This window comes from Vicia villosa, unplaced genomic scaffold (assembly GCF_029867415.1).
Source record: "Vicia villosa cultivar HV-30 ecotype Madison, WI unplaced genomic scaffold, Vvil1.0 ctg.003329F_1_1, whole genome shotgun sequence".
Classification (NCBI taxonomy): Eukaryota; Viridiplantae; Streptophyta; class Magnoliopsida; order Fabales; family Fabaceae; genus Vicia; species Vicia villosa.
The window spans coordinates 158,815-230,903 of record NW_026706178.1 but is presented as its reverse complement, the minus strand read 5'-3'; the positions used below and the strand labels follow the sequence as shown (position 1 = coordinate 230,903).

Below are 72,089 nucleotides of genomic sequence, written 5' to 3'. Positions count from 1 at the left end.
GATGGATGTGGTCACGGAGGCGATGATGATTTACGTTCTTCTTGCAGATTTCAGTGAAGGTGATTCTCTCAAGTTATGGAGTTTTTCGGAGGTGATTGAGGAGTATGGGGAAGGTTGTGGAAGATGAGAATGAAGGTCGTGAAGTGAAGGTTCAGGGTTGAAGATTGTTGCTGATTTTTTGTGTTGATTTCTGATTCTTTACAGGTTTTCTGTTATGTACCGTGAGAGAGAAATTGAAGATGATGATTGGAGGTAGAAGGTTATGGATTGAAGGAGGAGAGTTGAGAATGAAGAAGGGATGAAGTGGAAGAGAAGGTTGATTCTGGAAATTGGTGGAGTGAAGTGTGTATGTGACTATGGCGTGTGAAGAGTTGTGAAGTTGAGAGAAGATTGAAGGTGGGAGAAGAATGAAGAGAGAATGGAGAAGATTGAAGGCGTGAAGGGTGAAGAAGAAGAAGAGAGTCGAATGAATGAAGGCTTGGATTTATAGGAGTACCCAAGGTTAGTCCTCTCTGATTTTTCAGTTAAAACCCAGTTAGTTTACAATCTGATCTCTCTGTTGATTCTGTTATAGATGCTGTTAGTGTAACTGATTTTTTTGTTAAAAGTTTGTTAGAAATGGTTAGGAAGTTATAGGTTCAGTTGTTATGACAGTTAGAGATTCTGTTATTGGTTTGAAAGTTTGTTACATGTTGGGTGGGTTTAAAATTCTGGTTAGAAAGTTCATAACTGATTTTGGAAGGTTGTTATGGTTCAGTTAAAAACGGTTAGGAAAGTAACTGAATCAGTTAGGTACAGTTAGTAAAAGGTTAAGGTTGTTAGAAGGGCAGTTATAGGGCAGTTTGAATGGTTAGAGGCAGTTAAAAGGGAAAAGCTGGAGGCTTTGTTAATTATACAGGGTGGTTTGCTATTGTATTGATTATTCAGGTTTTGTTTGGATGGTTTTGAAGGATTGGCTGAATGTTATGAAACTGTGAGCGAACCGTATGGTGAAGATATGTGCATAGCTTAGATTATATTGAAGATTCTGATTTAGGTACAGATACATGATGTGGGAGTGGTTATTAGTGAATGTATTTGAATGCTGGTTTTGGTTTATATTGACTCTATAGTTAGGGTGAATGGTTTGAACTGCTGCAGTGGGTTTAGTGAGGATAATGTGGTGAGGTTTTATGTTATTTTAGAAGCTAATTGCTGAGCTGTGCACTTGATTTTATTTCTGATTACCTATCCCTGTTGGACTATTAGTATGCTGGAAATTAATGCGAGACTTTTCTGAATTTGCTGCAGGGACCGATTATGACGTGTTGATGCTAGCTGAACCGTTGTATACCGTCTTGCTGTCCGTGGAGCCAATCGGGACAATATCAACTACGGATGCCTTTATTATTGATCCAGTTTTAGCAGCAGTTGAACATGTTTTCCTTTCTGTAAAGCATATGCCTAGTTTAGTCTTAGCTTACTCATGTATCATGAATATAACTAGTACTGTTAGGCATCCATTTTTGTTTGGTTGAATTGAAAGGGATTTCTCTTTTGGATGCAGGTTCGAACGAAGTACTGCTCGGAGGCTTGAATCATGACCATGGGGTATTGATGGAGGGTGTATAGAGATGACTTGAAGGGTTGGACATTTTGCTTTGTCTTTCTTTTTCTTCGTAACAATAGAGATATCATTTCTCATATTTGTATTGATTTCATGATGTGGACTGTATGTAGTTTAGCTTTGTAATAGGATTTTGGGTTTGAAATGTAAAAGATGACTTTTGAATATGTATTTTGTATTGGATTTGAAATAGCAGCGAGCAATATCCCTTTCCCAAATGAATTCTTGAATAATTACTTCCCCTCCATTTGTTATTTGAAAGTTCCATTCTTTTGTCGTTATTTTACTAACGAGAATTTGATAAGACTTCACCTAAATCCCCACTATTGTATGCAAACCAAAGTGAATGAATTGTATCCCAAATAAATAAGACAAGTCGTTTCTTAAATGATGATGAGAAGCCCAGATCCACTGTCTTGCCATATATCCCGTGACTTATAATTTAAGCAGTACACCAAATAAGAAAGATTCTCTCGATTACTAACTGAATGAGGAAACAAGAACTAATCCAATTGATCCCAACAAAAGTATTTGATGAATACAATCATAGGGAAATAAACCCCTGCTTCTTGATCCTTATTTGAGATGTTGTCAAGCTCCATATAAGGGATTAGGAATCCTAATTTAACTGATCCTTGATTCTAATGCTAAGTTTTTTGATTAATGAATGTATGAATGTTAGATGGCCTAAATGAAAGATGCATGTGAATGTGGAGTAAATACCAGTTGGGAATAAATATGTGGGCAAATTTTGGGGTGCAACAGGTATTTGTACTATTCTACCACAAACATTTTGAAAGAGTGACAGAATAACTGGATTCATTTCATTCAAGAGAGGGACCTTACTTGTGTGTGCAAGTATGCCAGTCAGATGCCTCTTAAATGAAAGAAAGATGCTCGTCCAAATTAGGGAAAGTGTACAAGTCTGGGGATGTGCCAGAGCATGTCTTTAAGAGTCCTAAATGGGAGACTTTGATTGAAATTGAAATTGAAATATTTGTTTGTTTGAATGTGGTAGAGTAGTAAAAATATCTCTCTATAGAGATAAGCTATGTCTATCTACTGTATGAAAGATTTGACTTTAGCTGGCTTGTATGAGGCCCAAGCTTGAGGCTTTTTTTGATTGATTTATTAATATTATTGACTCTGGAGATGACTCCACTGGGGATTAATTACAGGGTATTTTTGTGTTCTGTACGAAGCCCAGAATTGAGGCTGACTCTACTTAGGGAGACTCTATTTGTGTGCCTTGTACAAAGCCCAAGGTTGTGGCTAACTGTTGAGGATAATTGAATGAATGACTCTATTTTATGTGCCTTGTACAAAGCCTAAGGTTGTGGCTGACTCTAGCTAGGGAAAACATTATTTTCTGCCTTGTACAAAGCCCAAGGTTGTGGCAGACTCTTAAATAAATGAATTGAGTATGGATGACTCTATGGGGAAAAGATCCTAGGTGTTAGGAATCTTTGACACATGAAAATATGGTTTATCTGCCTTGTACAAAGCCCAAGGTTGTGGCTACTGAATGATGAAGAACTCACTGGGGAGACTCTATTATCTGCCTTGTACAATGCCCAAGGTTGAGGCTGACTCTTGACAGGGGAGTTTTATTGTTTGGGTGCCTTGTATGAAGCCCAAGGTTGAGGCTAACTGTTTTTGTTGGTTTTGACTCTACTGAGGAGGTTTTATTTATTGAAAGACTGTTTTTCTTTGGAAGCTAACCCTTTCCAGGGATTTTGACTCAGCTGGAGAAATTATTTGGTAAAAGACTGACTTTATCATGTTTTTTGGAGGCTGACCCTTTCCAGGGGTTTTGACTCTTTTGGGGAAATTATCTCCTTAGAGAAATGAATCTTTATTTTTTGACATTTTTATTAATTGACTTTGGAGGCTAACCCTTTCCAGGGAATTTTATTGAAATGATGGATTGATTTTAAATTGACTTTGGAGGCTAACCCTTTCCAGGGGTTTTGTATTAAAAATGAAAGAATGTGTGGAAGCTAACCCTTTCCAGGGATTTATTGAAATGGAGGTTAATTTTAATTGACTTTGGAGGCTAACCCTTTCCAGGGGTTTTGTTAAAAATGAATGGCAGAAAGATTATCTAATGGAGACTTCTTGTTTAAAGCCCAAGATGAAGGCTGACACAATGCTGAGGATGACCCAAAGCATGGATCCTAGACTCTGCTAAGGAAGATTGATGAAGATAAGGGTGACAGAGACTGTCCATGTCTCTCATTCCAAAAGGTGTACTCAATGTAAAATTGAGACAAACTTAGCTTGTTTAAAGTCTGGTTTAAATTGGAAGAAACTCACCAGGGTAGGCTAAAAGGTGGCTAAAGACCTGTTCCTATGTTTATAAGAAACCTGATGGGTCCTTGTATACAAGCTCAAGAGGAAGCTGGAAATGCTTTTAAGAAGCCTGTGGGTCCTTGTACAAAGCCCAAGAGGAGGCTAGTCGAGGGTCCTTGTTATAGCACAAGAGGAAGCTATGTAGTTTTGAACTTATTTTGGCTCTAAGCAAATGGGTAAGAGGTTTCACCGGGAATAATTCCTCTTTGGGTGGATGTGTCCTATTATTTGGATTCTAAGGTTTTTACCAAGATGTTTCACCGGGAATAATTCATCTTGGGGGTTTGAACTACAGATCTCTAATTAGGAAAGAGCCTTCACCGGGAAGACATTCTCAATCCTAGGTCATATTCCTATAATATATATATAGTTTAACTGTCTTAAGGTTTATACTCAAACGTAGTTCTAAACTAATATATGCATAGTTTATATTTGACAGTAATTTAAATAAAGACTGTAAATTGAAAGCTTGTAAAGCCTAACCTGGATGGAGTGGAGGCCATTGAAGAAGTATGTACAGAGCCTTACCAGTAATTGATGGATAACAGTTGAATATATATATGATAAACAGTTAATGGTTTTTGAAAACAGAAGAAGTGAAGATGGACAAAGGTCACATAGGTATCTGAAGAGTTTCACCGGGAATAATGCCCTTCAAATACCAGAAGAATGTTTTGAAAACAGAAAGAAGATTTTGAAAATACAGTTTTGAAAACAAGCTAAGAAGAGAAGGTTTTTGGGACTTACACTCTATTAGAGGCCCAGTACTTTACAGTACTGGTGTAAAAGCAATTTGAAAATGATTTGGAATGATACAAGGTTTTGTTGTTTGAAAACCTTAATCATCCGTTTAATTAGAGATTGAAAACAGTTTTGAATATTGACAAAAGTCAACTTAATCAAAGTAAAAATAAAGATTTTTACTTAATTAAGACCTAAACAATTAGGGTTTTATCCTAAACTTTATTTACAAAATGATTAGGTTAAAACAAAGTGAATATATGTATTTAAAGTATTTAAGAAAACACTTAAAACATACTATTTTAGACCTAATAAAAAATATATGAAATAAATAATATTTTTATGATTTTTGTATTTATTCACAAAATAGGTATATTAAATGATAAGTGTGTGAAAAATGAAGTGAAAATAAATTAATTTGATAGGTTAAATAAATATGTGAAGTTTGTGAGAAAATGAAAGAAATTGTGTGTTAAAAAAAATAGTTTTGGCCCTTGGAGGGTTTGAACCCACGCCCTCTAGGTCACACACTCAAAACAAACACCACTGAGCCAACGCGCGTGTGGTGATAGTAACTTGCATTCATTTGGTTATGTTTCAAAACAACTAGTAAATCATTGAAAAATAAAAGAATCAAAAAGTCTGGGGCGAGGGGGATTCGAACCCCAGACTTGAGGCATGATGAGACTAAGGGCGTATGGGAGGCCACTAGGGCAAGTTTGTTCAGTCGTTTAAGGAACGCATACCATTCAAAATAAAATAAACTTTGGCCCCAGATTCAAATTTTGCGCGCCATGGCCATAGTCATTGTCATACCCCAAAATTTGCCCATACTATTTCCTCTTGTCAATGCGCAAAACTCATAAGACACATTCTCCTATACAAAGGCTCTGAACAAGGGTTTGATTCTTTCAAAGGAAAATAACTGAATCAATGGCTTCCAAACATCTCATATGGCTCAACATGTCTCACATTACTTCCATGACAAGTATCAAGACAAATCTCAAAGTTCTGGTCACTCAAAAGTTCAGAAAGTCAACAGTCGACCGATTGATCCAAAAAGTCAACTGTGGTCAAAGCAAAGTCAAAACTCCTGATTTTTTGTCAAGATCCTCATTTTGAAGTATCATCCACCATTTGATCAAGATTTGATCATGGTTCATCAAGGAAAGATCAAGAATCAACAAATCAAAAAGTTTCTAAATTAGGGTTTTGCATGGGAAAAGTCAACTGAACTTTGACCAGCCATAACTCTCACATGGAACATCCAAAATTTTCCATCCAAAGCTCATTTTGAAGGAAATTTGATTCTCTACAAAATTGTGTCTCACATGCCAAGTCTAAAAATGCTTCATTTGAGAGATATGGACTAAAACATTATAGGTCCTTTTCAAAAGTCAACAAAAAGACACTTTTTTCAAAAGGACGTAAAATGAGCATGGAAAATCATTTTGATATGAGACCAAAGACACTGGTTAGAGGACTCTATAAGGGTTCCAAAAAGTCCACAATCTTGAAAAAAACATTGAGATATGAAGAAATGGCATTGTGTACAAGTTCACCCATTTTTCAAAGGGTGTACAAGAGGAAAAAAGCCTAAAACTCAAAATATTTCTAAATGGGCTTGCATCATTTTTGTTCTACCCTTATGATAGGCCCATCCACGTGCTAAAACAGAGGCTTTCTATTTTTTTATAAATTTTTATTAATTATTTTATGATTTAATTCATTTAAACCATAATTTAATTATATAAAATATTTGATAAATGAAAGATATGGTCTTGCTTTGATTCCAAGCCAAATATCAATCAATAATTAATCAAATTTCGTGCACTTGATTATTGGGAGAAGATTGGATCATTTAAGCCAAATTTAGAAGGATTCCATAATATTTTTCAATCAAATTTCAAAGAAATTTCAATCAAAGATTGATAAAGATTCAACTCAGTTTTGTTGCCCTAATATGCTCACCTATAAGTACACAAACAAGTCAAAGACCAGAAAAAAAATTCGGCAGACCTGACCATAGTTGAAGCACTTAAAATTTCAAGAAAGAAGAAGAAATCGAATTCAAGGTTGAGGGCAAATTCAGGAAGTTTTGGTGATTCAAAAGTGTTCTCTGATCATCTCTGAAGGAATTTCAACCGTTTGCCAATATCGCAGCGTTCAGAAACACTCCCAATTGACCACGGTTTGCACATTCTTACTTAGGCTCGATTTCGTTGATCCATGCATCCTAAATGAATTTTCGTTGCATATTTATGTTTAGCGTGATGTGATGATTGTTTCTGGAACTTTAATTACATTGTTATGCTTATTTGATGATATTGGCCATGGATGAATCTTAGGGTTTCCAATTGGGGTTTCTTGTCTCAGCAAGAATTAGATCTTGATTTTGGTGTAGGAACGATCGCACGGCCAAGACGAAGCCATTGGTGGCTTTATTTTTTATTTTCGTGCATATATGTGTGATCTATCGTTTGACAGGTGTTAAAAGTAAGAGTTTTCAAAGCACTCTGTAAACAAGCGCTGTAAAAAAGCCATTTGCAGGTTTTGTTAAGGAAGATGACTGCGTGTCACCTGGAGATTGGGGCGTTTGAAATCGCGCGCGTTTTTACTTATGTCACGTGGTCTTTTCTTTTATATATTGTTTCATGTGCATCTGATTCTCAACAAAGCTTGAATAGCTTGGTGGTGGAAGCGTCGCATATGCACCAAAGGGGGAGGAGTTCGATCCCTGTCCCCAATGTATTTTTTCAAAATATTATTTGCAGGATCCCACGCGTGCGGCCAGATAGGGTCCACCATGTGTCCCCAGCGATCAACCACCGGATCTTCCTCAATCCAAATCTGAAGGCCTAGGAACGCAACTCTACCATGGTCCATCATGAAGCCAACCACATACAATCAGCAGCTAAGTTTTTTATTTATTTAATTATATAATTCCTTTTATATATATATATATATATATATATATATATATATATATTCATTTGTTTCATTTTTTTAATAATAAAATTAGTTAGTTTTCAAAACCCCTTTGTTTTTTTTAATAATAATAATATTTATTCTATTCATATCATATTTAATATTACATTATTTATTTTATTTTTCTTAATACATTTATTTAGCTTAATTAGATAATTTATTTTTTTTTTGATATCTTTAATAATTCATATTTATTTTCATTTATAATATCACAAAAAAAAAAGGTTTTTTTTCGATTATTTTTTTCCTTCGATTTAATTAATTAGGTTGCAAAACCAATAATTAATTAAATCGATTTTGTGATTTTACTCAACTTACGCTCGAATTAGGGTTTATGAGAATTCGCCCTACATTGAATACATTTTATTTTTTGCCTTTTCAGGGTTATTTTTCAAACACCTTCCGACCGCGCGCCTTCAAAATCCGAAGGTTACTCCCGAGGCTTTCTGCCAACCATATCAGATCAAATTCAAAAGCTAAGTTTTAGTCTTTAATTCTTTAAATATTTTCCTGCCTTTTATTTAATTAGGATTTATTTTTAATGACAATGAACTGCCTATACACTCACGCCTTGATGTTTCTTCTTTCGGTTCTCAATGGTCAGAGTCAATGCCTCAGACAAACCTTTGCCCACCAACCCTGTCAGGGCAAACGCCAAACCTTAAAGGCGCCCTATCAACCCTATCAGATCAAATCAGAGCTAAGTACCTTTGTCTATGTTATTATTTTAAATTTATCTATTCTTTATTTTAGGGTTAATCTTGTTCGCCCTCGAATTAGCCATACGCTCACCCTCTTTTGTTTGCCGTTTTTTCTTTCAGGGTTTGTCAAATGCCAAAGCTTCGTCATTGGTAACCCTAAACCTCATTTTATTTTATGCTTTTTATTATTATTACTTATGCCAAACCCTATTAAGGGATCCGCTGGTTACAATTCCCCTCTCCTCCGCTGGTTTCATTTTCCCCCTTCCCTTTATTGCTTTATATACTGCGTGGTTAGTAATCTTAGGGAGTGCAAGCCTTAAACTGAATTAGAATAACTAATTAAAAGATAAGTATCTGAATATAATCACGTGATTGTTGCACACACGCACCCTTTGGGGTAACCTCTCTGTTGCCTTGTTGCCTTGTTGCCTGTTGCCTTTGTGTTTTTGCAGAATAAGCCACGTCCCTCGAATTCGAAGATACCTCAGCCATGTTGCCTCGATAAAAAGGTCACGACCCTAATGATGCTGCCTTCGATACACAAATGACCTCGACCCTCGGATGTTGCCTACGGAAAAAGGCTGAGGTATCTTCTGGTTGCCTACGAAATGGCTTGTTCTGATCCTTGCCTTAGACTACCTGCCCCTTTATGGCATGGGACAGTCTTATGGCAAAGGATACTTCGATGACCCTTCAACCTCCAAACGAAAGGCTTCCTGCCCTCTTATGGCAAGGATAGACCCTTTCATTCTGAAAGGCAAAAAGAGACCTATCATCTGAGTTTAAGGTAATTGCCCCTAATTGCCTTGCAATGCTCAAACCTTTTTATTATATTCTTTCTCATAATTTTTCAAAAGGGCAACGCTTATTCACAAGCTAAAGTCCCTATCTCTTTCATCTACATTTTCTAAACAAACGAGCAAGCAAAGCAATTAAGAGCCCATGGAAAACCATGGATGCAAAGGGTGCCTTACACCTTCCCTTTGCATAAATTACCCCCCGAACTCAGATTTCTTAAAAGGTTTTTTTTCTGTTTCTTTTTGCCTTTCCGAATATTGTTTGGATAAAATAAAAGTCGGTGGCGACTCTTGCTTACCGCGACATTTCAATCGATAAAAAGTCAGTTCACCGTATTACAGAACTGGCGACTCTGCTGGGGACTTTTTCGATTAAGAGGGGTTACCTTAAAAGTTTAGGATTCACTTAAATGTTTTCTATTGCTTGTTTTGTTTGTTTTATTTTTCAGGGGCGTTTTGGAAATTAACTAAAGGACGAATCCTATTCCCGGATTCAAGAACCCTTAAGATTAGGAGTGGCATAGTCATAAGGACCTCTTTCACATATGTGGGAGATGAGTCAGTATGAAGTTCACGCTTGAGTTAGGACTCCATAGCATATGCACACCTTTCTCAAATGAGGGAGGTCTATGTATGTGTCTGTGGGTGCGCCGGAGCTCAAGGACCTTTAGTTACCCTTAACCCATCCTGGTCTTTAGGAACGTAGTGGGGGGACTACCCTTGACAAATGTTAAGGACTAGTCGCTACCCGATGCTACAATTCAGATAGGTTCTTTCTCAAAGTATCATTGCATGGTGCAAATGCATCATGTCCGAGGGTGCTTTAGAAGGGCTTACAATTCTGGATAACTTGTAGAACCTGTTGCTGAAATCTCCTTATCCATAGAAATGCCCTTGGGAAGGACACCTGATCTAAACTCCATGCAAGCCTTAAGCCAAAAATTGTGTGATTTGTGTGGATTTGTTTTTCTGTGATGCATCATGCATACATGCATTCATGACATGGCTAACTCATCTCAAGGAGAAAAAGGTCTTTTAACCATAATTTGTTTTGTAGGTTATTTGAATAATGGGAATCCTAATCAGAAAACCTTTCTTCCTCAACTTTAAGAAAGTACCTACTGCATTAAGACTCTTATGTGATGACATTACTGGTTCTCTTATTCTTTCTGAATCTCTCAACAAACTGATGAGTTTAATGCGAACCAGAGTGGATGAAGCTCTCCTCAACTCCATGATGCAGTTTTATGATCCTCTTCTCCATTGCTTCACTTATAGAGATTTTCAACTGGTACCTACATTGGAAGAATTTTCTCATATAATGGACATGCCCATACCTGATCAAATTCCTTACACTGGTGAGGAAGGAGGTCCTAAGTTGGAAGACATTGCTGCTGCTCTACACCTACCAAGATCAGAAATTAATAAAGTATGGATCAACAAAAGAGATTATTCTGGAATACCTGTGGATTTCTTGATAGAGAAAGCTAAGATCTTCGCTAAAGCTTTAAGCATGGATGCCTTGGAAAGTGTTCTAACCCTGTTGATATATGGACAAGTTCTTTTTCACCGCTGCGACAAAGTTGTTGATAGGGCTGCTATCAAAATCTTCCTTAGCAAGAATCCTGTTCCTACTCTACTTGGTGATTTATTGCATTCCATCAATGCTAGAGTGACAAAGAGGCGAGGTTGTGTTCTAGGTTGTATCCCTCTCCTACATAGGTGGTTTATTTCTCACCTACCCCGATCCTCAATAAAGAATGAAGAAGGTTTGACTTGGATTCAAAGGATTATGGAGCTTTCGTACGACGACATCATTTGGTATCCAAAGAAATTCGAGGGAGTTCAGTTATATGACCGCTGCGGAGAGTTCCCTAATGTGCCTCTTCTTGGTATCCATGGAGGAATTACCTATAATCCTATACTTGCTCGACATCAGTTTGGTTTTGCTCTGAAAGATAAGCCCCGCTCCATATATCTTAGTGCGGAAAGTTTTGACTATGGCTCAGATACAACTGGAAAGAAGAATCGTTTCATTAAAGCTTGGTATGAGGTAAAAAAAGTGGGAGCAAGAGAATTGGGAACAAGGATCGATACTCCTTCAGATCTTTACTTTAAATGGATTTATGACCGAGTCGTCGAGTTTGGCATACCACATCCATCTGACACACCCGTTGTTCCAAGGATCACTCCTCCCGAAGTTCACGTAGAATTGGAGCCTTATGTACCCGCTCCAAACGAAGACCTTGCTGCCACCATTGCTCATTTAAGACAAGAAAAGGCTGATCTTGAGAAGCGTCTGCAAAAGGTTGAAGCAGAAAAAGCAGTATTAGTGGCTAATGCTAAAGAACGAGATAGTATGCTTGACTATTTCTCTCGCAAGTGGAAGATTGAAGATTTTATCTCTCCTGAACAAATACAATCATGGGAGTTAGAGATTGATAGGCTTATTCAAGAAAAGAACGAGATGGTCAAAGCCCATAAAGAGGAAATCAGAGGATTGAAGAGAAAGCGTCGACTTGAAGATTGACTTCTTTATTTTATATTTATTATGTAGTATTTCCTTGATGTAACTTCAAAATAATAAACAATACATTGGTTTTTATTTTTAATTAATTTATTTTGCTTCTATTTTCTTTTCTTTTAAATGTGTTAAAAAGCCTTTAACTCCTTGAGAACATTGCATGTGCATAATCATATCATTCATAAACATCGCATCGCAGGTTTCATAAAATCAAATGCCTCATCTTTGTGCTGTTTATTTCAGTAACAAAGATGAATCTCGAACAATCTGTGAAAAATCTCCAAGCTCAGAACAACCAGTTCCAGAAAATAATCTTTCACTTGGCCAAGGGGCAAGAAGAATTAAAGGCACTTCTGTCCGAGAAGGAGAAGGACCAACAAAGGGGGCAAGGTGTGCAAGATAAATGGAAGTCCAAGCCTAAGCGGTCATTCACTCCGTTACCCATGCCGCTGTCTCAAGCTCTGCAACAACTGCTCAATCAGAACTTGATAACTCTATTGCCTCCATATTCACTTCCTACTAACCCCGCTCCTGGGTATAAGTATCATGCGAGATGTGCTTACCATTCAAATAGTCCTGGTCATGATACAGAGGATTGTGGACCGTTGAAACACAAGATCCAAGACCTCATTGATGACAAGATCATTGACTTCCACTCACCTGAGGAACCTCATATGGCTAATGCTGGGCACAATCGAAAAGGTCGCAATGAACCCAACCAATCTGTGAGGAAAATTCTGATCACTACACCAGTTCCACAACAAAGACGCAAGTCAGATACACCTAAGCGCCAATTCACAAAGATCAACATGACTTTGGCCGAAGCATTGCAACAAATGCTGAAGAAAGGGCTAATTACTTTGAGGAATCCTCCTATAAAGCCCAACACTTCTGCTCCTAGCTATAAGCCCGATGCGAGGTGCGCATATCACTCCAATAGCCCTGGACATGATACAAATGACTGTTGGCCATTGAAGAACAAGATTCAAGACATGATTGATGCTGGTGAAATTGAATTCAATCATCCCAGGACTCCAGTGGTGATCACCGCTCCCATTCCTAGTCACGACAAGATTGATTAATGTTAGGAAGGATGAACTTTCTAGATCAGTAGATTTACTTTCATTTGCAATTTCTATTCTGTTTGTTTAAACATTCAAATTATGATAGACATTATCTGTTTTAATAATCATCATCAGTGCATTGCATATGTTTATCTTGAATAAATTATTTCGCTATCACTCGTTTAAATTATGTATTTACTTTGCATATGTTTTTTGTTTATTCAACTCTTGCTAAGCTGTAAGCCTTTTGAGGGAGGATGACGAAAACGATACCGCAATCTCATACAGTATGCTTTCGTACAGACTATGCTGATGATGTACAGGCATTGTTTCAATTCCTAAACAGTGGAGATATAAGGATGATTGATCCCTAGTTAAACCCCTTTGAGCCTAAGAAGTAGAAGTTTCTTTCTTGTACTAATTAAAACCCTTGATCATAACCTGGGGCAGGGTAGTTCTCAGTTAATTTGGCTGTGCATTCTATTTTAAGAGAATCATTCAGTACATCTTTCAACAAAGGTTTCAATCACAAGCGTTCATCCGCACACATCAAAGAACTGTTGGAGATGTCAATCAAAAGACAATGACGGTTCATCAATCATCAAACAAGGCAGTCAATATCTTTCAAAAAAAAATGAACGAATGGAAAAACATATATACAAAGAAAAGCCTGCTAAGTCAAAAATCAAAAATGACTTAGGCAAAAATCAAGGCATCCCGCTGACTGTAATCTCAAAAATAAACAGTTCAGGCAAAAGTTAGGGATATCAAAAAGATGAAAAAAGAGAAGTCGATAAATTCCTGAAAAACACAATGTTGTGACTACCAAAAGGAAGAAGTGATTGCCATCACAAAAGTTCTCTTTGTTTGTAAACCATCAACATTATCAAAGGCGCAAATCCAAAAGTCTTTTGGAACCTGAATGCGTAAGTTGAATTAACTGAGCTTAGGACTGAAGGACATCACGAAGAAGGGGATGGGTATAAATAAATTTTGAGCCATTATCCTTTGTTTCTTAAACCGCGAACCAAGCCACGTTACAACCCTTGAAAGTCCTAATTGAAGCATGGTTAGTTCGAAAGCATACTGTCACCAAAAGGTATCCTGACTCCTTAAGGTTTACCACCAATGCTGAGTTGATATCAAGTTTTTACAAACATCACATTGTTACAAATATCACGTTTTATAAACATCACGCTTTTACATCTCCTGTTTTAATGTTTTTTTAACAAAAATCAAGACAAACGTATGCATTGCATCTCATGAATTCATTATTAAACATATTCTGCTACATAATTTCAAATGTTAAGCATCAGAAAGAACTTGCACAGGGTACAACTAATGACTGAAAGTTATCCCGACAGACAATTATGTATACAAGGGGCATGACACGTCTTGCCCAATCAATCTGGGGCAATCAAATCAAGAGTCCGAGAATCTCTCATGGATGCTCGAACAATCAGGGGCACGCATCCAAGTATATCTAAAGCTACTCCCCAATCAACGTGTGACATTATCTTGAGCCTATGATCACTAGGGGCATGTCACCCATGGTGCACGTCTCATAAAGTCCTCACGAGGCGAATCTTTTCAAAGTTCCTACTAGCAGGGGCAAATCTATGCAAGTCCAGTTTGACATCTTGATCAATACTCAACAGTGTGTCCTAATCAAATCCAGGAATGGTAGTACTATAATACTGGGGGCAATGTTCAAGGCATCCATGCGTTCCCGTAATTCCGATTTCACAAGATCATATCCCCACAGAGTAATCATTAAGAAGATATCTTCAAACGCTCTCGACAAAGACATGGCTCCCCAACAAAGTGTACATGTTCAACACTGCTGGTTCTCCAACACCTTGCTCTTCTCCAACATTGGTTACTAATACTTTTAGCCCCAATCAGGGTCCATCAAGTTACTGATCATCCCCAAGCAAGAATCATAAATTCCCAGCTAAGCATTTTCAAATAAGATCAGACATCAAAATCACAAGGACATAGAGATTTATTTTCTCAATCAAGACTACATAAATCACATATCATATGTCATAACGTATTCATACATTGCATACATTACCTCGTAATGAATTCATCCATAACATACAAAGTTTCTCATTTATTTTGAGGGACTCATTACCTAATACATGCATCGTGACATTGCATAACTATACCTATTGCAGGATACAGGTACCGACAAATGAACGAAATCTCCAAATTTCCAAGATCTAATTCAGCTACTACGAATGGTACTGACACGGTCAACGCTCGAAGATCTAATTCATTTACCACGAACGGTAATGACACGATCACCTTTCCAAGATCTAATTCAGTTACTACGAACGGTACTGACACGGTCAACTCTCAGAGATCTAATTCTATCATCACGAACGGTGTAGACACGATCACTGACCTTCCCAGTCTAATTCAGTTACTACAAACAGTGCTGACACGACAAGAGAATCTAATTCTATCATCACGAACGATGTAGACACGATTATCTCTCCAAGATCTAATTCGGTTACTACGAACGGTACTGACACGATCAACTCTCAGAGATCTAATTCCATCATCACGAACGGTGTGGACACAATCAACTGTTTCCTAAGTCTAATTCAGTTATTACGAACGGTACTGAAACGACAAAAAGATCTAATTCTATCATCACGAACGGTATAGACACGATCATCTTCCAAAGTCTAATTCAGTTACTACGAACAGTGCTGACGCGGACAATTCTCCTAAAATCTAATTCATCTACTATACGATCAACATTCAAACAATTACTTCCCAAAAACTTCAGTCTCAACATCTAGATGGCATCTTAAAGCCCATCTCCGACAAAAGTCCCTACTCCAACTAGGGCAAATTTCTTGGTATTCTAGTGTTCAATCATCTTCCACCTTCAGATACCGACTGGCATACAAACCACTCTACATCTTCAGGTTTAAGATAATTGAACAGGGGCAGCTGTCATACCCCAAAATTTGCCCATACTATTTCCTCTTGTCAATGCGCAAAACTCATAAGACACATTCTCCTATACAAAGGCTCTGAACAAGGGTTTGATTCTTTCAAAGGAAAATAACTGAATCAATGGCTTCCAAACATCTCATATGGCTCAACATGTCTCACATTACTTCCATGACAAGTATCAAGACATATCTCAAAGTTCTGGTCACTCAAAAGTTCAGAAAGTCAACAGTCGACCGATTGATCCAAAAAGTCAACTGTGGTCAAAGCAAAGTCAAAACTCCTGATTTTTTGTCAAGATCCTCATTTTGAAGTATCATCCACCATTTGATCAAGATTTGATCATGGTTCATCAAGGAAAGATCAAGAATCAACAAATCAAAAAGTTTCTAAATTAGGGTTTTGCATGGGAAAAGTCAACTGAACTTTGACCAGCCATAACTCTCACATGGAACATCCAAAATTTTCCATCCAAAGCTCATTTTGAAGGAAATTTGATTCTCTACAAAATTGTGTCTCACATGCCAAGTCTAAAAATGCTTCATTTGAGAGATATGGACTAAAACATTATAGGTCCTTTTCAAAAGTCAACAAAAAGACACTTTTTTCAAAAGGACGTAAAATGAGCATGGAAAATCATTTTGATATGAGACCAAAGACACTGGTTAGAGGACTCTATAAGGGTTCCAAAAAGTCCACAATCTTGAAAAAAACATTGAGATATGAAGAAATGGCATGGTGTACAAGTTCACCCATTTTTCAAAGGGTGTACAAGAGGAAAAAAGCCTAAAACTCAAAATATTTCTAAATGGGCTTGCATCATTTTTGTTCTACCCTTATGATAGGCCCATCCACGTGCTAAAACAGAGGCTTTCTATTTTTTTTATAAATTTTTATTAATTATTTTATGATTTAATTCATTTAAACCATAATTTAATTATATAAAATATTTGATAAATGAAAGATATGGTCTTGCTTTGATTCCAAGCCAAATATCAATCAATAATTAATCAAATTTCGTGCACTTGATTATTGGGAGAAGATTGGATCACTTAAGCCAAATTTAGAAGGATTCCATAATATTTTTCAATCAAATTTCAAAGAAATTTCAATCAAAGATTGATAAAGATTCAACTCAGTTTTGTTGCCCTAATATGCTCACCTATAAGTACACAAACAAGTCAAAGACCAGAAAAAAAATTCGGCAGACCTGACCATAGTTGAAGCACTTAAAATTTCAAGAAAGAAGAAGAAATCGAATTCAAGGTTGAGGGCAAATTCAGGAAGTTTTGGTGATTCAAAAGTGTTCTCTGATCATCTCTGAAGGAATTTCAACCGTTTGCCAATATCGCAGCGTTCAGAAACACTCCCAATTGACCACGGTTTGCACATTCTTACTTAGGCTCGATTTCGTTGATCCATGCATCCTAAATGAATTTTCGTTGCATATTTATGTTTAGCGTGATGTGATGATTGTTTCTGGAACTTTAATTACATTGTTATGCTTATTTGATGATATTGGCCATGGATGAATCTTAGGGTTTCCAATTGGGGTTTCTTGTCTCAGCAAGAATTAGATCTTGATTTTGGTGTAGGAACGATCGCACGGCCAAGACGAAGCCATTGGTGGCTTTATTTTTTATTTTCGTGCATATATGTGTGATCTATCGTTTGACAGGTGTTAAAAGTAAGAGTTTTCAAAGCACTCTGTAAACAAGCGCTGTAAAAAAGCCATTTGCAGGTTTTGTTAAGGAAGATGACTGCGTGTCACCTGGAGATTGGGGCGTTTGAAATCGCGCGCGTTTTTACTTATGTCACGTGGTCTTTTCTTTTATATATTGTTTCATGTGCATCTGATTCTCAACAAAGCTTGAATAGCTTGGTGGTGGAAGCGTCGCATATGCACCAAAGGGGGAGGAGTTCGATCCCTGTCCCCAATGTATTTTTTCAAAATATTATTTGCAGGATCCCACGCGTGCGGCCAGATAGGGTCCACCATGTGTCCCCAGCGATCAACCACCGGATCTTCCTCAATCCAAATCTGAAGGCCTAGGAACGCAACTCTACCATGGTCCATCATGAAGCCAACCACATACAATCAGCAGCTAAGTTTTTTATTTATTTAATTATATAATTCCTTTTATATATATATATATATATATATATATATATATATATATATATATATATATATATATTCATTTGTTTCATTTTTTTAATAATAAAATTAGTTAGTTTTCAAAACCCCTTTGTTTTTTTTAATAATAATAATATTTATTCTATTCATATCATATTTAATATTACATTATTTATTTTATTTTTCTTAATACATTTATTTAGCTTAATTAGATAATTTATTTTTTTTTTGATATCTTTAATAATTCATATTTATTTTCATTTATAATATCACAAAAAAAAAAGGTTTTTTTTCGATTATTTTTTTCCTTCGATTTAATTAATTAGGTTGCAAAACCAATAATTAATTAAATCGATTTTGTGATTTTACTCAACTTACGCTCGAATTAGGGTTTATGAGAATTCGCCCTACATTGAATACATTTTATTTTTTGCCTTTTCAGGGTTATTTTTCAAACACCTTCCGACCGCGCGCCTTCAAAATCCGAAGGTTACTCCCGAGGCTTTCTGCCAACCATATCAGATCAAATTCAAAAGCTAAGTTTTAGTCTTTAATTCTTTAAATATTTTCCTGCCTTTTATTTAATTAGGATTTATTTTTAATGACAATGAACTGCCTATACACTCACGCCTTGATGTTTCTTCTTTCGGTTCTCAATGGTCAGAGTCAATGCCTCAGACAAACCTTTGCCCACCAACCCTGTCAGGGCAAACGCCAAACCTTAAAGGCGCCCTATCAACCCTATCAGATCAAATCAGAGCTAAGTACCTTTGTCTATGTTATTATTTTAAATTTATCTATTCTTTATTTTAGGGTTAATCTTGTTCGCCCTCGAATTAGCCATACGCTCACCCTCTTTTGTTTGCCGTTTTTTCTTTCAGGGTTTGTCAAATGCCAAAGCTTCGTCATTGGTAACCCTAAACCTCATTTTATTTTATGCTTTTTATTATTATTACTTATGCCAAACCCTATTAAGGGATCCGCTGGTTACAATTCCCCTCTCCTCCGCTGGTTTCATTTTCCCCCTTCCCTTTATTGCTTTATATACTGCGTGGTTAGTAATCTTAGGGAGTGCAAGCCTTAAACTGAATTAGAATAACTAATTAAAAGATAAGTATCTGAATATAATCACGTGATTGTTGCACACACGCACCCTTTGGGGTAACCTCTCTGTTGCCTTGTTGCCTTGTTGCCTGTTGCCTTTGTGTTTTTGCAGAATAAGCCACGTCCCTCGAATTCGAAGATACCTCAGCCATGTTGCCTCGATAAAAAGGTCACGACCCTAATGATGCTGCCTTCGATACACAAATGACCTCGACCCTCGGATGTTGCCTACGGAAAAAGGCTGAGGTATCTTCTGGTTGCCTACGAAATGGCTTGTTCTGATCCTTGCCTTAGACTACCTGCCCCTTTATGGCATGGGACAGTCTTATGGCAAAGGATACTTCGATGACCCTTCAACCTCCAAACGAAAGGCTTCCTGCCCTCTTATGGCAAGGATAGACCCTTTCATTCTGAAAGGCAAAAAGAGACCTATCATCTGAGTTTAAGGTAATTGCCCCTAATTGCCTTGCAATGCTCAAACCTTTTTATTATATTCTTTCTCATAATTTTTCAAAAGGGCAACGCTTATTCACAAGCTAAAGTCCCTATCTCTTTCATCTACATTTTCTAAACAAACGAGCAAGCAAAGTAATTAAGAGCCCATGGAAAACCATGGATGCAAAGGGTGCCTTACACCTTCCCTTTGCATAAATTACCCCCCGAACTCAGATTTCTTAAAAGGTTTTTTTTCTGTTTCTTTTTGCCTTTCCGAATATTGTTTGGATAAAATAAAAGTCGGTGGCGACTCTTGCTTACCGCGACATTTCAATCGATAAAAAGTCAGTTCACCGTATTACAGTCATCTTCTTCCTCGAGCTCAAAGATTTTCAAAATCCTAACTCTTTGGTTTCTCAACTAAATGACATGATGTAAACATCAATCTTGTTCTAAATTTCCTCACGAATCCAGATATGTAACTAACATTTATTTATATGAACTATAGCTACCTAATTTCTCAGAAAACTCTAAGAACATATAAACCCTAAATTTGAAATTAAATGACAAACAAGATGAATAAATGCAAGATGATAGAGGGTTTTCAATCCTCTGATGATGCTAAACAAGATAGAATCGAGCTTTAACTCAGTGAGTGCTTAAATTAAAGAGGTGAAGTTCAGAAACTTACCTCTGAAAATGGAGATCGTGAGGATGATTGAGAGCACCTGGGTTTGAATGAATGATCTCAATAGCTTCCTTGAGACTCAATGATGCTAACTGAATGCTTATTGGAGCTTGAATCCTCCTGAATTGCTCTATGGACCTCCCTCGATTTCAGCTTCAAGTGAACATGGAGGTTGTTGAATTTGGAGTTACAGATGAGCTGCAGCCATCTGGTTAGCTTCACTATGACCTGAGGAGTGTGCCTAGATGATTGGCTTGACTTGAAACCTCCTGAATCACTCTATGGACCTCCAACTGCAAATGCTCCAAAGTGAGAGCAACAATGGTGTTCCTCTACTTACAGAAGTGATCCAGGTGCTTGGATCACCTCAAATGACCTCCCTTGAGATGTTAGAATGCTCACTTTCCAAAGATAAGCTCTGGTTTGAAGAAATCGATTCTTCTTGCCAAAGAACTTTGAAAAACAATGAACATGAGAAGAGAAAGAGAAAGCAAGGAATATGGTTGCTTTGGTGTGGTTTCTGAATGAGAATGAGACCTCTATTTATAGGCAAATGTCTCAGTACTGATTGGGAGAGTGAGCTTGCTTAGTGAAGCAAGTTTGGTTTCTTAGCCATGAAGAAATTCAAAGAATATTCCAAGTGCAATGATGAGCTCTTTGATACCACTCCCTAGCCATCGGTTTTGCTTGATCTTAGGGGACCAAATGGCTGCAGAAATGAGCTCCAATTGGTTGGGAGAAGATTCCTTTGATGAATCACCAATTTGTCATAAATTCAAAAATGCAATCATTACATAATCACATGCCTTTGTTTTTGGGAATCTTCTCTAATCCTTATGCAATGATGGAAATTGATGTATGGTATGGTTTCAGATGCATTAGAGGTCGTGTAGCATCACTTAGTGAAGCAAAATGCACAAAATTGCAAAGTTTCAAATTGTACATGACCTATAATTTTACTTCATGAGGCCAACTTTGAACAAGCATAACTCCTAGCTCAAATTGAATTTGGAGAAGGTTGAACACAATTTGGAAAGCCCTAAACATCTACTTCAAATCATTAGTTTGGAGTTTCTTCAGAATCCTTTGGCAAATTTGTGAAAAATGAGGCCAAAGTTGGAAGAAAACTAGGTTAAAACACTTAGAAAAATTTCTAAGTGTTTATGACCTAAAACTCCAAAATTTCCAAAACTCTTAAATGATTGATCTTTTGAAAAAAGTTCCTCTGTAAGATGTTGTTTTATTTTGCAAGATCTACAACTTTCATGTTGGAAGTTTTTTGAGTTGTGTAGGTGAAATTTTGAGTTCTCACCATGCCTTAAAAAACCCTAATTCCCGACTTTTTGCTCCTTGATGAATTTCTTTGAATTTCTTTGGTCAAATGACTTCATTATCCATATATTGATGATATTGATCCTTAAAAGTCATGGTTTGACCAAAAAACTCAAAAGTCAATGGTGATCCCACACAGTTGACTTTTCCTGACAAAGTGAATTTTTGGGCTTTTGTGAAGAAACAAGATCTTCTCCTCAAATGAATGATGTAAATGGATTATATTGAGGTAGTAGAGATTCTTGAATCATGTATTGAGTTTTGGATCCATGCCCTGATTAAAAGTCAACCATCCTGGTGAATTAGGTCAAAAACCCTAATTGTCGACCAGATGGGAATGATGACTGTAGACTTTGAATTGAGGTGTGATGTCCAGTGGATCTTGTCATATGGGTTATTTGAAGATGATTGATGTCTTTGAATGATCCCCTGGGGCTTTTTAGGGTTTCCCAAAGGTGATCCCTGATTTTAGTCCTTGATAGACTCCAAACCCTAGTCTGTTGATCTGAGTAATCCTGTACTTAGATAACTGGGTGTCTTAATCAATCATAGGTGTAATAATGAGGGTTTTGAGTCTTATGCTTGTATTAGAGACTAATCCTCCTATTGATTGATCCTTTGCCTGAGTTTTCTTGTCTTTGAACACCCTCGATTGAATGTCAGGCTGCTCTGGGTACTTGCTTTGACTTGATGAAAATCCTGAAGATATGTCATCTCAGGGGGGTCAAAAATTAGGGTATGACAAATTCAAATCATGTTTGCGAGTTAAAGGCTTCATACAGTTTCACAGAATAATCATGGGCCTAATCTTTACTACAAATCACAAATAAAATTTGGTTCACAATAAAGAAAAAAAGAATAAGTTAACAGCTGAGTCACATTTTTTTCACTGTAGTAAATCAACAATAACATCACAATTACGGTTCAGTACCAGAGGATTACGATTCACACAAGATCAGAATGAAACATTAGTAAAGCCCAATACATAATTTTCTAAGGCCTGCTAATAGTAACAAAAAACTCTAAATTTGTCCATATAAAAAGATTCAATGCACAGTTCCTAAATTTGTCCATATAATTAAAAGAGAGAGAAAAATGAAGTTTATTATGTGAAAGAGAGAGAAAGATAACAAAAGTGATATAAATGGAACTTTTTTAGAGCATCCACGTGGCAAGCTCTGAGAGAGAAGGACAAAAATGGTTTTTTAAGAGTAGTTAACTTTCTTATATTGTAGATAGAGACAATGCAATGAAAAATGCATCAAACCGAAATTTGTGACAACATATGCCTAGGGAAATAAAACTAGAGGGCAAACCTCGTTTCCATACTCTCTAGCTCCAAGGATAGAGATAGTCTTCCTTTTTACTATATCATGTCTATTTTGCCATTCCAAATAAAATAAACTAATGATGTGTTTGTGTTTAAAATTAATATTAACGAGGAGGATGATGATGTTGTACAGAAAATATTTAATATTTAGGTTGAAATAAAAGCCACAATACTTGCTCCCAAGGCCAAGAATAATGTTAAAGGCATGATGGATGCACTAATGTTTCAAAATCTAGAGGTATTTTGGAAGAAGGCTCTGTTATTATGAAAAATTACAAAGATCAATGTCAAAAATGTGTTTTATTTGTAGGAATTAACCATATATTCATTTTTTTAATTTTATGCAGAAATCATTTTATGAAATTATAGCTAAGAATTGGTAAAAGAATAACGGAAAGTTGACGACATTCCTTCCATTGGAACTTCATTTGTTTCTTGGTGATGAGATAGTGCAGTAGAACTTAAAGAAATGAATTATGAAACTGTAAGATAAAATAGTGTGAAAATGATCAATTCACATATAGAATTAGTTCAGAGTATTTACAATACATACAAACTAGATAATGTAGCTGCTACACAAAAGTTTGACAGGATATGAACATACTAGTACACTCGACGGATCAAAGAAAACATAAATACAATATCGTTTTATCGAGGGTGCACTTCAGTAATGGATACATCATTGACAGACCATGGAATTGATCCGGTGGTAGACTGATCAGAACTAAACCCTTGCTTTATTCTGTCAGGTGTTCTTCCACGAAAGAAAGACGGTGGCTGTCGAGGTATTGACAGCGTAACTGAATAACTGTTGAGCATAAGTGCAACAGTTTCCATGGAAGGCCTGTCATGTGGACTTTCCTGAATACACAATAAACCGATATGGATGCATCTCATAACTTCGTTTCTTGAATAAGAATCGCGCAGCATTGGATCAAGTAACTCCAATGGTGTTTGCTCTGACCATTTTTTCCAAGCCTATGGTATAATACATACTATTGTTAAGCTAGTATTGCATCAAAAGAGCATAAAAAAAAAAGAGATATTTTTTATACTCACATAGCTTAAGAGGTCATCAGCATCATTCCATTGATTTAGATCCGTATTCTTTTTGCCACTTACAATTTCCAAAACTAAGACACCGAAGCTGAACACATCTGACTTCACAGAAAATTGTCCACGCATTGCATATTCTGGAGACATGTAGCCACTGGAAGACAGCGTTATAATCCATATATTCAAGAAACAATGTTAATGTTTTCACACATAATTATACCAGCGGTTAAATAATAATGTAAACTCTCATACATGCAAATGTTGATGACAAAAAAGATGTGAAACTTACTAAGTCCCAACTATCCGTCCTGTATTTACTTGAGTCTGATCTCCTTGGAAAATTCTTGCCATCCCAAAATCTGAAATCTTTGCGTTCATATTTTCATCTAATAGAACATTGCTAGCTTTGAGATCACGATGAATAATTCTAAGCTGGGAGTCTTCATGGAGATAAAGAATCCCTCGAGCAATTCCAACTATAATCTTGTAGCGTTTTGACCAATCTAACTCCCTTTGCTTAGCAGGATCTACAATATTGTGTAAAAATAAAACATCAAGATCAACCATAGTAGGTAGGTACACTATAACTTTGGAAGCTGTAGTTCTATAAGGAAAAAGGTTACGCCATACCGAATAGAAAGTGATCAAGGCTTTTATTTGGTATGTATTCATAGACAAGAATCTTCTCCCTCCCCTCCAAACAAAATCCGAACATCCTCACTAAATTTCTATGTTGAAGCTTGGCCACAAGGGAAGCTTCATTCTTGAACTCTACTGCACCCTGCAAGGAGGTTACCGCCAACCTCTTCACAGCTATCTCATGCCCGTCGGGAAGAATACCCTAAACAAAAACATGATCGGATCAGACTCAAATTTAGCATATCAAAAACATGATCGGATTCGTTAAACTAACTAATATCTTACCTTATAAACCACACCAGAGTTTGTTTACTCAAATTTAGCATAGAAAAAACATAACAAATTTCTTACCTTATAAACCACACCAAAACCACCTTGACCAATCTTGTTCTCGTCCGAGAAACAATTTGTGGCAGCTTCAATTGTGGCAAAGTCAAATTGCAAACACTCTATATCAGTAAGTTCCTCCCTCCGAACTACAAAGACAGTAAAATACAATATCCATCTTCAACCAAATTACAATAAACTGAACCAAGGAAACAAATAAACCAAACAAAAATGTAAAATTACTTGAAGATGAACCCTGGATGAATGTACTATTATACTTATACTTCTTCCTCTCCCTCTTACGCAGGAAATAGCAGCCAATAATCAAAAGTGCCACAGCACCAACAATTGCGACAACAATCCCAATAATCATAGCAACATTGCTCTTTCCTACACAAGTTCATCACATTAAGACACCCTGGAAACAAATCTAAAACCACGATAACAATATCATCGTTATATAGATAGATACCTGATGAAGGAGGAGGAAGTTGTGGCTGAGTAGAAACAGCAGAAACATTGTAAAAAGGGTAAAATTCATATCGAATATTACAACTCGGAAGAAGTGATCTGGCACCTCTTTCCCCATCACAACAATTTCCAATAGAACTAATAGCACCTTGCAAACACGTGTTACAGTCAAAAGTAGATAAATCAGGTGTACACTCTGCCAAAGAATATACCGAAGAAGCTAAGAATTTTTCTTCTTTTGCAGCAAATTTTTGACCCGAAGGAGAATTCACAGCTTCATATGCTAAATCCTTCAAAAGACTTGCAAGAAAAACACTGAACTGGGAAGCTTCTGTATCAGGGACACTCTCATCTGATTCTAAGTCCGTTGCTGGAACCATTTGATTCAAGAATGAATTATTGGAATAACGCAGAAAGCATTCATCGTACCAGATGATAGATTCTGTCTGGTTGTTACATAAAGTCGTGATGTTATTAGCTGCTGCTGTTACACAGCGTTGACAGAGGGAGGGAGTGATGTCGGCGCGGCAGAGGAAGAGTCCTTTCAAGTCGTTGGGGGAATTGAAGAGAGGGATATGGACGGTGTAGAAACCGTTATGGAGGGTGGAGTTTGAGATGAGGGAAGAGAGAAGAGTTTTTAAAGCGGTTTGGAAATTTGAATTGGGTTTGTAATAAGAGGTGTCTGTGCAGGCGAATGAGTTGAATATTGGAGAAGCTTCAAATGGAAATGGAAGTGAAGCTAACAAGGATGCAACTAGAATCAATTGGGTTGTAATAATTGTTGGTGATTTGAAGATATGCATCTCTGGTTCTGTTTCTGTATGTTTGTTTATCTGAAATTTGTGAAGAAAAGGGTAGCGATGGCTTGTTCTGACTGCAACAGAAGCTACTTGAAGACCAATGAGGTAGAAGAGTCAAACACTCGTTTACCTGCCATTGGTTGGAAACATTACTTTTTGAATAAAGAAAACATGAAACTGAGAAAATAATTTACTGGCAGACATTTTAGGACCGTCATTTAAAGAGTTAAGACTTTGTCTATGGAAGTTTCTTACCATGAAATTTGTATTTCATGGAGAAAATAGTTATTTCAGTTTTGCTGAAAAGGACGAATGAAAATACTAGTATTCAACTTGAGAGATTATCATTAGCACCGACACCTTTGAAAAATGGTGGATCCATGTTAGTGTTAGACACCGACATGGACACGATACCGATATATTTGTTATTACATTCAATTTATTCATTTTTTTAAATTATTACCGATATCGACCAGTCAGTATCAGTGTCGTGTGTTTCATAGTATTATTGTTCTGGACATCCCATAAATCCCAAAGGGTAAAGGCCCAATAGTAATATGAACGAATAAAGCACCAAATAGGTAGACACTCTTTTCTCTTCTTCACATACGACATGGAAGTCCTACTGACTGTCCAGATCATTATGACAGCTTACCGCGATCCATGTCTCATTTCACACTTACTGTTGCCAACAACTTATTCTATTTAAGAAGGAAAACGCTCAGTTTCTAAGAAATTCAAATCTATTCTCATTTCACACACCACTTTTCACTCTCATGTTGACTTGGTGGTGAAGTGTTAACCTTGCTGGTCAATTCCCTCTCCACTGCATCGAAAGTTCAGGACCACCACAGAAAACTCTGCATCGTCGTTTACAGATCAACTTTGGTTCCATTACTGAACAAATACCAAGGTACTTTAAAATACTCAAATTTGACGGCTTGAAAATGGTGGATTGAGATATTAACATAGCAGGAACGTACTTGATTACATCAGCTAGTACTAACAGAAGACAAACTCTCAAACTCTTCTGTTAGTTTGTTTGTTTTATTTTGGATTAATAAGTACTTGAGGTTTTATATCTTCCAACGAAATTTCCTTTTGTTTGTTCCGGTTTACGAAGAAATTCAGTGGCTATACTCCTTCATAAATATTGTGTCATTATTCTTGAGTTGCATAAACCTTATATCATACAACATGATGTATTTCTGCTGCAACTAGAGGGGTGACACTATGACCGATACATGTTATTATTTTCCACATTGAAAAATAAGCCAATACACAATATTACAAATTTACAAGGTTTTGAACTCAATAGACAATACTCCTAAAATCTCCTCCTATTTTCTACCTTTATCATGATCTAATTACAAACACACATCTCGTTGACAGACTTTGGTATTCAATTGTTATCAGATTGACTAATCTGTATTGTTGGCATCTGCTGATCAGCTCCACTCTGTAGAAAAAATGCAGGCTGCTTCGGTACTGGTAGAGTAACAGTGTGACTATCTAGCATGAGCACTATTGTTGGCATTGTAGGTCTATCATCTGGATCTTCTTGGACACATAATAAACCAATATGGATGCATCTTATAGCTTCATTTGGAGTATAGGATTCTCTTATTGTGTGGTCCACCAATTCCAAAGGCGTTCCATTGTTCCAAAGTTTCCACGCCTGTTTCAAATTTTCATCAAACATTTGTTGAAATGTGATCACTATAGAGTAAGAAAGAACAAATAAAACTCAAGAAGAAAATTTTACACTTTTCTCTACTCACATAGCTCGCTAAATCCTCAGCAGCTCCTGTTTCATAGAAAGAGCTGTTCTTCTTGCCACTTATAATCTCCATGATGAGAACTCCGAAACTATATACATCAGACTTACTAGAGAAATCTCCATGCATTGCATACTCCGGAGACATGTAACCACTAAAACACATATTTTATCATCAATAGAAAACACTGTTAGTATGGGGAACAGATATAGAAGCCTGGAAGAATGACAATGCTCGACTCAAATCTAAGATGTTTGAATTGAAATATATTTATTTTTTTGTATTTTTTGAATTGGTTATAAGTATTTTTCATGAATATATATGCTGCAAGAATGATAATGTAAACTTGTACTTACTATGTCCCTACAATCCTACTGGTATTTCCTTTAGTTTGATCCACTCCAAATAATTTCGCCATGCCAAAATCAGAGATTTTTGGATTCATATCTCCATCCAACAATATGTTGCTAGCTTTGAGATCGCGATGAATAATTTTAAGCCTAGAGTCTTCGTGAAGATATTGAATGCCCCGAGCAATCCCTCCAATAATCTTGTAACGCCTTGTCCAATACAACAACCTTTGTTTTTCAGGATCTGCACAAATATTCCATTCATAAGATTATGATCTCCAATAAAAACAAATCAGTTTAATGAAACAAAAATTTGTCAAGGAATTCTATTTTACATTTTTCCTCAAATTTTGTATTATTACATAATTATTGAGATAAACCTGGTAAACTAAAATCAATGCATGCATATAAACTGTGAACTATAAAGAATTCAGATAGACGAGCCTACCAAAAAGAATATAGTCAAGACTTTTGTTGGCTACAAACTCATAAACAAGTATCTTTTCTTCTCTTTCCAAGCAAAACCCAAGAAGCCTTGCTAAATTTCTATGCTGAAGTTGTGCAACCAGTTCAACTTCATTCTTAAATTGTTCTCCACCTTGTCCCGAGTGTTTAGAGAGTCTCTTGACAGCTATTTGTTGTCCGCTCAGAAGCACGCCCTGAATTTTCACAAAAATTAAATGAAATATAATACAACAATTGGTATAATTTCCATGTTATGAAAAAACAAAAGCATCTGAACTTCATACCTTGTAAACCTCGCCAAATCCACCTTCACCTAGCTTATTAGCTTCGGAGAATTTGTTGGTGGCTTCTTCAAGTGTACTCAAATCAAATCTCAAGGATTCCACTGTGGTAATATCGGTTTCAGCTAAGAAGCAAAAATTGTAGATCTATCAGTTATATTGCAGATTATACAATTATGAAAGAAATTAAGAGTAAGATCTTCTTTTTAGTTAACTCACACCCTTACTTTTTGGATCCTGTGCTGCAGCAGAGTCATGCTTCTTCTTCCACCCTCTTATACATAAGAAACAAATTCCTATGATAAATAGCAGTGCGGCCACTGTAATTGGAACCACAATTGCAACAATTGTCCCTGATGAGATCCCACTACTTCCTGAAATATTCCAAAATGAAGTAATTTAATTACAATGGCTTGTTGTTATGGACAACTGAAATTCAAAGATATGTATGTTTCTATAAAGTATTGCATATTGGTTCTACTGTCTGTTGTCTTGATTCTCTTCATTTACTTCAAGTGAAATGCAAGTGTACAATACTTGAAAGCATGAAATTTTTAACTAAGCCTCATTTGGATTAGTCTCTAACTTACATGAACTTTCTAACTTACATAGAAGCTAATTTTACCTATTAAAGTTACGTAACTATTTATCAACTGTCCATGAAGAGGATTTGAATTCTATCCTCCTAGGTTACAAACTTACAATATCAAACTCTTACCATCAAGCTGGCGCGTCATGAACTTCTACCAGAAGTTATTATTTACTTGTAAAAGAAATGCTATGTTAGAGATTTTCTCAAAAAAGTGAAATTCAAAAGGTAACTTAAACTTAAATAACAAACTATTATTTGAAACTGGACTTGTAGGGTGTGGATCGTCAGTGGTTGGGCCTATCTCAACCATACCAAACCAGACCTGATACCATGTTAAAGTTCAAGCCATACATTATCGACTCTTAATTGAAACCTAATGGTAATTGTTAGAAATGAATCAAATTTACCTCCCAAATTAGAATTGGTTGTTGGAGGAACAATCACTGGTGGTGCTGAAGGCACTGGCGAGGGAGCAATGTTTCTATAAAAAGGGTACAATTCATATCTAATGTTACAGCTAGGAACTAAAACTCTTCCTCCCGTCTTTCCATTACAACACTGTGGAAGATTTGCAATGGCAACACTAAGACACGTACTGCAATCTTGTGAAGATAAATCGTCTGTACACTGAGCCATACTGTACAGCGTCTGAAATCCAGAGATTCTAGCTTCCTTTGTAGCATATTTCTTAGTACCGACAGAAGAATTCGCAGCTGCTTTATCTGCTGATTCGTTCATAGTAACAGACAACAAACTCATGAAGCTTTCCTGGTTCGTTATATTAGCGGTGCTTACTAGGTAAAAAGCTGGACTTGTAGTGACGGTGGAGAAAAAAGAGGTGTTGGAGTATCGAACCATGCACTCGTCGTACCAGATAACAGCCTGTTTGGATGAGGAACAATCTGTGTCTGTGGATAGTTTTTGTGTTGCGTTTGCGACGCATTGTTGGCAGAGGGGAGAGGAAACGTCGCCCCTGCACATGAATAGACCGTATGCAGTGTTTGAAGGGGTTTTGCTAGGGATTGTGGTGGTGTAGAATTCGTTGTTGTTGGTAGCGTTGGAGGATAGTGAAGAGAAAAGGGTTTTGAGGGTTGAGTGGTAGAGGCTGTTGGAGTTGGTTTGGTTTTTTGTGCAGAATTGGAAGAGGTAAGTTGGGTTCTGTGCTTGTGTGGTTGAGTTGATGATGAGGAAGATGAAGAGAAATAGAAGGTTGAAGGAATTCATGGCTCTGTTTTGTGAAATGAAAATTGTGTGAGGTTTGTGATTGTTAAAAATGAAGTGGAAAGTCAAGTCAAGTCAACCATGTGTTATGTTATGATGCAGTTGAGTCCTTGTCATTGATTTTTCTTCAAGTGTTTATCACTCTGTGTTGAAATTGTTGTGCAGAAAAATGTACAGTATGAGAAAAGGTCAAAGAGAGTGATGGAAAACTGTGAGGACATGGAAATTTCGAAATGTTGAGCTGGCTTTTGACACCATTTCCATGAGAATGTGTTGGGAGCACGTGGAGTATAGCTTCTAGTTGTGGATTGCACCTATCACGGTTACTTCCTGTTTTTGCTTAGAGCATCTTCAATGGTGTAACTTACATTTGAGTTATTTATGGGATCCACTAAGCCACATCATATTAAAAGAATTTATTTAATTTTAACTTTAATAAAAATATGATATGAGTCCCACAACTTTACCTCATAATTTTTTTTTTTAATAACGGTTTATATATATAACCAAAAGAAAACCGATACAAAAGGGGGATCAAGTTAGCCCCGAGATTTACGAAAACCTAAAGAAAGGTATACCTAACCTATTCTTTACAAAATCTTTTCGAATACCCAATGGAATAGAATCGAAAAGGATGGTCGAATCTATGCCGAGCGTGAAATTCGCCAAAAAATCAGCACAAGAGTTACCTTCTCTATAAGTATGAGTGAAAATCAAATGAGAGAAACAAGAGTTAGTGACACAGTACCGCCAACGGTTCCTAAAAAATAACGGGACAAGGTTGTGGTTGGAGAAGGCTTTGACCACCGGAGTCGAGTCGGATTCCATCCAAAGCCTAGACCAACCCCTATCAATAGCTATTTCCATAGCGCGAATAGCAGCACCAAACTCAGCTTGAACCGAGGAATTGCAAGTGATATGCTCCGCAACTTGGTTTGATTTGGTACTACAATGTTTTAGTTGTTGCATTGCAATGCAACTCTATTATGACATGGCAAATTTTTTAAATATTTAATTATTAAATTAATGGTACATGTGGAGAACTCAATAGAAGAAACTACCATTGGAGATGGTCTTATGACACCAAACAAATTTCATTTACAACACTTGTAATGTTAGATCCAAGTCTAGGTTTGATTTCCATTTTGAAGAGGCTGAAGTAAGTTTAGATATCTAAAATTGATTTTGAAGTTTTATCAAAAAGATAATAATAATTAATTATGATCGTTAAAATTGATTCTACTTTAATATACTTTGTGTCAAAATAAGTGTTATAGTTGACGTTTTCACACAAATTATTAATTAGAGGGTACAACTAGAAGATAAAAACTAAAGTTGCATTGGAAACTAAAAGTGACACTTATTTTAGGACAAATAATTTATGCAAATGTGACATTTATTTTAGGACAGAGAGTACTAGATTTTTGGCCCGTACGTTGCACGGGTTTGTTTAAAATTTTTACCTCGATTTTTTTAAATGAAATAATATATTTGATTAAGTATAGTTAATTATAATCATATGATTAAACATGTTTTAAAATTATGTTAAATACAAAATAAATTTTACATTATGAGAAATCTTAATAAATTATAAATAATTATTTTTAATTATTTTCTTTAAATTAGAAATATATGTCATATTTACAGGAATAATGCAATATTATAAAGTATTATATAAAATTATTTGTATATATTATTTGTGATTAATCATTAAATTCATAATACATATAAGAGTAGATCAATGTAAATTTCAATTATTAATTTAGTGTTTAGTCTATAATTTACAAAACCTAATAATTTTTTTATTCAATGTCAAGTCCAAAAAAAATTTAATTATATATTTTCTAAAAAACATAATTTTTTAAAAATCATATTATATCTTACCATATTGATTTTTTTTTACGGTGTTCCTGTGTTAATCAAGTAACTTCATTCATATTTTCATGATTTCATTTATTTATGGTAGTGGAAGAAATATGTTGTGAACTCATTAATGGATTGGTTATTTCATGGGGTATAGAAAACAACTATTTATTATGGATCAATGTATATCATTAATCAATCGAAAAGCTTTATTTAATATTTATTTTTATCTACTTTATAAGTCATATATTGGTTATTTTTTTATGTTTATATTTAAAAAAATTATGTATCAGTTAAATTTTGATAAAAAAAATAATAATATATATTATTATTAATTTTTATAGTTACAAAAAAAAAAGACACTTTCATATCAATTTTGAATATAAATTTAATAGTAAATAAAGTTACAAAAATTATTAACAGTATTGGTTGGCTGTTGTAAAAATTATAAATAATATTAAATGGAAGTAATAAAAATTAATAAAGCATTTGAAAGGTGATATTGAAAAATATGAGGAATTTCGGAAAAAAATTCTAAATACATTTTAGTAATATATTTATTCAAATATTTTTTAAAATATTTCAATTTTAAAATTGAATTAATAAAATTGTGACCAAATGATTTTTCTATATAATAATTTATAAAAAATGTAAAATAAATTAAATTAAAATTTTATTTTGTGAATAAACAATTTAATACAACAGTGTACTTTTTAAGAAATAAATTCAAATTATTATTTATAATTGTTAAATAAATTAACTACTTCTTCTATGTTCTCGATAAAAAAGATATTTATTTTTTGAGTTTTAATTTAGATAAAAAATAAGTTTATAATTCTTATATTAATAATGTAATAGATTGTAACCAAAAAAATAATAATTTAAAATATCGACATACATGTTTTTTCTCTATATATTATGAAATTGAAAATATTTTAATAAAAAAATAAATTGAAATAATAATAGCAATAATTATTGAAATAATAATAACAAATAATGCAATATCGCATATTTATATACACAATAATAATTGAAATAATAATAACAAATAATGACTAATCAAGTTATTAATTAAAGGGTTAATATCACTTTTCCCCCTATAATATAGGAGAAATTTGATTTACCCCTCGTAATATTATTTTGAGTGAAGACCCATTTTGGTCCCTCACAAAAATCACACAACCCAAATTAGTCCCTCATAAAAAAAAGGACTCGATTTAATCCCTTACAAAATTTAACCGGACCATATTAGTCCTTATGTTAATATTTTTACCAAATCGGTTTTTTTTTCATATTTTTAAACCGTGACTGGACTGCCACGTTGATTTTTATTTTTTATGTTTCATTTTTTTAAATATTAAATTAATATTTAATTGTAATTTCATTTTCAAACAATTCTGAATTAATAATATCAAAAAAGTCAAAATTGTTTTTTATATGAAATTGAACCTATGACCTTTAACCAATATCTTAAGTCCTTACCACTAGTCCAATGTATATTCATGACAAATAATTCTTATAATTTTTAGAAATGTTAAATAATATAGAATTTTAATAAAAAAAAGGATAAAATTTGTACCAACGGGATCTCAAATTCAATTCCATTCAAGTTAAATGATAGTCACTTTACAACTACACAAGTTAATTTATATTGTTAATATTATTAATAATGAATCCTTAAGTTAATAATTCAAAACAATTATTTTCTTATTTCAAATAAAATAAATAAATCTTAAATAAAATTAATCAAATAAAAATAAATAAATTTATATTTAATTGAATTACTATTAAATTAATTGATTACTGTTTAGTTTGTATTAACTAAATAATTTTCAAAATTAATTGATTATTTAATCTAAATTTATTAAATATTTTAATAATTAGTTGAATTACTATTAAATTAATTAATTGTTATTTAATTTGAATTAATTTGAAATAAGTAAATATTTATTTGTGTGTTATTTAATTTCAATTACATATAATTTAATTTATTTCTAATTGATTAATCTATTGAGATCTTACGTTTAGTAAATTTTATTTTTAAATTGGTGTATTATTTGAAATTTGTAAATCAAAGAGGTTCGAAACCCATTGATATAAATTTTATAATTTTTGTTTTAAATTCATAATTATTTAATATTATTAAAAATATTGGAAATTATTTTTCATGAATGTATATTGGCCTAGTGGTAAAGACTTAAGATATTGTTTAATAGTATTGGGATTAATTCTTTATAAAAAACAATTTTGCCTTTTTGATATTATTAAATCAGAATTGTTTGAAAATGAAATTATAATTAAATATTAATTTATTATTTAAAAATGAAAATAAAAAATAAAGGCCAACGTGGCAGTCCAGTCACGGTTTAAAAATATGAAAAAAACCGATTTGATAAAAATATTAACAAAAGGACTAATATGGTCTGGTTAAATTTTGTAAGGGATTAAATCGAGTCATTTTTTTTGTGAGGGACTAATTTGGGTTGTGTGATTTTTGTGAGGGACCAAAATGGGTCTTCACTCTATTATTTTTTACTTTCCCCTGTAATTTTTTTTTTTGGATTACCCCCTAAGCGTGCAAATTAAACACCAAATCTGAGGGAGAAATCAAAGAAAAAAATATATATTACAGGGGTAAACTTTACACTTAGTAGTCAAAAGACATAGTATTTTATATTTTAAGGGAGTGTTCGAAAAAAATTTACAGACGAAAAGAGAATTTCGCCTATATTACAGGAGGATTTTGTATATTTAACCCTTAATTCAAACTTATACTAGTACAATAAATGACTAAATCATAATAATATTTAGGAAACTCTAAAATGTTACATATAAATATCAATTTTAACAAATATAAAGTATTAAAAACCATGTTAATTTTTACTTTTTATAAAAAAAAATATTAATGTTATTTTTTATTAAAAATTAGTTGTAATGCAATATCTTATGACCTATTATTTTTCAATCAAAATTAAAAAGATTTAATAGTGGTAGTTAGTTGGCATATGTGATTTCTCTCTATAAATTATAAAATTGAAAATACTTCAATAAATGTATTTATACGATAATAAACTGTGAATTGAATTTTTAATAAAAATACTGAATTATTAAATCTTTAAAAGTTTCTAATAACTCACATATTAGTAACATTCACAAAATTAATAGTCTACTAAATATTTTTATTATGTAACTTGCATGACTAATCATATTATTAATTTAAAATTTATATTAGTACAATAAATGAGTGAATTATAATAATAAATTAAAAGTTTCTAATTACTCACATATTATATTATGTAACATTCACAAAATTAATAGTCTAGTAATAATTTTATTATGTACTCTCTCCGGTCTCAAATATAAGCAAATTTGCAAAAAATCTCTCCTTTAAGGAGAATGTCTCAATGCATTTAATTCTTACTATCTTTCTAATTCTACCCTTATTTTTTGCTTTTGAAATTGTTGCAAACATTTAAAATGTAAAATATTGTAGGAGTATATTTGGAATAGTGACATTGAATGTAATAAATATTGATTTTTTTTTTGCTAATATTTAAGACCATATAATTTTTTTTGCTTATATTTGAGACCGGAGGGAGTAACTTGCATGGCTAATAGTATGATTAATTAAAATTTATAAATAATTTGGTTTAGGAGATTTTATAAATATAGTTATATCAATTGATTTTGGGAGATTTAAAATGTTACATATAAAAATCAATTTTGACAAATATAAAATAAAAAATATCATGTTAATTTTAATTTTTATAAAAAAAATATTAATGTTACTTTTTATTAAAAATTAATTGTAATGTAATATCTTATGACCTAGCATTTTTCAATCCGAATTAAAAAGATTTAATAATGGTAGTTGATTCTATTATTATTATTATTATTATTATTATTATTATTATTATTATTATTATTATTATTATTATTATTATTATTATTATAAATAATAATAATGATACTTGATTATATTATTATTATTATTTTTAATAGTGTTAGCAAAATATTATATTATTATTGCTATTGTTATTATTATTATTATTATAATTATTATTATTATAAGTTATTAATGTAGAATTAATTTTTTAAAAAAATAGAATTAGGGGTTGATGTTAGAGTAGCTATGGATATAACATGTGTCTAGAGTTGTCATCATGACAACCTTAGATTTATATTAAGTAATAATTAGTTAAATACTGGTGTGTGTGTGTAAACTAATAAAACTTTGGGGAAATGCTAACGAGTGCCCCTGGGGCACTGGTTAAGAGTTTAAAAAGGGAATATTTTGTTAAATATACTTGTATTTAATACATTAAAAATAGAAATAATTGACTTCTTTTAATGAGCAAAATTGCATGTTTCATTAAAAAAAATTGTATTCATTGCATTGAAAATTGAATTGATTAATTTATTTAGAGAATATTTTCTTTATATGGAAACCTTAAAAAGTGCCCCTGGGGCACTCGTTAGCATGACCCAAAACTTTGTATGACACAATAGTACTTAAATTTATATATATGACAATAAATTATATGTATATTTAAAATCATTAATCTAAAGATTGTTTATACATTAAAATGCATAGAAAAAATGTTAAAAATTCCTAATATATAAGCAAAATATGTTTTAAAGTGTAACAACTTCATGATATACAATGAGAACAATTATGAGCCAATAAGAATAAATAATCAAAGTTAGAAAAAAGGAAATGAAATAATAATTAATTAAAAATAAATAATATACAAATTACATTTAGAAATGTTTAAGACATATAATGATAGAAGTATTTTTATTTATTAAATATTGTAAAAGAAACTTCTTTGAATACAATATTTATTGTTGTATCTAAATATTGTTTTTGCTTGTAATGAATTAATATTTTCAATTCTTTTTTGTTTTTATTATAGAGAATGCAACATATAGTTGTCTATGATTAAAAATCTCCTTTGGCAAGTATAAATTGGCATAGTCTAATGATGATCCTTGAGATTTGTTAATGATTAGGGAAAAAGAGACAATAATTGAAAATTATCTTCTTACAAGCTTGAATGAGCATGGTGATTGAGAAGGAGACATAGACATCCTTGAAATAAAAATGATATTTCCAATATACTTTTTTTGAAATGATTTTCGCTTCATTAACATGATTGACTAGTCTAGTAAGTGTCAATTTTGTATCATTACATAATCCCTAAGATTGATCTGAATTCCACAACAATATAATAGTTGTGCCTATTTTAATTTGAATGAATAGTTGGGCAAATCAAAACTTTACGAACAACCAAAGAATTCATGGGTTAAATGTTCAAAAGCATTAAAGTTATTGGCTTAAGATTTGTCAATTGAATCACAACTTAGATATTCATTTTCTTCTCCTATATAACAATATAAAATTATTAACAAATTTGTATAGGCTTTTCCAATAAAAGTGATATTAAAGTAGATAGTGAGATTGAAAAAAGTAACTGATATATGCTTTGTGATATTATCATTTATATCATCTATAACCTCAATTGTGAAAGTCAAGATTGCCCCTACTTTGAGAAAAGTAAAAATATTTATAGTTGTTAATCAAATGAGGATATGTACTTGTAACAATGACTTCAATTGGATAGTGTAAATAAGGGATTTAACACCAAATTTGTAGAGATTTAACACCTGATTTTTTTCGGTGTTGTTGCCGCCGGTATTGTAAGTATGATTTTGACACCGGTTTTAAAAAAGGTATGGTAAATCGATTTAACACCGGTGATAAACTGGTGTTATAATTGTTACATATAGGTATTAAAACTAACATTCGACGCCTTTTTTAAGGATAAAAAAGGTGTAAACACTTATAAATTGTACCTGCTTTTTCTAAAAACTGGTGTTAAAGTTTAATGGAAAATAGTTTGATTAGAAACTAACTTATGACACCTGTTTTTTATCCAAAAAATATGTAGAACATATATATCGTACCAATTTTTTCCAAAATTGGGTGTTAAAAGTTTAACGAAGTGTTATTTGGTTAGAAACCAACCTTTCACACCTATTTTTTTTCTTAAATTGGATGTATAAACGTTTTTATAATGTCTGTATAGCATATGTTTCACACTTGTTCTTTATTAAAGTTGGTGTTATAAATGATATTGAGTGTGATTTAGTTTTAATTAAATCATAATTGCTATATAACATAATTGCTTAATCTTAAATCAAGTTGAGGTCGTATATGGCACCGATAAATTTTTTATTATTGTTTCAATTGAAAAAAATTAAACTCACCAATTTTGGTTTAAATTTAACAAATTGTACCCATGAGTGTAAATCCAAATTAAGAAAAAAATTATATTAAAAAACAATGTTAAATAATAAGTCAATATTAATTCCTATAAAACACCATCTTTTTCTGACTTCTTTTTCGTTCTCTTCAAGTTGATTTTGTTCTTCAACTATTTGTAAAAGGAATTGAGTCCAGAGTTGTCAAATATTATCAATAACATCTTTGTCATATGATGATGGATCATAATATATCTACAAATGCAAACAATAAAATAAAAAACAAGAACATGTTAAAACATGAAATGGTATGATTTCCGTATTAAATATTGAAATATTCTGTTATTACCTCATGTAATCCTTGCAATATACTCGTCTCGATAATGTCAAATATATTTTTCATTACATAATAACCACAAGTCCAACTATTGTCATTGATGCGCCTACAAATTAAATAAATAACAAAACATATAATAATTTATATTATATATATATATATATATATATATATATATATATATATATATATATATATATATAAAATTCATATGAAATATCAATAAATTTAAAACAATTTACTTACCTTGATAGATATAAAATTAAGCTTTTTATTCGCAATATAGCCTTTTTATTTGCAATATAGCCTCTCAAGATATCATAACCTCTCATAGCCCTAATAAAAAATACAATATGAGAGTGCTTGAATGAGGGAGTTTGTATTTGCAGTGGATGATATGGTTAATCATAAATAAACTGCCGTACCAGAATAATCTTGATATGGCGACATGAGTTGCAAGCAGGAGAGAGATATATTCTTATCAACAATTCCAATTTGAAGAAATATTGATGCTTAAAATAGAGTGATGACGTTTGTGATTCAAAACCGATTTTGATAAAGTTTTTGATTCTGAACATTTTTCAAAGGATTTTTCAAGTTTGATTGAGAGAAGGATTGAGATAGAAGATGCAATCGTAAATCCTAATCTAATAGAACGAGGATTTTATGTGATAAAGTCTTAATTTTTTTTCAAAAGCGCATATATTTCAAAATCTCAAATTTTGGGAAGAAGCGGGATATTTAGAGCCAATTTTATTCATTTATTTATATAATTTTACTATCACATTTATGAACAGGATTCTCTTGATTGTGGTTTAGGAATATATTAAATATTTCCAAATCAAATACAAAATTTAATTTTGTTATCGCATTTAATTTTTTTTCTAAAATCACACTAATATCTCACTTTTTTTATATACTTTAAATTAATTTATATTATATTCAATTAAAGGTAAATAACAAATTATGATGCTAAATATTTCATGAAAAATCATGTTTCTCAATAAAAAATCGAGTTTCAACTTTTTTAAACCTTCTTTAAATCATTTTCTAGTATATTCACTTAAAATAAATAATGAAACTATCATTTTTTAAATAATAGTACGAAATAATATTCAAACCATGTATAATAAAAGAAAACTAAATAAGGAGTAAAGAGTACATGATAATTTAGCTTTAAATAAGATAAAAAATAATATAAAATTAATTTTAATAAAATGTGATTAAGAAATTTTTAATTTTTTTATGAAATATTTCGAATCATGATTCATTATTTACTTTAGGTGAATAGAATAAAATTTAATTTAAAGAAAATATCAAAACAAAAATAGGGAGATTTGGTTAAAAAAAAGAAGAAATTATTTTTTATTAAGTATTTTAAATTTTTAGAAATGATTAAGCATCTTAATGTTTTTTTAAGAAATATTAAAAATAATTATGTTTTTATTTATTACCAAAATTGAAGTGGATCATCTTTAATAAGAATTTTGATGGTCATTTAATAATCATTAAATTTAAATCAAATCAAGGAATAATTTTGTTCTCAAATTTAATTTTTTTAATATCATGTATGAATTTATATATACATGTTTTATTGTTTTTCCTTTTATACTTATTTTCCTTAAAATCAGGTATCTTATATTAAGCAAATTTATTTGTTTTATAAGTAACACACATTAGACACTTGTTTTTCTAAAAATTAGATATTAATGATTAGCATTAAAGCTAAATTTTTAATTTTAATTACAAAATTGCCACTGTATATAACTTTAATATCTTTTTTTTATAGAGAATGCAACATATAGTTGTCTATAATTAAAAATCTCCTTTGGCAAGTATAAATTGGCATAGTCTAATGATTATCCTTGAGATTTGTTAATGATTAGCGCAAAAGAGACAATAATTGGAAATTATCTTCTTACAAGCTTGAATGAGCATGGTGATTGAGAAGGAGACATAGACATCCTTGAAATATAAATGATATTTCCAATATACTTTTTTTGAAATGATTTTAGCTTCATTAACATGATTGACTAGTCTAGTAAGTGTCAATTTTGTATCATTACATAATCCCCAAGATTGATCTGAATTCCACAACAATATAATAGTTGTGCCTATTTTAATTTGAATGAATAGTTGGGCAAATCAAAACTTTACGAACAACCCAAGAATTCATGGGTTAAATGTTCAAAAGCATTAAAGTTATTGACTTCAGATTTGTCAATTGAATCACAACTTAGATATTCATTTTCTTCTCCTATATAACAATATAAAATTATTAACAAATTTGTATAGGCTTTTCCAATAAAAGTGATATTAAAGTAGATAGTGAGATTGAAAAAAGTAACTGATATATGCTTTGTGATATTATCATTTATATCATCTATAACCTCAATTGTGAAAGTCAAGATTGCCCTACTTTGAGAAAAGTAAAAATATTTATAATTGTTAATCAAATGAGGATATGTACTTGTAACAATGACTTCAATTGGATTATTAAAATAAGATACTATAAGCTCTTTAGGAATTGTAATTTCAATATATCCATTATTTGCCTCATATATTTTTTTCCATCACTGATTTTTACTATCCATTCTAAAAACTTTTGGATTTCCTAGGTTGAATATGTAGTTGAACCACTTTGTAGTCGTGTATTCTTTGTAAGCCTTATGACTTTGCAATGATCCCAAATGTATGAAGCATTTATTTTTGCATGAACAATATCAACTATACTACCTCTTGGTATAATAGGGAGGATCTGTCTGAAATCATCACCAAATATAACCATCTTTCCTCCAAACACTAGTACAAAAATGTTAATTTACACCCGTTTTTTATTAAATTTACACCCATTATTTTTAATAAAAATCGGGTGTATATCCACAGGGTGAGAAATGTCTAACGAATTTACACCCGTTTTTAAAACGGGTGTAAATACGTTCGTAATTACTCCCTATTTTAAAAATATCGGGTGTAAATACGTTCTACGTTATACCCTATTTTAACAAAAATCGGGTGTAATTGGGCGTAATTACATTTTTAATTACACCCTATTTTAATAAAAATCGGGTGTAATTGAGCGTAATTACGTTTTTAATTACACCCTGTTTTAATAAAAATCGGGTGTAATTGGGCGTAATTACGTTTTTAATTACACCCAGTTTTAATAAAAATTGGGTGTAATTCAGCGTAATTACGTTTTAATTACACCCTGTTTTAATAAAAATCAGGTGTAATTGGGCGTAATTACGTTTTAATTACACCCTATTTTAATAAAAATTGGGTGTAATTGGGCATAATTACATTTTAATTACACCCTATTTTAATAAAAATCAGGTGTAGATATGTTCTTAATTACACCCTATTTTAATAAAAATTTGGTGTAAATACACCATTTATGAATGAACAATTATATCTATTTACACCCTATTTCATATACACTATTTAGTTATATTTCATTTTCAGTCATAATATTGCAAATACTATAAAATCATACACATAAAAATCATATTTTAACTAAGTCAAAATATTTTTAATATTAACCAAAAAGTATAGAAAATCATGTACAGTCATAATATTTCAAGTACTATAAAATCATACACATAAAAATTATATTTTAACTAAGTCATAACACTTTCTTCATATATAAGTTTTCTTCTTCTTCTTCTTTGGCTTTCATTTTGGCAACATTTCTATGTCCTTATCCTCTTCAACCATTTGTATTTGATCTTGTAGATTTTCCTCCTCAACCTTTTGATTTTCAACCATTTGCATCATACAAACCATGCCACATCTAAAGGTTAGTGATAGAAACCGGTACCAATTGAAATAATTCACTTAATAACAATGATTATTGTTCAATATTCTCTATAGAAATGATCTCAAACAGAAACAAAACACAATGTTAGTCAAACTTCTTAATGGTACCAATTGAAATAATTCACTTAATAACAAGTTTATAACAGCTAGCATGTATAAGGACTTGCAGGGATGAATGAGTTTCACCATCACCAGAGAAGCTGCAGCTGGTTGAATCACAATGATACATGACTGGAGCACAAAAAAAATGTCAACTGGCTGAGAGTGAATGACGGTAGAAGAAATTCTAAACACGCCGGAAGGACAACACAGGAAAGAATTTTAAGTTACTATTAAGCCAATTCGGGACAACTGCTCCAAGAAATGCACATAATTGCATCAACATCCCACATCAGTATTGTTACTGACCCCATTCGCTCGTCGATGATTGAAAATATTACGCCAGCTTGGTATGAAAGAATGACCTGAAAAAAGGTATTCATAAGCATTTGCATCAAGCATTCAGTTATTTTGATACCACAAACAAATTAAGCAGTTCAATAAGGAATAAATGTAAAGTAACCCTGAGAACATTTCTGTTGAACCATTTCTAATAATTCTCCTAAATGTAGGTCTGAAATTTCAAAAATCAAAACAAGAATCAACATAATGAAAAATAAACATAAACTACAACTTCAAAATGAGCTCAATTATTCAAACTTCTTACATGGGAGATACAAATAACCCAAAAGAAAATTCAAAATGAGCTCAATTATTCAAAGTTTGTACTTAATGCATTGTTCCTCATCTCATTGAACCACTCTTCAGATATCACCCCTATATCACTTCATAAAATGAGCCAAAGTAATGAAACAAGATCAAACAGAGTGAACCAAACCAAATAACTTACATAAGACGTTATGAAATCAGTATCAAAGGAACTCACATAAGACATTATGAGCAGAGATTCTATTCTTAGGGTCTCTATCCAACATCAGTTTTACCAAATCTTTAGCACTGTCAGAGATTCTTGGCCATGGATCCGACTCAAAGTCAAGATCCGACTAATGTTTACGGAATAAACTGCCATTTCGTAAATTTGAAAGACTAAATTAATGGACACTTAGAATTTGGAGGGCGAAAATGATGATTTACTCAAACAACATTGGTCCATTGAAAATAATTCCACAGAAAGCCCTAAAAGAGATAGCTCGAGTAAAGATCACTTCCATTCACCTAAAAAGAAACATCAGGAATGCATTGATATATACCTGCAAGTCTAACACATAAAGGCGACTGGTATTTTCACTATCGGAATAACCATCTTGAGTCCTCTAGGCCTGGTCACCACCACTACAAAATGCAGTGGTTCCCTACATCACCAATATGTCACTAAAATCAATCAATTCTATACTACAGATCATTGGTTTCTCAGTAACAAACTAAAATGGAAAGTCACGAATATACGATACCCACGGTTTCACCTACAGATTCTAGATTACCATTAGGCAATACATTGGATTTTTTCTCCTTTTCATTATTTTTTGTCTCCTTTTCTCCTTTTCTTTTTTCTAACCAATGAATACTTTAAATAAACAATAAAGTTGCAAAAACAATTATCTATTTTTAAAGAGTATTAATAAAAACAAGGTTATATAATTTACACTAGAATAAGCAATAGTATATGTATATGTTTTCTTAAGAACAGTTTTAACTTCTAGTTTAAGTAAACGATAAAGTGAAAATAAAATATGACGACCTTAAAAAGAGTCTTACATTTAAAATACTAAAATAATTCAATAAATTTTTTAATTTTCTTTTCCTTTTTAACCTATATGCATGACTGCATGTCACATGAGGCATTGGATGAATGATTCTTATGCTTGCTGTCTCGTGTCTCATATGTGTTTCCAGATGATACACATTCTAGATTATCAATAAATAATGAATAACTAATCTCTATCTTAAATATGTGCTGCTGCTAAAGCACCGTCATACTAAATAACCCATTATTTGACCTCTTATAAAGCATATTAAGAATGTAGACAATTCTAGAGGAGCCTACAATTCATAGTCAATGCTTACTTCTTAAATCTGACAATAAATATATTGTAGAATGAAGGAATCATGTTGCCTTGAAAAGAAAAGATAAAGGGGACATGACGAAAAAATGCAGTCTTACTTTGGCGTTGATATTGAGTGTCAAACTTTTTATCCAACTCCTGCCTGGTTTCTTTGTATTTCTCAACTCGAAGAAGGGAAGAAAGAGAGTTCTGACTTTCATTCAGTAGAGCTGTCTTCAAAGCTGATATCTTATTCCTGACTTCATCCTGTGAATCCAGAAGATCAGAAACAAGTATGCTATAAGCATAAAACAAATCATGATGTAATTTACTACAAGTTATACGTCAATCAAGAATGACTAGCTATTCAATAAGTAACTGACAAGTCAAATTGGTAACAGGTGCATTGGGATCAAAATAGAACCACTCACGGTAACCCTTAAATGATGTTCGTGTGCCAACTCAATCAAGGCACCTTCTACCTCCCCAACTTTATTCATCAGATAAGGTTGCACTTCAAAATCAAGGTCAACATAGGAATCATCACTGTCACTGAAACACAAAGTAAATGACAAAAACATTGCTATCAAATCAAAAAATTCAACGGGAAACATGAAGTTAACATTGTTAAATTAAAAGGGATATACGGGTTCAAAGTCGATTTTATCATGATTTGAAATATGAGATTAAAGCCATGGTTTACGAAATAAGCACCTTAGATAAAGGTCATCACAAGTGAAGTGTTTTCCAGTGCTGGATACCACCAACGCTTTGTCATCCTCATCATCATTCTCACTCTCCGTCTTATACTGGGGCACGAAGTACAAACCTTCTACCTTTCTCAATTTCTTTCCCACCGGATAAGTTAAGCCTGAAAATCAACAGAGTTCAATTTGACAGCAATGACATGCTCATAAGGCAACAAAATGCTTTTCACAAACAGTTGGCGTTCAAAAACAGAAAAAAATACCACTGTTAGCAGATTGAATAGAAACACTAGCAGGCATTGAATGTTCTGGCTAGACTGGTTTTTCCAAGGAAGCCGAACAAAGTCCTAATACAAATGAAAAGCAGTTAAACTGAGTGGTTCAAGCATCTATATCTTATCAAATACTTTAACATACCAGGTTTAGGGTGAAGGGGCTCTGGAACACCACCCGTAGAACCTTGTGGATACAAGTTTGCATCAAAAAATGTAGAACCCATATCCTTTCTCGCAGCTTCTTTCTAAAAGAAAATTGTTACTAATCACAAATTCGTTCATATAATCAAACACAAAAAACAAAAATCCACAAACAATAGAATGACCATAGAAATTGGCCTTTACGACACATACACAGGTGAAATACAATAATAACAAAAATTTAGGGTTGAGATGGAGGAGAGAATAAAATTACTCACTAAGCATACAAGGGAAGGGACGATTGTTGATGAATCGCTAAACCTCAAGATTGTTGCGACCGTAATAAACATGACGATAGATGAAGGGGTTTTTGCGATTTAGGGGTTTTCCTAAAGGATAAAGTCAAATTACTCACAGTGCTACACAAAGGAATGGGCGATTGTTGATGAATCTCTAAGCCTTAGGATTTTCGCGACTGCAATAAACATGACGATAGATGAAAGAAGGGTTTTTTTTTGTGATTTAGGGATTTTCCTGAAGGATGATGATGATCGGTGAAATGCGATGAATCTGAGTTTATAACTTTGTGCGATGAATCTGGATGAAATGCAATGAATATGAATTATTTATTTATTTATTACTATGCCATTAACATGTTTAGATTATTTTTTCATCAAATAAATTTAGATCATTAGTATGGGTCCAATAATTTATTAATTTGTTAATAATGTTTAAATTATTTATTATTTAATATGTCATATAGATTAAATATTTTGAATCATAAAATTAAATAATTTTTTTAGTTTATATAAATTTACACCCGTTTTTTAATTTAAAGGGAGTAATTGAAATTTTATTATAATAACATTTTTAATTTAAACCCGTTTTTAGAAAATAGGGTGTATATTGTCACTTGATAATATTTCAAATAACATTTTATTTACAAAATTGCCACCGAATTTCTCATTTACACCCGTTTTTAGTATATCAGGTGTAAATTTTAAAATTATTTTGTTCTTTTTGCACTAGTGGAAATATCTTCTTCGAAGCATTCTTTATTTCACTCATAATATCTATATAAATTTTGGGAAGTGCTTTACAGAAAAACTTATATGTCATTGGAGCTTCATTCCAGATTATTAGATTTTTTAATTTCAATAGCTCGGCAAGTTCATCTTCCTTATCAATTTTTCAAATGAAAGTTTCAATAGTTGAGAGCAAACTCTTAATGTGAAATTCATCAGTACATTAGATGATGTTAGTAGATGTTAGCTGATGTTGGTTTTCTGAAGATCCGAGAAGAACTCTGTCTTATCCATAACCTTCCACACAGTCACTACTAGGGCAATCTAGAGAGAAAAACCTCTTTTTCACCAGAATTTATCAGCACCAGTGACAACTTCTCAATCTTGCAACAAATTGAACAATCTTATAACAGTGTTCAAGATCGATTAGTTTCAAGGCAGTGTCTTCCCCAATCAATCACAAATCTCTCATGATCAAGATCTGAAACAATATTTGAGGTTGAAAAAGAAAAAGATTCAAGTGCAAGAACTTTGAACTTTTCAAAGTGAGAGAGTTGATTTCACAGAAAATAAAAAATGAATATGAAATTCCACACGCGAAAAGTGTTGACAAAGGGTTTTTATATGTGCTTGATTTTAAGCACAAAAATGAGTGGTAAAAGGTAGTTAGATTCGAATCAAAGAAATTTTAGTTTTCAGTAAAATGAACAAGTGAAGTGGAGTAAATGAAAATTTGATTTTTGACCCATTTTCAATTAATTCGAATCAAGCACAAAGTGTGATTTGAATCATGGACCCCGTGGTTCGAATCATGTTCAAAAATTGATTTGAATCAAATCAAATAGGGCCGACTGGAAAAAGCTACTTGACTCAGCGGTTCCTCTTGTAATGGATTTCGAGCCCCTTTTGATCGGATATGCTAATTTGTTTCAGAAAAGCGAAAGACTGTTGATCTTATTCGACAAAAAATCATGAGCTCGACAAAAGAATGGGATCTCAGTGAGGCTTCAAAGGAGAATGTGGATGCTATGGAGGCCAAGATCCAAAATACCAAGACCAGTTTTCTACCTATCAGGGGCACATTTCAGTTATCAAGCACAACTAACGAAACAAGTCAAAGATATGAGAGGAAAGGAAAAAGAACTAGAAAGCTTTATGCTAACTTCTTCAAAAACTCTCCTTAAACAAGAAGCCCACAATGGTCTAAAACATGTGGAGACCACTCTTCAACTAGATTCTGAAATCGAGGAACTGCAAGTTGGTGATTCCGGATTTGATGAAAGGATCTCTCTTTTGAAGAAACGCCTCACGCCCTCAAGACAACTTTCATTTAACTTTCTATTTGTCATTTTTGTTTTTTTTGACTAAGTAGTATGTAATGACATTGCCATTTTGGCACTTTTAGATACCATGTTGGCTTCTCTTCATTACTTTAAATGTTCATTTTATTCTTTGAGTCTCCTGTAGAATAGATTTGTACCTTTTTAGGTACTTCCCATTTATCCTCGTGGTTCAATGCTCTGGATTAGTTTCTTCGATCTCACAGGCATTATTTGAAAATGCCTGAGTGATCCAAAAAGTGTCTTCCCAGTTAGGTGACCATTTCCCTAACACCCTATCTTTTCGGTCCATTGGCAAAATCACTTTCCAAACCAAATTTCTGACCAGAAAAATTTTAGGTTTCACCTTCTTGTTGTAGGCTTTAGCCACCATCTCTTTTTGCCTTATGAGCATGTCCAATGCATCCATTCTCTCTTCGTCCAGATTGACTAACTCATCCAACATCATATTCCAAAAATTTATCAGAAGGTGTCTTGTTTTGCCTCTAAATCCTTGGTGATTGCAAATAATTTTAGCAGTCAAAACTATGTCATGCCCAAATGTTAGTCGGAAAGGGGAATCGTTGGTTGCTTCCCTAGGAGAAGTTCGACAAGCCCACAAAGATTGATCCATCATTTTATGCCAATTCCTAGGCTTTTGGCCTACATGTTTTTAATCAAAATGATAATTATTTTGTTGGTTGCTTCAATTTGCCCATTTTCTTGAGCGTAGTAAGGCGTAGATGATAGAAGCATGATTCTAACTTCTGAAGTAAATTCGACCATCTTTTTGCTGGTGAATACGAAACCTTGGTATGTGGTTAAACTTTCAGGCAACCCAAACCTACAAATAATATGACTTTGTATATATCCTATCACAACATCTTGGTCAGCGTTTGCCAACGGTATGACTTCAACCCATTTGGTGAAGTAATTAATACCCACTAGAATATACTTATGATCTTTGGAAGATGTGGGTTGAACCTCACCAATTAGGTCCAAATCCCAACCTTTGAATGGCCAAGGCTTCACGACCGAATGTAACTTGCTAGCGGGGACATGTTAAATCCCAACATGCTTTTGACAATATTGACATCCTTTGGAGAACTCTATGCAGCTTTTCAAAATGGCAAGCAAATAGACCAATTCCCGACACTAGACTTATGAGAGTTCCAAGAGTGGTCATCACCATTCGAGTGATGAAGGAGTTATGTGGGTGTGGATTTGTTCATTTGATAGAGTCTTATTGACTTCCAAGGCATAGATTTTTGAATTAGGGTTTACGCATAACCAATATCTCTCTATCTTCTTGGTATGTATATCTTTGGCAGTCGATGAACCGAGGCACGTTAAGGACACTTTATTTGATTAGTGTATGAAGTTAAGTTGATAACCTCAATAGGAAGACCTTGTGGTAATTGGTCCATTATTTGTCATTTGGGAATGCGCGCGCAGGCATTGCGGAGGGTGTGGGAAGACTAAGTGGTTCTAAATAGAAGTGCTAAAGGGACTAGTACCCTTAGAGACAATTATGTCAGAATTCATCTAACTCACCTAAGGTTAAGCACCTAAGTGAGGGACCAAGGTGATCAAACTACGGGTGTCTATCGGTTATAGTTGGAGGTTCGAGAGCAGGTCTTACCTCATGCTAGTAGGATCAAGTATCCAGTAATACTAGACTTGATTCGTGTGGCTCTTTTAATTCGTTAATGATTCGATGTTACTATACTCTATATGACGTGTGTTAGTAAGTTGTTAACAATCTCTACTATTAGGCACACTAGGCGAGTTATTCAGTTGAAGATGGTTCATATAATCTTATGTATGTGTGGATGATCACATGTATACAATAGAGTTAAGAACCAAGGAGCTCGGGGAAACTTCTGATTCATCATTTTGTATAGACGAATCCTGAATAAGTAGTAATCTCTTATAGCTCATTCCAGCATGGAAGATAAGTATTGTTCCCAGGCTCATACTACTTCAGAATATTGTGGATTGAATCTCTCCTTACAATACTTCATTTTGACTATCTCACTCCAACTTTGCTTTGTTACAATCTAAGTGTTGTCTTACTCTCTCATAATCCAGTTCTACATGCAAGAACCAAGCATATAGAACGTAATATTCACTTTGTTTGGGAACGTATAGTAGCAGGGAAGCTGAACATCCAACATGTTTCTAGTCACGTGCAAAGTGGATACGTGTTAACTAAGCCTCTTCCTATTGCATTGCATTCCTTATAGAATTTCGAATCAAACTCAAGGTCATAGAATTACACTCCGAATTTGTGTGTGTGTGTGTGTGGGGGGGGGGGGGGGGGGGGGGGGGGGGGGGGGGGGGGGGGGGGGGGGGGGGGGGGGTTATTAGATAATATCTTAGGCAAGGTAGTTATAGTTAGTTACACTAACTAAAACCAACTTTAAAAAGTTAGTTAGATGAGTGCAAAGTTAGTTATGATAAGACTCCATGAATGCTTTACTATATATACCAAGCATTCATCCATGCAATACTTAATCAATGAAAAATGCAATGCATGAAGATCATGCTTTCTCATTATGATTCTTATCATTCTCATGCATATATACTAGTTCAATACACATTGAATTGAATTAAACTTATACATATACACTGTACACTTGCATTGACAAGTTTACTTCATTTTGTCCATGCACAAAATTTCTGCACAATGTTAGAATCCTTTTCCTAATTAAGACCATGCTCAAATATTTGCATGACATGGTCATATCTAGAAACAAAATATTTATAGATAAAAATCAGATCTATCAAACTATCTTGGGCATGGAGTGTTTGTTTGCAAGTGTGTGTTAATTCTCTCTTGGTTCCAATCATACATTCCTACTAGATGCATACCTTTTTCAAGTCCAGGTTGTTCTTTTCTCTCAAAACCATGGGCTTTTGGCCTTTTGGCCTTACTTGGTATTAGACGAAGTTAGCATTCCTCAACACACATTGGACAGTTTGTCTCTACTCCATCATCTCATTCCAATATCTTTTTAATGTAAATTCTGAAATTAAAATTAAATAAATAAATAATAATCAAATCGGTTTAAAACTGAAAATTGATTTCACAAATTGTTTCAATTAATTAACATATTTTTAATGAGTTTCATTTCATATATAAAGTACTAATAACTTATATAACAAATTCAAATTAAAATAACTTAAAATTATTGAATTTTAATTAAATTTTAACTTTTTTTTTGAAAGAATTAAATTTTAACTTTAGAAGTTAATGTATGATGATTTAGTTCAATACTCCATCTGAACTCATATATAAGTAATATTAATTAATTACTCTCTAATTCAGAATATTAGTTAATATAAGTTAAATTTATTGATGTTCTAAATTTTAAAAATATATTTGTATTTTCTAAATTAAACTTTTTCTTTATTTAATTTTTTAATGAAAATATTAGTTAATGACGCTTTAAAAATTAGTTGAAGTTTTCTCATAATTGAGCCCAACAACTATAACAACTTTGTTTTTGTTATATTGAGTTTGGAGTAAGTATCTTAATAATTTTTCAATGAGTTTAGTTCCTAAACTTTTTTTTCTAATATTTAAACTAATCTAAAAAAAAAAATTATCGTTTGCTTTTCTTAACTAAAAATCTTCATATTTAAACTGATTAAATCATTTGAAACCATTTTTTATTAAACTTTAACAACACTGTAAGTGTAATAAAATTTCACCCAAAGTCCCTATTTAATGTAAGTAAAAATACATATTTTATCAAATAACAAAGCAAAATTAACATATAAAAATACAAAATTATAGACACATGTGTGAATGAGACACCACCGAGATTACCGGGGTATAATACAAGTAGTTGGTGCGCAGAGTGTGAGTTAGAAACCTCAGATGAAATTTATGTATGAAAGTCGACTATCGAGGACATACACTTGAAGAGAAAGAATGATTGGTGGAGTGACCTGAATATGATTGATCAGCTGAATTTCTTCTTGTTCTGCCATGCATGAAAAATGCTGGTTCCATAGGAAATGGCATTTCAATTGAGACATTATTAAGATATGAAACAATTGTTCCCATTGTAGGCCTATCATCTGGATTTTCTTGGACACATAATAAACCAATTTGCACACACTTTTCTACTTCATTTGGAGCATAAGATTCTTGCATAATTGGATCCAACATCTCAAATGGTGATTCACCTTTCCATTGGTTCCAAGCCTGAAACCATTAATTCAATAGATCTCATTTCCTTGTTGATTTGCATTTTTGTGGTCTTGGGGATATTGAAATACAAAGAAAAATAAAAAGGAATTTGATTGATACTCACATAACTCAAGAGATCGTCAATACGACACGATTCAAATGAACAAGAATTCTTTTTTCCGCTGATAATCTCGAGAACCATAACTCCAAAACTGAAAACATCAGACTTCACTGAAAATTGTCCGTGCATTGCATATTCCGGAGACATGTAACCGCTGACGAAAAAGAGGAAATAATCAGTCTCGAAATCATATATTCTACTAACATAGTTATGATAATACACTTGATGTAAAGTCATTAGATCTCAACACCTTGGTTTTGTATTCAAATCTAAGGGTCCTACTCTTCGCGTGGATCAAAACTCGATCAAAAGATGATAGATAAATACTCGTAAGTTAAAATGAATGACTTTTACGTTTTTTTCTTAATATATTTGGGACAAGATTCTTAGAATGGTAAAAATAATGATTTTGAAACTCACTATGTGCCCACAACTCTATTTGTATGTCCTTGAATTTGCTCTATATCTACCATCCTTGCCATGCCAAAATCAGATATTTTCGGAATCATATTGTTATCTAGAAGAACATTGCTTGGTTTGATATCACGATGTATAATCTTGAGACGAGAATCTTCATGAAGATAAAGAATTCCTCGAGCAATCCCTTTTATGATACTAAACCGTTCGGGCCAAGTTAATGGTTTTTGCTTCTTGGAATCTGCAAATAGTGATCAAATCCAAACACGTGAGATTGAATTGTAGAATGCGAAACTTAAACTAAATTTTGAAACAAATTTTTAAGTATCCTACCAAATAGGAAGTGATCAAGACTTTTGTTAGGCACATATTCATAGATAAGTATCTTTTCTTGTTCTTCAAGGCAAAATCCGATTAATCTCACCAAATTTCTGTGTTGAAGTTTGGCTATTAACATGACTTCATTTTTGAATTCTTCTGCTCCTTGACCTGATGTTTTGGACAACCTCTTCACAGCTATTTCTTGTCCACTAGAAAGAATTCCCTAAAACTAGAAAACATCAGAAGAAACGAAAGAAAAAAAATGCATTGATGATTTATTCATCATCACATTCATATTACTACCTTGTAAACTTGTCCATATCCACCTCTGCCTATTCTGCTATCATCAGAAAACATATCTGTTGCTATTTCAATTGTAGCAAAATTGAATTCCAGTGACTCCGAGTTATTAAATTCGAGCACAACTACATCATAGTTCACAAAGCGCATTTTGATAAACAGTTAATAAAGCCTAAGCATTGATTAAGCTCAATTGTTAAAGATAATATAGGTTTATTGCGTAATATGAGTATTGTCATTACGATTTTCTCTGTCACTGGGTTTGCTGGCTTTGCGTCTTTTCTTCGATTTGATCCATAACAAACAGCAGCCAATGCAAGAAATCGCCACCAAAATGACAACCAAAATAGCAATGATGGCAATCACATGTGTTGGAATATTTCTTCCTCCTGCCAAACATTATCATATTGACATTAATTGCACGCACCATTAAAATTTGTTAATATCCTAAATCAACTGCCAGAACCTGATATTACTATATTGAACATCATCACCAAGGTTCAAACCTAAATATTCAGGACTATGTGTGAATTTTTAGTGGTTATTACCATTTTGTCTATAAATTAAAAAAATTAACTAACATGAATCCTAACAGACACAACACAGTTCACACTTCACAAGACATTAGAATAAAAAGAACTGACCATTAACTGAAGTTGATATCGATGCAGAAGTTCCCGAATGCTGATAAAACGGATATGTCTCATACCTAACAAAACAACTCGGAAACAAAACAGTTTCACCTATGCTACCACCACAACAAGTCTTAGGAAACTCATCCACTGCATCACCGACACACCGCCTACAATCACCGGCCGACAAGTCTGGCGTACACTGAGCAAGACCATAAAGCGTCACACTACCAGAAGCATTTTCTTGCTTAACAGCATATTTGTTAAAACCAGAAAGAGAAACCGCAGCTTGTTTCGGAAGTTCACTCAATACAGATCTCAAACCAGCATAAAAGCTTCTGCTATGTAACAAACCAGGGTCCCCCATTGGAATCTCGATCTTGTATCTAGGCCATGTTTCCATTTTGGAGAAGATGAATCTATATGAATATCTTAACAAACACTCGTTGTACCAGATAACAGCTTCTTTTGAAGAGGGACACGATGATGGAATCTTAAGCGTCGCAAAACCAACACACTCTCTGCATAAAGCGAATGGAACATCTCCACGACACATGTAGAGACCATAGACTTTGTTCGAACCGTTTCCTGATGTTGTGTTGAAGAATCTAACATCGTTGATTACGTTGGAAGAGAGGGAAGAGAGAAGGGTTTTGAGATTGGAATGGAAAGTGTTGTTTGGTGTGAATGTTTTGGTGTTTGTGCAGGTAACGTTGTTGAAGACAGATGCAGAGGTTTTTGTTATGGTTAAGGTAAGAGTGGTGAGAAGAAGAATTTGGAGTGTTAGATTCTTTGTTAATATTTTGGTAATCATGCTGCAAAAATATCTTTATATGGTTTGATTGATGAAGAAGCATGTATGTGGTTGAATTTGCATTAAAGGATCTAGCAATTAGATTTAGAGATCTCAAGGTATAGTGAGTTTGAAATTAGTTATGAGTCAAAAAAGGCCAAAGAAAAAACTATACCTTAAAATAGTGGTTAGAAGCTAGTTTGATAGTATTAATAAAAAAATTAGGTAGAATTTTCATTTTTTTTAATCAATTGACAAAGTAGTACTAATAATTATTTGAAAAGTCACACACAAATCATCAATACCATGTTTTAAACTCTAGTAAAGACGTCTCATTTCATTCTTCCATGGGAGGGGTTCCATGGGAGGTGTGGTTTTTGGATCATTTTGAGTTTGTAACCACCCCTCAACAAAGTTTTTTTTCTATTTTTTATTTAAATGAGTAGTTATCCAAGTAAAAAAAAAATTGTTTGTAAATATTTATGGTCTTGTTCGGTGTATGTTGGTTTTTCTGCCTTAGAATAATGTTCATAAGTTATTGATATATTCACTTCAATTTATTACAGATCTAATGAAGATTCGAGCATCAATATTGCAATTCGAAAGTATTAATATTTCAATTATTATTTTATCATATTTTAGACACTTTCATATTGTCGTTGACTCGTTGTATGTTATTAAAATTGTTTAAAATTAAGAAGAAATTTTCAAATTAAAAATACAAGTTAATCTAAATCCTTTAACAAACTTTTATTAAAAAATTATATGTATATATAATGCTCCCTTTTAGTTCTTAACATAAGAAAAAAAATTTAACTTTTAAATTTATGGAATAATTAATATACTTAATCTATATAATAGATCAAATTTATTGATTATCCAATAATTTTAAAATACAAATTTTTAGAAATACTAAATACTAAAATACAATTTGTCAATTGTTGAGAAAGAGACATCATTCAATTACTGCCTAGGTTAAATATATGGTTTGAGTTTTTTCTTTTTCTTTCAATTTTTTATCTCTCATTCAATGTCGATTAGAAAAAAACATTAACTATATTGTATTTTACCGGGTTCATGATATAATGTGTCAACTTTTGTGTGTTAAAATAATATTTCTTTCTTTTTTTTTATAAAAAGACTTTTTTTCTATAAAAAGACACAACTTTTAAATCTTGTTCAATAAAAAACAATTTTTAATTTGAGAAAATTAACACTTCTCTTGATGTGGATTATGTACGCCTTTATTCATTGACTGCAATCTTATCTCAACTTTTTTTTATATATATCCTAGTCTTTAATTTAAGAAGAAATTTATTTTTTTAAATTTATTAAAGAATTAATGTATTTAGATTATATATAGTCAAGATATATTAATTCTTCGATAAATCTAAAAAAAAAAATTATATAGAAGAGTATATAATTTTAATATTTCAAAATACATATCTGTAACTAGTAGTATTGATATTGATACAATTATGTCTCTATTTTTTGAGCATTTAACAAATTTTCAATCTTGGAATATTGTATGGTTGAATTTCAATGGTACAAAAGTCTTTAAATATGTTGTCAATTTTAGGTGGCGTAAACGTCCAAGTTGCTAGTAATCAGAGAAAATTTTGTTTGTTTATTTCCGTGTTACTATTTTAGAATTACAGACTAGATATTATTATTTTTGATTTGTCATTTAGTCTTATTCTTAGTAATTATTTGCCGTTTAGTTAAATCACTGAATTATATGGGGCCATTTGATTTGAATAATAGTATGACAAAGATTTAAAAAAAAAAAAGAAGAAGAATAGATCAAGTGAATACCATGTGCAATGATTAAGAAAAGTGAGGACTCCAGCATAATATTGGGTGTGTACCCACTTGAGTTGGATCAGTTATAGTTATAGCCATGTGTATTGAATTTATCTACTTTGCTAACACGTGTATTTACAGCAATAACTAAAGAATCAAATATAAAATTATTGTAAAGAGACTTTTATAATCAATTTTCTTATATAAAATATATTTCTCAATAGATGAATTTGAAAAGTAATATATTAAACTAGTTGAATTTTGTTGGATTTTAAATTGATGGATTAATTGGTCGACTTATTAGAGATTGATTTATAAATAAGATTGTAATTCAAGAAGCTACAAATACAAATGTTAAATAAGACTAAGAATGATTAAAGAAAATAGTGCTTGTATAATTAATTTTGAGTAACATACTTTAATCAATTAAGGCTTAATCAATTAAGGCTTAGGCATAATTTTGACCACTAAATCAATTAAGACTTCATATTGATATTGATAAATAGCTAATATAATCAATTTAAATATATATGCCCACATAATATTATTGAAATATTTTATTTAATTAAATATTCTAACAATCTCCCACTTGGGCAATATATCTTAATGATTATATCATTATTCTTTAGGCGCGCATCCGAATGCTATTTATCCTTAGATTTCTCCTTTACAATCTAGTTCACCTCATACATCAATAAGGGACCACCGCGGCTATCGTCACTAACTTAAGACGTGAAGGAACCCCGATGACCACCAAATCAATGCATTTGATAAAATAGATCGATATGGATGAGTGGCATGGAAATTTCATGCAATGTGATCTCTTTATCATGTCTATTTCCAATTGGTCCAACTAAAGTCTTTAGTGAGATCAAAACTAAAGTTCCTTAAGTGCAATTTAAAACAAAATATTTACACATAACCAAAATATAATGTTATAACAATAAAGATTAATAAACTTTATTTCTGCAGAATTTCAAATATAACATAGATTGTTTCGGAAAAAAAAAAACTGAAACCAAAGTATAGAACATATAACAAAAAAGGAAGTAAGACTTCCACTAGTCCAAGGCAATATCAAAACCAAGACTCATGTGAGCAACATGCCCATGAAAAGACTTAGGCATTAAGCCTTTGGTTAGTGGGTCAGCTAGCATTAAGTTTGTCCCTATATGTTCTATCAAAATATGTTTCTCCTGGACTCTTTCTTTCACAACAAGATACTTGATATCAATAAATTTTGATTTTGTAGCATTCATGTTGCTATTTGAGTAGAGTACAGCCGCACTATTGTCACAATAAATCTTCAAAGGCCTCTGGATGCTCCCAATGACGCGTAGGCCCGTGACAAAGTTTCGTAGCCAAGTTGCATGATTTGATGCCTCAAAGCAAGCCACAAACTCCGCTGCCATGGTGGAAGGAGCCACTAAAGTCTGTTTTGCAGACTTCCAGGAGACGGCTCCTCTAGCCAAGAGGAAGATATAACCAGACGTGGACCGTTTGCTGTCCGGGCATCCTGCAAAATCAGAGTCGGAATATCCAATGATCTCCAAGTTATCTGACTTCTGATAAGTGAGCATTAAATCTCTAGTTCTCTTCAAGTAGCGTAAAACACGCTTTATTGTCGTCCAGTGCTGCATACCAGGGTTGCTCCAATATCTGCCAAGAACTCCTACAATGAAAGCTAAGTCGGGACGAGTGCAAACCTGAGCATACATGATACTCCATACAGCTGAAGCGTAAGGAATCTTATCCATCTCTTTCTTTTCAAGATCCGTAATGGGGCACTGTTTGAGACTAAATTTGTCTCCTAGAGCAACAGGTGTGTCTCCTGGTTTACTATCTTTCATGGAGAATCTATCCAAAACTATATCAATATAGCTCCTTTGTGATAATCCTAAGGTACTTCGAGAGCGGTCTCTAATTATTTGGATTCCTAAGACAAAGGAGGCGTCCCCAAGATCTTTCATCTTAAAATTTATTGTGAGAAATCTCTTGGTTTCGTGCAATAAGTTTATATTGTTGCTTGCCAAAAGGATATCATCTACATATAATACCAAGAAAATAAATTTACTCCCACTGAACTTATGGTATACACAATCATCAACTGGATTAGCCTCAAAATCACAAGAGGATATTACTTGATGAAATTTGAAATACCATTGACGAGAAGCCTATTTAAGGCCATAGATGGATTTCTTAAGTTTGCAAACCATAGAATTTGGATCTCCCGACACAAAAATTTCTGGTTGCACCATATATATTGTTTCTTCAATGTTTCCATTTAGAAACGCAGTTTTAACATCCATCTGATGCAGCTCCAAATCAAAATGAGCCACTAAATATCCATTTTATAATCAATGCCTTCCTTTTGAGTAAAACCTTTAGTGACAAGACGAGCTTTATATCTCTCAACATTACCCTCTGAATCCCTATTGGTTTTAAATATCCATTTACAACCAATGGGTTTCTTTCCTTCAGGTAATTCAACAAGATCCCAAACATCATTGTCACCCATCGATTTCATCCCATCCTTCATGGCATCAATCCACTTGAGAGAATTAGGACTCTGTATAGCTTGACGAAAGTTGATAGGATCTTCTTCAGTCAAGCCAATGCCATCCTCATGTTCCTGAAGAAATACAACATAATCATCTGGAATTGCACTTCTCCTCTCTCTAATGGATCTTCTTAATAATGGCTACTCTTGAGGTTGTTGAGTTTGAACTATGGGTGGTGCTTGAGGAAGAAACTCAGTGTTGTCTTGTTCTTGAGGGATGTTAGGAATAGCATCTTGATTTATTTCTAGATCCATTACTGGTAGAATGATAGGTATAAAGACTTGTTCATGCCCAGTAACAGTTTCTTCATCAAAAACAACACTCCTTATGCTTCCTTCCCCTCCAAACTCTACATCCTCAAGGAATCTTGCATTTCCCGTCTCAAAAATTGTTCTAGTGATGGGGTTGTAAAATTTGTACCCGCAAGAGTAATCAGCGTACCCAACAAAAGTAGCAACTAACAGTCTTTACATCCAACTTACCTTCATGAGGCCTATAAGGTCTCGCTTCAGACGGACATCCCCAAATGTGTAAGTGCCTAATGCTGGGCTTTTTCCCAGTCCATAAATCATAAGGGGTTTTAGCTACTACTTTACTAGGTACTCTATTAAGAATATAAACTGTAGTTTTTAATGCCTCTCCCCAAAGTGACTCTGGTAGGGAAGAATGACTAATCATACTTCTCACCATATCCTTAAGAGTCTGATTTCGTCGTTCCGCAACTCCATTCATGTTGGGTTTCCCCGACATTGTATATTGCGGAACAATTCCACATTCCTTGAGGAAAAGTGCGAAGGGCCCAGGACGTTGTTCCCCTGATCCATCATATCGACCATAGTATTCACCACCACGATCTAATTTGACGGCCTTGATTTTCTTTCCAAGCTTAAGTTCATCTTCAGCTTTGAAAGACTTGAACATGTCTAGGGACTGAGATTGCTCATGAATTAAGTACAAATAGCCATATCTAGAGTAGTCGTCTATGAACGTAATAAAATACCTTTGTCCATTCCATGAACCCGTAGGGAAAGGACCACATATATCTGTATGAATTAGTTCTAAGACGTCTTTAGCTCTATCAGCATCAAAATTTCTTTTGTTTGTTTGTTTACCCTTAATGCATTGTATGCAAACTTGAAAATTTGTCAAATCTAAGGGTCCAAGAATACCCTCTGACACAAGCCTTTGAATTCTCTGTTTAGAGATATGTCCTAATCGCTTATGCCATAAAGTGGCAGAACTTTCATTTAATTTTCATTTTGTACCATGTGACTCTATTTGCATTATTTTATTATAAGGACGTTCAATTTCAAGCATATAAAGATTATCGTTTAAAGACCCGCAACCAATAACACTTGAATCAAACGAGAGACTAAATTTATTATTTCTAAACGAACAAGCATAACCAGATTTGTCCAAAACAGAAATAGAAATTAAATTCCTCCTAATAGACGGTGCAACATAAGTCTCAACCAAATCCAAATGAAAACCGGTCTTTAACAATAATCTAAAAGTCCTTATAACCTCTACTGCAACTTTATTGCCATCGCCCACATTGATGAATCTTTCGGCATCACTTGGCGGACGGCTCCACAGGCAACCCTGCATGGACATACTAATGTGAATAGTAGCACCAGAATCTACCCACCAAGTATCCTTAGGTACAAAAACTAAATTAATTTCAGAACAAACAAAAGTGAGAAAATTACCCTTCTTTACACGCCATGCAGCGTACTTGGAGCAATCCTTCTTCATGTGTCCAGCTTTCTAGCAAAAGAAGCAAGTGGACTCCTTAGGTTGTTCCTTTGCCTTCTTGTTTTGAGAAGGATTCCATGCAGTTCTTTTCCTTTTGAATTGAGAGCTAGTAGCCAAATGAGCACCTTCAATCTTATCTTTCTTCAGCCTCTCTTCCTCCTGTACACAATGAGATATCAGCTCATTAAGGGACCATTTGTCCTTCTGAGTGTTGTAGCTCACTTTGAATTGCCTAAAGTGTGCAGGAAGAGATATCAAAACTAAGTGCACAATTAAGTCCTCAGGAAGTTCTAACTTCAATGCCTTAAGTTTTGAAGCAAGATGAGACATTTCCATGATATACTCTCGTATGTTCCCTTTACCTCTGTAACTCATTGAAATCAGTTTCGACAAAGTAGTGCTTGTCTCAACCTTGTCATTTTTAGCAAAAAACTGTTCAATGGTTTCAAGGAACTTCTTAGCGCTCTCACTTTCAGTAATTGAGCTCCTAATAACTTCAGGTATGGATCTTTTGATCATCATAAGGCACATTCGATTGGATCGGTCCCACTTTTCAATTTTTGCTTCATTTTGATTCTCATCAGTGGCGATCGGGCATTCTTCCCTCAAGGATAAATCCAAGTCCATGCATCCAAGAACAATCTCAACGGGTTCTTTCCAAGACTTGAAATTCATCCCATTCAGCATAGGGATGGAGTTAATTTGAGCAACAAAGTTGGGAGCGGTAGCAGCAACAACTAAATGAGAGAATAATAAACATACAATAACATTAGTAGGCATGTCAAAAACAACCGTAGAGACATGCACAATAATCTTTATATGAAAATTAAACAAGACCTTAACAAGATACCAAACGTACCATTAATTTTCAATCTTCGAATTGTAAAAAATTAATTGCAAACGGTACTCTCAACGTAACGATCAAATAAATTTATCACATGGAAAATAAATTTATAATTATCACATATTTACCATCACAAGTATAAAATTACACGGCCATGTTGTGCCATGCTTCGGGCCGACTACAACTCGCATGAGTAATTACACACTGCATCTTTTGTAAACTCAATTGAATTAATATTATGCAATAGAGGTTACTTCGGCAACATATTGTTTAAACTAACTCAATAAAATTTACTAGATAAATTAATAAAAAAATGGGAAGGTCTTAAAATTTTTCATGAGCAGCACTTGCAAAATGCAATGTCAATTGTATGTTTATATTATATTATTACCTAACGATTGTGTTTATGTCATGTACATACCAATATAACAAACCAATATTATTAAATAAAATAAAAACTTTTATACATAATTATAATAGAAAGAAATTCATATAATAAAACATATAATAAAAAAGTAACTATATAATAAAAAAAAAAAAGTAACGTAATGAACAATGAATTCAAATAAATTCTCACAAATTTAATTATAGCATTATTATATTTTAATGAATCGATACGTTACTTTTAAATTAATTTGTGAGAAGATGGAAAAAAATATAATGTCATCAATTAGTATTAATGACATAGTATTAATGATATGTATTTCTTCTTAATTAATTGACAGTATATTTTAACGTACTGAATGATGAGAAAATGAAAAAAAAATTCATTCCAATCAAAATAGCGTACTGTTAATTAACTCACGGAGACAATCTTATATATAAATCCAAGGTTGTCATGATGGCAACCCAAGCCACATGTCACCTTGGTAGTAGACAATCTTATATATAAATCCATGGTTGTCATGATGGCAACCCTAGCCACATGTCACCTTGGTAGTATCTCTCAAAGAAAATTGGCCACATGTCACCTCATAGTAAATCTAAACAAAAATCTTAATTTTAACTTTTATTAATTTAACCTTTTATTAAAAATAAATAAATATAATTATCATAATAATAATATAATATAATATTCAGCCACAAATATTAATAATAATTTTATAAATATGTAATATATAATATTTATGAGTTTATATTTTATTAATTTGTTAAAAAAAATCAAACTATTGTTATAAATGATTAATAATATTTTATTTAAATTCAAAAATAAAATGTAAGTAATTTGTAACAAAAAATTAAAATTCCTTATTATTTAGTTTATTTTAGATTTAAAAATAAAAATAAATTTAACATATGTTTATATTTTATTAATTTTAAAAAAAATCAAACTATTGTTGTAAATGATTAATAATATTTAATTTAAATTAAAAAATAAAATGTAAGTAATTTGTAACAAAAAATTAAAAGTCCTTATTATTTAATTTATTTTATATCTAAACCTTACTTATTTCATTCATTTTTTCAATTGTTAATTAATTAATTTTATAAAAAGATCTAATTCTATTATTAGTAAATTTTTAATATTGTAACCAAAAATTAAAAATCTTACTTATTTAATTCATTATTAAATAATATTATAATTTTTGAATTAATTATAATAAATGTAATGACAACCAATCACTACATATTATTAAAAGAAAAAAAATCAAATTATTGTTATTAATTTTAGGCATAATTGTAACACCCCACACATAATTGACTAGTATATTATGCATGAAACGTTAAAACTGGTATTGAGTACATACAAAAGCTATAGATATAGAGAGATCCATATAAAATACAACATGGAAAATCTACTAAGGAGCATAATACATGAGTCTTCAATGGATCTTGCACAGCGGAATAACAAAACCAACAAGGTCTTCGAGCCAACACCACTTCTCTGTCTTAAGTCCAAACCTGCTACTGATCAAATGCTACTAAACTGCACCTGAAAAAAATATAAGTTGATTGGGGTGAGATTACTAAATCTCAGTGAGTCCTCCTATCCTATGGGTCCACTCGGTTCTACAGGGTACATGCATCAACAAACCGAATCCACCATTGATTCGGGGTTATCCTCACATCCGGTACAAGTACGGAGCAAACACATGAATCGTCCACCATAGGAGTCATCATATCACAATTACACATTTGTATAACAAACAAGTATGCAAACCCATGCCCATGTACGGGGAATCCAGAAGCGCGTTAATGCCTCGACTAGGTTATAAAATACACACCCTCGATGAGTTACACCCATGCCTATTGCCAAGAGACTCGTACAAGCACACTGCAAGAATAGTTAAGCGGGTTCGCACAAGCCTATTTGGCCGCGAGATGACATTAGCCAAAATGGCGTCATTGTCCCGGTAACCACCTTTACGCACGTGTGTTCACTCCAAGTACTGAACCGTCGTCTTGACACATGAGCCCACCGGGCGAAAGCCTAGTGCTTAGTCTACTTGACTTCACTAGAGGTGAGTTACCGATCATGTATTAGCCTACATGGCCACATAACCCCACCATACCGAGCACGCAAGTGTGTTAACGCCAAATGAGTAAAAACCCCGTACAGAAACTCACGAGCACACTGCAACGGTAGCTCAGGTGTGAGCCCCAATGATCATAAGATCGAGCTATAACATGGACCACAAAGTCCGGGACACTCCATTGACCACAAGGTCGGAGTCATGTTCCCAACCTAGCCCCTGGCCTGCTTCGATTCAAGCATACACACGCATAACAAGCGATAATCCATACAATACAATCAATTCCGATCGTTTAACCAAAACGACGGTGTCCACAGTTTCCATGCATCATACATAATGGCATAATAATTCCAAATATGGATATCACATTCATAATAAGTAATAGATAATTTATACCACGCATAACGTAAGAATTATTAATCAGTTAGTAAAGACATAAGTTCTTATACTAATTCAGTGGTTCACTAAGTGGGGTTCCAATATTATTAAATCAAACATTCTGGTTGGGGGACCTATTTCATTAGATAGTACATGTTACTAGCTTTCTAACGATATAAAGTTTGCGCGAAACGGACTTACGACGCAAAAGTTATGAATTTTCGAAGTTTTGGAAAATCTGCCCCAAACAGTGATGTAACGGGTTACATGAATCATGTAACCGGTTACATGACCCAAAAACTGCGTTTTTCACCTTTTTTCACACATGTAACCGGTTACATCGCTGACAGACCCAAAAATTCTGCATTTTAAGAGTTCTAAACCAGACCCAAACCCCTCTAATTGATTCCCAACATCATTCATATCATTCCAACGAAAATCAAACATGCAACAATGATCCAAGGTACATATCATACTCATAAAACATAATCTTGTCATTAAATCAAGCATGCATCACATTTAACTCAATCTAAACCCTTGACATGCAAATTTCCCCAAATCCTACCCAAGTTCTATCTAAAGGACTCACCTCAATAATCTGAACTTGATGATGATGGAGATGAAGATTCTGACTTGATGATGGAAGAGCAGAGATGATTACAACCTTGTTGTTCACACTGGATCATGGTTCTTCATCCTAATTTGCCAAGGCCTTGCACATACATGTTGGTGATGGAGCTTGAGTTCTTACTCCATCTTTTCTCCCCCTTTCACGTTTTCCTCCTCCCTCTCTATTCCAAATTTGGTTTTGTTTCCAATGGAAGAGTAAGATAACATCCAAACAAACCCTTAACTTGACATTAGTGATGTAATGACAATACTACCCTTATGAGACTTATTTATCCTCTTTCCTTAAAAAAATAAATAAATAAGGTGCTAGTATACTTTTATCTACTAATGTTTTCACCAAAATTAATTAGTGACCTCCATTAGTGATAATTATACCGGGTATTACAATAATAGTTAAGCATATATTTTTTTAAAATGGTCGACTTAATACCATAAATTTTGAATTAACTATAATGAATGTAATGACAACCAATCACTACATATTGTTCCAATAAAAAATCAAATAATTGTCATTAATTTTATGTATAATATCGAGCATAAATTTTTTAAACGGTGGAGTATAAACTAAATAAAACAAAAACGGTGGATTATAATAAATGCTACAATTATGAATTTCATTAAAACAAAATTTAATCATTATTATTTGTGTAACACCCGAGGCCGAAGAAGGCGAGTGGTGGTTGCACCGCATGGAACACCTGGGGCCAATTGGGGCTAGGGTGGTCGCTACATCGGAATGAGAGGGATCCTAAATCCGTGCAGGTATGGGACTGCATGGTTGAAGGAAAGCTTATAAGGATTGATAGGTACTACCTATACCAACAAGATGCATCTTCTTTTCGGTAGCTCATTCCATAAGAACTCCACAGTTAAGCGTGCTTGACTTGGAGTAGTATTGGGATGGGTGACCTTCTGGGAAGTTTCCCAGAAAGCGTGCGAGTGAGGTCAAAGCATGCTGAAAAGACCCGTGTTCGTTTGTGGGGTCAGTCGATCATCCTGAAAGCAATCTGGGGCGTTACAAATGGTATCAGAGCTAGACCTCTCCCAGTACGATGTGGTTCGAGGACGAACCATGCGGAAGCTGGTGGGCATGTAACACCCGAGGCCGAAGAAGGCGAGTGGTGGTTGCACCGCATGGAACACCTAGGGCCAATTGGGGCTAGGGTGGTCGCTACATCGGAATGAGAGGGATCTTAAATCCGTGCAGGTATGGGACTGCATGGTTGAAGGAAAGCTTATAAGGATTGATAGGTACTACCTATACCAACAAGATGCATCTTCTTTTCGGTAGCTCATTCCATAAGAACTCCACAGTTAAGCGTGCTTGACTTGGAGTAGTATTGGGATGGGTGACCTTCTGGGAAGTTTCCCAGAAAGCGTGCGAGTGAGGTCAAAGCATGCTGAAAAGACCCGTGTTCGTTTGTGGGGTCAGTCGATCATCCTGAAAGCAATCTGGGGCGTTACAATTTGATTCTCTCATATTAGAAATCAAGCGTGTGATCTGTTTTATAGTTACCCTTTTTTCAACTTTTCCTCACTAACTCCAAATTAATTTTTTTTATTACTAAATAAATTTTGTTAAAACGGTGAGTATTATTTCAACAAAAAAAATTTAATTAATAAATTGATGATTCACTCATTTATTACATTAATATAAAATTTTAATTAATAAATTGATTAATTACTATTTTTATTAATTGGTGAAAATTTATAACATAAACCTTTGAATTACTTTTGTCCCTTCGCATTCCTCCACGCCTTTATAAACAACCTTAATCCCGCATTCGTTATTTATTCACTTCTATACCCATTTCACTTATTTACTATTATTTAGAATTTTTCACTATGTCTATTATTGATAACAACTTCAATCCGAAGTTCTTCTTTCATTGCTATGTTTTATAGATTTGTGTATTTTAATGAGTTGTGCAAATTATTTCAAAAATAATTTGTAGATTAGTTTATCTTATTATTAAATCTCATACTAAATTATTTTATTTTCATGTTAAATATTGTATGTTTTTGCAGGTTTAAGGTAGATAGGATAGGGTATAACAAGAAGAAACAATGAAAATTATATTTTCTTTGAAATAAGTAAATACAAGAGATCGGAGGTAAATCTGGGTAGAGTGTAATTATTTTCGTCGAAAATATTTGGCTAAGCTCCTTAAGTATCTCAAAAACAAATAATTAAATTGTAACTTAAATATAATTTCTCACATACATGGAGAGAATGAAAACCATAGACATTACTCCATGACCTCTAAGATTTTTTATTCTCCTAATTTCCTTTCATTTCTAACACTTGATTTCCTACCTGCGAGGATGTAGAGTATGTCCAAACATTCTCATCATTTATTTGTAGTTCATTATTATTTTTTGTAAGAGCTTTGTCCTATCCATAAAACTTTAGATACAAGTTGTCTAATTCTCCATTTTATCAATTTAATATTTATTTATTATTATTAGTATTAGATTAGTAGTTTTATGACTATTGTGTTTGGTAATATTTTTATTTAATAATTTCAACTTCACATTATGTAAGGATTTTCTCCTTAATATTGACACTTAAATAATAAGTCTACTCAATATTTGTTTCTATTGAAATTATTGTTTATGAGAATCAAATGAGTTGATAATCTCCATCTCCTCAATGTTAAAAAACTGAACACAAGAAAACTTTATCGTGTATATAATATGCTTATTTTTAACACTTTGAAAACTCTATTGTAACTAATTAATGTGTAAGAGATCGTATGTACGAACTTCACAATCTTTCATATCTATAAGGATATAAAACTGACTAAGATATTAAGATATTGAAGTTACTTTCTTCATATTTGTCCTATTTATTTTATTTGACTATTTACTTAGTCTATTATAAATTTTAGTTTTTTAAATTTGATTGTAGTAGTCATTTTATTGCAATTATATATGTCACTGCTTTTTACCAAAAATAAATAAAATATATCATTATAGTTTCTTTAAATTTGAAGTATAATGTATTGAATATGACCTAAATTCTTTTGTCCAATGAATTATATCATATTAACAACTTTAATAATATATTATAATGTTGCTCTAAAATTAGACCTACAAAAATATCCATCTCAGTTCACTAATAACTCGAATTTGTTTTCTCGGTATCTTATACAATATATTATAGGTAAAATCAAATCAATAAAAAATTTAATTAATAAGTATTATATCCAACCTTTTTAATCAACAATTAAAAATATTTATTTCCATTAAAGAGGAAATTAGGTATCCATATTGGTGACAACATCTTTAATTTAAATTGTATAATTTTAAACTCGAAGAAATTCTAAATATTATATGCAAAAGATAAAATAAATAAAAAATATAGAAGAGCATGCTTTAAGATTCTTAAAATTATAAACATGGTAGTTTTAATAAATTATAATTTCAAAAAATTTAAGATAAAAAAACATTTTAAAGTCTTTCCGCGCAACGCGCGGGTCAACATCTAGTATAGAATAAAAAAAAGGAAAACTTTATTTTTCCTTAATTTAATAAAAGATGTATAATAACAACATATTAAGCTTGGAAAGCTCTGTACTGATTATAATATCATAAGGAAAAAAAGAAGAAGATAAAAGCTAACAAATAGGACCAAGACTTGAAATTCATCCCATTCAGCATAGGGATGGAGTTAATTTGAGCAACAAAGTTGGGAGCGGTAGCAGCAACAACTAAATGAGAGAACAATAAACATACAATAACATTAGTAGGCATGTCAAAAACAACCGTAGAGACATGCACAATAATCTTTATATGAAAATTAAACAAGACCTTAACAAGATACCAAACGTACCATTAATTTTCAATCTTCGAATTGTAAAAAATTAATTGCAAACGGTACTCTCAACGTAACGATCAAATAAATTTATCACATGGAAAATAAATTTATAAATATCACATATTTACCATCACAAGTATAAAATTACACGGCCAAGTTGTGCCATGCTTCGGGCCGACTACAACTCGCATGAGTAATTACACACTGCATCTTTTGTAAACTCAATTGAATTAATATTATGCAATAGAGGTTACTTCGGCAACATATTGTTTAAACTAACTCAATAAAATTTACTAGATAAATTAATAAAAAAATGGGAAGGTCTTAAAATTTTTCATGAGCAGCACTTGCAAAATGCAATGTCAATTGTATGTTTATATTATATTATTACCTAACGATTGTGTTTATGTCATGTACATACCAATATAATAAACCAATATTATTAAATAAAATAAAAACTTTTATACATAATTATAATATAAAGAAATTCATATAATAAAACATATAATAAAAAAGTAACTATATAATAAAAAAAAGTAACGTAATGAACAATGAATTCAAATAAATTCTCACAAATTTAATTATAGCATTATTATATTTTAATGAATCGATACGTTACTTTTAAATTAATTTGTGAGAAGATGGAAAAAAATATAATGTCATCAATTAGTATTAATGACATAGTATTAATGATATGTATTTCTTCTTAATTAATTGACAGTATATTTTAACGTACTGAATGATGAGAAAATGAAGAAAAAAAAATTCATTCCAATCAAAATAGCGTACTGTTAATTAACTCACGGAGACAATCTTATATATAAATCCAAGGTTGTCATGATGGCAACCTAAGCCACATGTCACCTTGGTAGTAGACAATCTTATATATAAATCCATGGTTGTCATGATGGCAACCCTAGCCACATGTCACCTTGGTAGTATCTCTCAAAGAAAATTGACCACATGTCACCTCATAGTAAATCTAAACAAAAATCTTAATTTTAACTTTTATTAATTTAACCTTATATTAAAAATAAATAAATATAATTATCATAATAATAATATAATATAATATTCAGCCACAAATATTAATAATAATTTTATAAATATGTAATATATAATATTTATGAGTTTATATTTTATTAATTTGTTAAAAAAAATCAAACTATTGTTATAAATGATTAATAATATTTTATTTAAATTCAAAAATAAAATGTAAGTAATTTGTAACAAAAAATTAAAATTCCTTATTATTTAGTTTATTTTAGATTTAAAAATAAAAATAAATTTAACATACGTTTATATTTTATTAATTTTAAAAAAAATCAAACTATTGTTGTAAATGATTAATAATATTTAATTTAAATTAAAAAATAAAATGTAAGTAATTTGTAACAAAAAATTAAAAGTCCTTATTATTTAATTTATTTTATATCTAAACCTTACTTATTTCATTCATTTTTTCAATTGTTAATTAATTAATTTTATAAAAAGATCTAATTCTATTATTAGTAAATTTTTAATATTGTAACCAAAAATTAAAAATCTTACTTATTTAATTCATTATTAAATAATATTATAATTTTTGAATTAATTATAATAAATGTAATGACAACCAATCACTTCATATTATTAAAAGAAAAAAAATCAAATTATTGTTATTAATTTTAGGCATAATTGTAACACCCCACACATAATTGACTAGTATATTATGCATGAAACGTTAAAACTGGTATTGAGTACATACAAAAGCTATAGATATAGAGAGATCCATATAAAATACAACATGGAAAATCTACTAAGGAGCATAATACATGAGTCTTCAATGGATCTTGCACAGCGGAATAACAAAACCAACAAGGTCTTCGAGCCAACACCACTTCTCTGTCTTAAGTCCAAACCTGCTACTGATCAAATGCTACTAAACTGCACCTGAAAAAAAATATAAGTTGATTGGGGTGAGATTACTAAATCTCAGTGAGTCCTCCTATCCTATGGGTCCACTCGGTTCTACAAGGTACATGCATCAACAAACCGAATCCACCATTGATTCGGGGTTATCCTCACATCCGGTACAAGTACGGAGCAAACACATGAATCGTCCACCATAGGAGTCATCATATCACAATTACACATTTGTATAACAAACAAGTATGCAAACCCATACCCATGTACGGGGAATCCAGAAGCGCGTTAATGCCTCGACTAGGTTATAAAATACACACCCTCGATGAGTTACACCCATGCCTATTGCCAAGAGACTCGTACAAGCACACTGCAAGAAAAGTTAAGCGGGTTCGCACAAGCCTATTTGGCCGCGAGATGACATTAGCCAAAATGGCGTCATTGTCCCGGTAACCACCTTTACGCACGTGTGTTCACTCCAAGTACTGAACCGTCGTCTTGACACATGAGCCCACCGGGCGAAAGCCTAGTGCTTAGTCTACTTGACTTCACTAGAGGTGAGGTACCGATTATGTATTAGCCTACATGGC

The 72,089-nt window shown here is 32.8% G+C and overlaps 4 protein-coding genes across 4 annotated transcripts; all 4 read right to left on the bottom strand.

Moving 5' to 3' along the window:
* Positions 1–23,270: 23,270 nt before the first annotated feature.
* Positions 23,271–26,298, bottom strand: LOC131640820 (cysteine-rich receptor-like protein kinase 44). The gene is made up of 7 exons (XM_058911197.1): positions 25,267–26,298; positions 25,038–25,184; positions 24,819–24,943; positions 24,459–24,669; positions 24,118–24,355; positions 23,832–23,982; positions 23,271–23,750 (listed from the first exon to the last, which is right to left on the bottom strand). The coding sequence occupies exons 1-7, from the start codon at positions 26,066–26,068 to the stop codon at positions 23,421–23,423; spliced, it is 2,004 nt and encodes a 667-aa protein (XP_058767180.1). The 5' UTR covers positions 26,069–26,298; the 3' UTR covers positions 23,271–23,420.
* Positions 26,299–27,208: 910 nt separating this feature from the next.
* Positions 27,209–30,943, bottom strand: LOC131640821 (cysteine-rich receptor-like protein kinase 10). The gene is made up of 7 exons (XM_058911198.1): positions 29,939–30,943; positions 29,167–29,313; positions 28,943–29,064; positions 28,642–28,852; positions 28,200–28,437; positions 27,847–27,997; positions 27,209–27,743 (listed from the first exon to the last, which is right to left on the bottom strand). The coding sequence occupies exons 1-7, from the start codon at positions 30,753–30,755 to the stop codon at positions 27,468–27,470; spliced, it is 1,962 nt and encodes a 653-aa protein (XP_058767181.1). The 5' UTR covers positions 30,756–30,943; the 3' UTR covers positions 27,209–27,467.
* Positions 30,944–44,995: 14,052 nt separating this feature from the next.
* Positions 44,996–46,461, bottom strand: LOC131640819 (mRNA export factor GLE1-like). Its single transcript, XM_058911196.1, has 5 exons — positions 46,048–46,461; positions 45,792–45,948; positions 45,509–45,629; positions 45,197–45,344; positions 44,996–45,075 (listed from the first exon to the last, which is right to left on the bottom strand). The coding sequence occupies exons 1-5, from the start codon at positions 46,082–46,084 to the stop codon at positions 44,996–44,998; spliced, it is 543 nt and encodes a 180-aa protein (XP_058767179.1). The 5' UTR covers positions 46,085–46,461.
* A 5,606-nt stretch (positions 46,462–52,067) lies between these two features.
* Positions 52,068–55,493, bottom strand: LOC131640814 (cysteine-rich receptor-like protein kinase 10). The gene is made up of 7 exons (XM_058911192.1): positions 54,549–55,493; positions 54,147–54,293; positions 53,908–54,029; positions 53,617–53,827; positions 53,287–53,524; positions 52,870–53,020; positions 52,068–52,760 (listed from the first exon to the last, which is right to left on the bottom strand). The coding sequence occupies exons 1-7, from the start codon at positions 55,348–55,350 to the stop codon at positions 52,455–52,457; spliced, it is 1,977 nt and encodes a 658-aa protein (XP_058767175.1). The 5' UTR covers positions 55,351–55,493; the 3' UTR covers positions 52,068–52,454.
* Between the last annotated feature and the right edge of the window lie 16,596 nt (positions 55,494–72,089).

Bases quoted from the DNA above. Each gene is read 5' to 3' on its own strand.
- LOC131640819 (XM_058911196.1), bottom strand. From the start codon at position 46,084: ATGCCTGCTAGTGTTTCTATTCAATCTGCTAACAGTG. The intron at 45,949-46,047 runs GTATTTTTTTCT...GTTGATTTTCAG, and splicing joins TATTCAATCTGCTAACAGTG to GCTTAACTTATCCGGTGGGA. The intron at 45,345-45,508 runs GTGAGTGGTTCT...CTGGATTCACAG, and splicing joins AACATCATTTAAGGGTTACC to GATGAAGTCAGGAATAAGAT.
- LOC131640820 (XM_058911197.1), bottom strand. From the start codon at position 26,068: ATGCATATCTTCAAATCACCAACAATTATTACAACCCAATTGATTCTA. The intron at 24,944-25,037 runs GTAATTTTACAT...CTGTCTTTGTAG, and splicing joins CATCCAGGGTTCATCTTCAA to TTCGGAGGGAGGAACTTACT. The intron at 23,751-23,831 runs GTGAGTATAAAA...ATTATACCATAG, and splicing joins CTGATGACCTCTTAAGCTAT to GCTTGGAAAAAATGGTCAGA.
- LOC131640821 (XM_058911198.1), bottom strand. From the start codon at position 30,755: ATGAATTCCTTCAACCTTCTATTTCTCTTCATCTTCCTCATCATCAAC. The intron at 28,853-28,942 runs GTATGAAGTTCA...GTGAAAATTCAG, and splicing joins GATTTGGCGAGGTTTACAAG to GGCGTGCTTCTGAGCGGACA. The intron at 27,744-27,846 runs GTGAGTAGAGAA...AATTTGAAACAG, and splicing joins CTGAGGATTTAGCGAGCTAT to GCGTGGAAACTTTGGAACAA.
- LOC131640814 (XM_058911192.1), bottom strand. From the start codon at position 55,350: ATGATTACCAAAATATTAACAAAGAATCTAACACTCCAAATTCTTCTT. The intron at 54,294-54,548 runs GTCAGTTCTTTT...AATGTTTGGCAG, and splicing joins GATATCAACTTCAGTTAATG to GAGGAAGAAATATTCCAACA. The intron at 54,030-54,146 runs GTAATGACAATA...ACTATGATGTAG, and splicing joins ACCCAGTGACAGAGAAAATC to TTGTGCTCGAATTTAATAAC.